Genomic DNA, 67,512 nt, shown 5'->3' with positions numbered 1-67,512 from the left:
CATCAGATGACCAAAGTATTGAAGCTTCAGCTTGAGGATCAGTCCTTCCAGTGAATATTCAGAGTTGATTTCCTTTAGGATTTACTGGTTTGATCTCCTTGCTGTGCAAGGGATTCTCAATAGTCTTCTCCAACACCACAGTTTGAGGTATCAATTCTTTAATGCTCAGTTTTCTTCATTATCCAACTCTCACATCTGTATGTGACCACTTGAAAAATCAGTTTTGACTGTATGAACCTATGTCAGCAAAGTGATGTCTCTGCTTTTTAATATGCTGTCTAGGTTTTCTTTTCTTCCAAGGAACAAATGTCTTTTAATTTCATGGCTGAAGTCATCATCTGCAGTGATTTTGGAGCCAGAGAAAATAAAATCTGCCACTGTTGCCATTTTTCTCCCATCTATTTGCCATGAAGTGATGCCATGATCTGAGTTTTTTGAACATTTGAGATTTAAGCCAGCTTTTTCCACTCTCCTCTTTTACCTTCATCAAGAGATTCTTTAGCTCCCCTTCACTTTCTGCCATTAGGGAAGTATCATCTGCATGTCTTTGAGATTATTGATATTTCTCCTGGCAATCTTGATCCTAGCTTGTGATTCATTCAGCTCAGCATTTTGCATGATGTACTCTGCATATACGTTAAATAAGCAGGGTGACAATATACAGCCTTGACATACTTCTTTCCCAATTTTGAATCAGTTCATTGTTCCATGCCCAGTTCTAACTGTTGCTTCTTGACCTGCATACAGGTTTCTCAGGAGTCAGGTAAGGTAGTCTGGTATCCCTGTCTCTTTGAGAATTTTCCACTGTTCATTGTGAGCCACACAGTCAAAGACTTTAGCATAGTCAGTGAAGCAGAAGTAGATGTTTTTTCTGGAATTCCCTTGCTTTTTCTATGATCCAATGGTTGTTGACAATTTGATCTTTGGTTACTCTGCTTTTTCTAAATCCAGCTTGTACATCTGGAAATTCTCAGTTTATGTACTGTTGAAGCCTAGCTTGAAAGATTTTCAGCATTACCTTGCTAGCATGTGATATGACCACAATTGTGTGGTAGTTCAGACATTCTTTGGCATTGCTGTTCTTTGGGACTGGAATGAAGCCTGACTATTTCCAGCCCTGTGGCCATTGATGAGTTTTCCAAATTTGCTGGCAAATTGAGTGCAGCACTTTCGCACCATCATCTTTTAGGATTTGAAATAGCCCAGCTAGAATTCTATCACCTCCAATAGCTTTGTTCATAGTAATGCTTCCTAAGGCCCACTTGGTTTGGACTCCAGGAAGTCTGGCTCTAGGTGAGGGACCACACAATCATGGCTATCTGAGTCATTAAGATCTTTTTTGTATAGTTCTTATGTATATTCTTGTCACCTCTTCTTAATCTCTTCTGCTTCTTTTAGGTCCTTGCCTCTTCTGTCCTTTATTGTGCCCATTTTGCATGAAATGTTCCCTTGGTATCTATAATTTTCTTAAAGAGATCTCTAGTCTTTCCCATTCTGTTGTTTTCCTCTGTTTCTTTGCATTGTTCACTTAAGAAGGCTTTGTTATCTCTCCTTATTAGTCTCTGGAACTCTGCATTCAGTTGGGTATATCTTTTCCTTTCTCCTTTGCCTTTCACTTCTTTTCTCAGCTGTTTGGGAAAGCCTCCTCAGACAACCACTTTGCCTTCTTGCATTTCTCTTTTCTTGGAGTTGGTTTTGGTCACTGCTTCCTGTACAATGTTACAAACCTCTGTCCACAGTTGTTCAAGCACTCTGTCTACCAGATCTAACCCCTAAATCTATTTGCCACTTCCACTGTATAATCATGAGGGATTTGATTTATGTCATATCTGGATGGCCTGGTGGTTTTCGTACTTTCTTCAGTTTAAGTCTGAATTTTGCAGTAAGGAACTGATGATCTGAGCCACAGTCAGCTCCTGGTCTTGTTTTTGCTGACTGTATAGAGCTTCTCCATCTTCAGCTGCAAAGAATTGAATCAACTTGATTTCGGTATTGACCATCTGATGATGTCCATGTGCAGAGTCGTCTCTTGTGTTGTTGGAAGAGGCTGTTTGGCACGACCAGTGCGTTCTCTTGGTTCATATAGCAGTCTCAGCATCACACCCACCTGGCATGATACAGCTCATGTCCCCTTTTCCATCACCTTTGTAGCTGTACCGCGTCTTCACTGTCAGAGCCTAGAGCCACTGTGTTCTCCTTCTACCCGTTTAGCTCTCATTTAGCTTCCTCTCCACAAGAAGTTACATATTTAATGCTCACCACCAGCACTCTGTCTATGTCTTTCCAGTCATCTTAATAATCTGAAATTTGTTTTCCAATAGATCCTCCAGAAAGGATTGATGAAAGCAATATTCCTGATTTCTGTGTATGTTGCTAAACATTTTCCTGTGGTCCTTATATTTAAAAGCAAATCTGAATAGATGAAAGTTCTTGATTCACACTCTTTGTTTATTTCCTTAAATATGTTACTCCATTTTGGAGCATAAACCTGGCTGCTAAAGTTGCATGAAAATCTACTTTTTGCTTTGTAATGCAGTTTGTCTTTTGGCTTCAATTCCCAACTGATCTCTTTCTTCTTTGACTAGAATGAGCCTTAATGTTGGGCATTCTAGGTTACCATTTTCAGGTACATTTGTATGCTTTCAATATGTAGCTTCAAATTTTTAAAAAATAGTGATTATTTCAGGAGAGTTTTCTTGAATTACAGAGTTTATCATTTGTTTTGTTTATTTAATTTCCTTCTTAATGGATTCATTTATACATTTGTTAGAAATTTTTCTTTTTTTTCAACATTGGTCCCTTTTTCTTTTTTCCTTTTTGTCTCTATTTTATTTTACTTCTCTCATTTTTATTTTCTATTCTCATAAGATATTTTCTCTTTTCATTTGCTCGTGTGTCCATTCTAGCTTAGTCATCAGTTCTGCAGTGATATTTCTCTTATTTTAGAAAGCAGTTGATCTGTGTCTGGGGAGAGATTCTGGGGGTGGGGTGTGGAGGGCCTGCAGGGGAGGCAGGCCAGCCACCTGGCGGCCCCTCAAAGTGGGGGGGCTCGTGGGGGCGGGGCCTGGGGAGGGGAGGAGAGTGAGGTCTGTGCCCTGCTGAGGCTGCTCGGCACGAGTGTGGGAGGAAGGGGACAAGACAGAGGGTCTGACGATGTCCTGTGGTGTGAGGCGTGCCTATCAGCCGAACAGGGATGCCCTTTCCTGAACTGGAAATACTGGTGAGGAGATGGAGGAAGCGGCGTGTTGTAGAATATCTGAGATGCATATGGAGCGCCAAGCGGGACTGTTAACCCGAAGTCAGCTGCTGGACTCTGGAGCCCGGGTGGGAGGTGACCGTGGCTCACGTGAGGGGGTGGGTGCCTCAGAACTGAGATCAGTAAGCAGGCAAATCCAGCATCAAAAGAAAGTAAGGAAGAGAGAAAGAAGGAGGACAGGAGGAAGCGAGGGAGAGAAGGAGGAAGAAAGGGAGAAAGAAAGAAAGAGGGGAGAGGAAAGAAGGAAAGCAGGCGCCATCAGTGAGCTTCCTGTGTGAACAAAACAGCACGAGGTTTCCCCCTGGAAGGCAAATGAAAATGGTGTTTTGCTTTATTCAGATAAGAGGTACTTGACCTGGGTGAGTGAGGATGGGCAGAGGAGGGCAGAGAGTTAGAACAATTAGGAAGACCGACTGTTAGAAACCAGCGACTGGATGGACTTTAAATGTGAGGAGGAGAGAAGCACACAGCGGAGGCCTCAGGTCTCGCACAGGCTGCTGAGGGGACGTCAGCTTCTTGGCCAGATATGATGCAGAAAGAACAAAAAGCTTCTCCTTCTCTGAAGCGGGGGTCGGGTGTCACTCCACATCCTGAGGGCTCCTGTGCGCCTGCTGATGCCGTCAGCGGGAACGGCGACACGAGCTCGTTGCACCGTGTGCCCACAGGGCTCTGTGACAGCTTTCCTACACGTGACCTGCATGCGACACAGTCAGAAAATTGTTCCCTAGTGGTCTCTCAGGGTGAGAGCAGAGACCCACTAAGAGCGGCTGGAGGGAAATTCCTGGTGTTGGATGTTCCCTCTCCACGATGATGTCACAGCTTCATTAAGCTGAACACTTAGTAGGTGTGAATTTTACTGTATGCTAATTATAACCTAACAAAATCACCATTATTCAACCAAAGGAAATCAGTTATTGGCTATAAATATGGACACATGAGGTGGCCCTGAGTTATGGCCACCTCAGCAAAGTCAGATGATTCACCTGTCAGCAGGTATCATGTGCACCAGATACAGTTTCCAGGTAATAACACAACATGCTCCAAAGATCTCCACCGCATCATCTAGTGATCTAGAGTGACGCTCTGATCCGTGAATAAAGGTCTGTTGCAGACATTCTGGGGAGGATGGGCCACCTCCTCTGCTGCGAACTGGACAAGAGGTGAGATGCTGCATGGAGACAGGACAGAGGCAGGGTGCAGGGGCGGGGCATCCTAGGAGCTGACCTGGGCATTCTGACCTGCTGGGGAGTTAGGGACTGCTCGGTGGGGAGGCCAGCCTGGAGGGTCAGCAAGGACGAGCAGATCAGGCAGCTTCAATAAGGGCAGGGACAGTAGGTCAGACACTAGGAGAGGCTCCTGAATCCAAGCTGGAGCCCAGGGCACTTCTCTGAGAGAGGAGCCCACACTGCCTCTGGAAAATGTGCAACTTGTTGACATGTTATTGTCCATTATGACAGGCTTAGTTACTACTCTTCCTTCCCAGAGACCCCCTGGTCACTTACTGATAATCAAGCTTCAGTGATGGGTTGAGGGGCTTCCCAGGTAGTGCTAGTGGTAAAGAAACCACCTGCCAGTGCAGGAGTCATAAGAGACTTGGGTTTGATCTCTGGGTCAGGAAGATCCCCTGGAGGAAAGCATGGAAACCCACTCTAGTATTCTTGCCTGGAGAATCTCATGGACAGAAGAGCCTGGTGGGCTACAGTTCATAAGGTCCCAAAGAGACGGACACGACTGAAGCAACTTAGCATGCGTGCATGCTTGATGGGTTGAGTCCACCTTACGGGCTTTACAGCATGGTGTGTAGCGTGAAGCTGAGGCCCGTGGAGCTCTCAGTAAACACTGGCGATGCTACCCAAGATGCTCGGGACACGGCTATCGCATGCAGCAGATTCACCCCCAGGTTCCGCAGGCTGGGAGCAGGGGCGTCGTGTGTCTACTGGGTATGAAGTTTATGCAGACCATTGTGGAGTTCGGGTATCTTCAAATCCAGGCTTCTCAGGTCAGTGAGAGATGTGCCACTCAGGCGAACTGTTCAGCTTCTCAGCTGAGAAGCAGAGCCCCCAGCTGCCTCCCCAGATCTGAGCTCTCTCCTGTGGGGCCCCCTCCTCTCTCTGCCGGCCTCCCTTGATGACAGAGACTCGAGGGACCATCCAGGGACAGCCCTGGCACCCACCTCTCATCCTGAGAGCCTCAATAACACTGATGGCATATTTTAAAAGAATAAACAGGTAAAGACACGATGGTCAAAAATTTAAAAAATAAAATGGACTTGGTCCAGTGGTTAAGACTTTGCGCTTCCAACTCAGGGAGCGTGGGTTAGATTCCTGATCGGGAAACTGAGATTCTACGTGCCATTCAGCATGGCCCAAAAACTTAAAAAATAAAATAAAAAATGAACCTTTAAAATAAAAAGACACAGTGGGTAGGAAATAAAATATTTAAGCTACCTTTTTAAATAGACAAGGAAGCAAATGAACTGCCCTATTTCAAAAAAAATATTTCTGGTCTCATTGTCCTTGAGACTAAATCTAAGTTTACAAATTCACTGCGTACTTTCTTCACTTTTCCTGTTTACACATTTCAGTGACTTTACTGTTAACTGTGAATCCACATTGTTTGGCCAAATCCACATTGTTTGGCCAAGGTCATTGTAGAAAGTAAATTTTAAGAAAGAGTTCACTTCCTACTTCCTGTATCAGAGAGCAGCAGACTTTACCTAGAAAGTGTTCACTCTCGTTTACACATTTAAGTGAAAATCGAGATCTTGGACAGCTCTTTATACCAAAACGGGAAATCCATTCAAATAAACACAGCTCTTAAAGTCAGGTATTCATTTTCAATCAACAGTGTACAATTTGGGGCTTTTTAGAGGGGCACCTTCGGCTGAAACAAAAAGAAATAGGAGAAATTCAAGTGAACAGGGTTGTTCATGGGGATTATTCAGTTGTAGTGTCAAAGAATGATAAAATCAGTCCTTCTTTAAAAAGAAGGACAAACTCAGAAAAATGTTTCACTAGTAAATGGCCTACATGTTGTTAATGAAGCCACATAACTGCATTTTTAGGCCACCTGGGCAGGTGAAGCCCGACCCTCTAGGCACTTCAGTCTCCAATTTGAGGTCTGCAGCCTGAAATGGGGCCCGGGGCTCGTTTGAGGTGCCGAGCAACGGGGCCCAGGCGCTTGTCACAGTCTGGATACAAATGGAGCCGCATGAGACCTTTATTAGACTAACAGATACTGTGTGTACACAGACATTAGCTAATCTATTGGACTTAGCCAGGCATTCTAAGAAACTGATTTACTGGGCAAATACAAAAATCATCCACATTTAACCTTTAAGCCTACAGAACCCAGGCATCTTATTTTTGTGTGGCTTGTTTTCTTTCTCCTTTAATTCTTCCCCATCCCCTCTCTTTTTTCAAATGAAGAGAAGATGGAGACTTTGAATGATGTGTAAGGAGAAATGATCTGAATTGTCTATTTATTAATTGCACAGCTTGCCAGGCAAGCCATCGGTGATGTCACTGACAGTTGATGCCACGTGGTGTCTCAGGATGAACACGGAGTGACTAGGACACGTTCACCGCTTCGAAGCTGTTAATAAAAATTATGAAATGACGTGAGGAGGCTGATGACATGGGAATGGAATAGGTTCCCCAGGAAGGTTGGCCTCACACCCTGGCTGCGGCCCTGGCTTCGACTGCGCTGCATGATGAGTTTTGTCACCACCCGCTCCCAGCATCTCTGAAGGGCAGATGACCCAAGCGAATGCAAATCGAATTAGGTTTCCTCTCAGAAACTTTAATACCATAAATGAGAAAGAGCATTCATCACAAATAACTAGGGATTGTATACCAAAGTGCTGGAAGAAAATCAATATACTTTCAGCTGCTCTCAGCCTATAAATGTAAATGAGAACAGATATAAAGCTGATATGCACTAAAGAAAGGTTATTGAGGGAGCGACACAGAACACGAAGAAATCAATTGAATAAACTTGAAAAATGATTCAGATAGAGTAGATATGAACATAGAAAATCAATCATATAATTTAAAGAATAAACAGCTTGAACCTCACAAATCTCCCGTATGGTTTTCGAGTGTAGGATTTTTAATTTAGCATTGATATAATGCCAGGCTATGAGAATCTGCAGATGGTCCAGGCTGGGGGGAAAATCAATTCATTCTTGTTCTACGGTCTTAAGGGGTATTTGATATTTACAGCAGGGCAGCATGAATCCTTGTATAAATTTACATTTTAAGAGATAAAGGGCCTCTGTATTTTGTCTTGTTATTGTTAATAGAAACTGTCTACTTTTATTCTGTCCACTTTCTGGGGAAACGGAGCTGTCTTTGTGTTGGTGTGTGTCACAGGTAATTCTCCAGGCTTTATTTTCTTGATACACAAAGTTTTGCTTTGTGCTTTTTTTTTTCTTCTCCCTGCAAGGCAATCGAGGTGGCATAATTGCATCAGTGCCACAGAAATATAGGCTGCAATTTGGGGGAAAAAAACAATTCCAGACAAGTTCATTTATACATTGCACGGAGGTTTCGAGGTTAAGAAAATGTGACAGGATACAAGTAAATGTCTATGTAAATCCGAGAGACTTTCATTGCTCTTATAATCAGTGATTTGCCTTTCTGCTTCCAACTCAGGGATTCGTCATTAGGAAAAGCTGAAAAATCAAATCCACCCTCAAGCCTGCAGACAGCGAGCCAGAGGTCTGCTCCCCAAACTTAGGATGCTCATAACTCTGACACAGGCGGACAAACGTCTTTGAGCATCCGCATCATCAGGGTGATTTGCAGCGTTTATCTGCCTAATGGAAATGGATATCACAGCATTAGCAGTGTCTCTCTCTCCCAGTCGGCTGCTCCTCATCAGTCACCATGTTCCAGGGAAGAGAGCCAGAGAGCTGGCCGCTCTTTGCTCCACTGGCACCGTGGAAAACCACCGAGTGGGCTGCGACCACTTCTCTAATTTCCAGAGAATCCCACCTAGTGAAAACACTCTGTTTGACTTTACTCTATGAAGGTAGACACATTGTAAGTTTTCTTTTCATGAATCGAGCAGCCTAGTTGCTATTACTGTTTGTGGTTTATTCACCCCAAAGGGAGCAGTTGGTCGGAGATGTGGGGAGGAACATAAAGCCTTTCTGGACAAGTTCTGTTTCTGATGCCTTTCCACCCTGCTCCTGGAGTTCTTAGTTCACAAGAGGTCCTGAGACAGACAAGGGACAAATAGCATGAAAGAAAAGAGAAAAGTGATGAACGCGTAAGTGAAGTGAAGGGAAAGTCGCCCAGTCGTGTCCGACTCTTTGTGACCCCAGGGACTATGCAATCCATCGAATTCTCCAGGCCAGAATACCGGAGTGGGTAGCCTTTCCCTTCTTCAGGGGATCTTCCAAACCTAGGGATCAAACCCAGAGCTCCCACAATGCAGGAGGATACTTGACCAGCTGAGCCACCAGGGAAGCCCTGAATGTAAAAGCAATGTATGGAATCTTCAGTAATGAGACAACGGCAAATGCTTCAAATGTACTGTATACATGCACTGCATACAATGGACAGGGATGCCTGGCGTGCTGCAGTCCATGGGGCTGCAAAGAGTCAGACATGAGGAGCTACTGAACAACAATAATAGCATGCACTGTGTGTCTCCCGATACACAGCAAACACGACAATGTCAAGTTAAGAAGTTTGTTTAGAGATGTGCATGCTTGCATAGTCGCTCAGTCATATCTGATTCTTTGTGACCCCATAGACTGTAGCATGCCAGGCTCCTCTATCCATGGAATTCTCTAGGCAAGAATACTGGAGCGGATTGCCATTTCCTTCTCCAGGGGATCTTCCTGAATCAGGGATCGAACCTGCATCTCCTGTGTCTCCTGATTTGGCAGGTAGATTCTTTACCACTGAGCTGTGGGGGAAGCCCAGTTTAGAGATGAGGATCTTTTTTTTATTGCGGGGGGGGCCATGATTTTTAAAACAATTGTATGAAGATTTCTGATTTCAGAAAGATGGAGCTGGACAGACTTCCCCCTCCTCGCACTGGTGCGGTGCAGGCAGTAAACACACAGAGAAGACTCTGAGAGGCGGGAGGAGGAGGTAGGCTGCCTGGCGTTGGGACCAGATGGCTCAGGGGTAAGTCCCCGAGTTCTCCAGCTCAGAGATCTCAGACTTAGAAATAAAGAGAACACAACCCCAAAATGCAACAAGTGAGACAGAGGACTAGCACCAAGAGCAGCCTGTTTTCTGGCCAAATGCCCAGGAAAGGGAGTGTCAGGCAGGATGGATGACCTGCAGATAGTGATCCCCTCCACCAGCCAAGCATCGCAGAAAAATCCTACACCCACACTGCCACCCTCCCTGCAATGGGCTCCCCTCCCCACCCCGGCTGGGGTCAGAGGCCCTGGAGAGGGTAGGGCTTCCCATCTCCCAGAGCGACCAGAGGCTAGGGGAGCAGGAGCTTACACTTGGCCCACCGTAATGAGGATTCGGGTGGGAGGAGACTCCCAAATAGAACGCTCCAATAAGACCCAGAACCTTGGAACGGAAGAACCAAAGGAATCTGTCAGCTAAAAACACAACATTCATTTCAAAAAAGTGGAGCAGCACAGTCAGGGAAGAGCAGAAGCAGTAGAAGAAAGGATGTGTGAACCAAGGAAGAGGAGGGGCCTCCGGGAAGGAGAGCAGAGAAAAGGCTCAAGAGAGACGGAGCCAAAGTCCAGGACTGCGGACCAGCAAGAGACCAGCACCCTCCAGTGCCCGAGGGGGGACAGATGGGGGCTGGCAAGCCCTCTGGGAGATGGAGCCTGGAAACCTCCCAGAGCCACAGACTCAGGAGGATGAGCGACCACAAAGCAGGAAAACCCCGAAGGATCTCAGGCTGAGACGCACCCCAACCAAACTCGTGGAAAGCGGGAACAGAGAGCCCTCCTCCTGGTCTGTGAGCCCCTGCCCCCGCAGCCTGGCCCACATGACAGAGAGGCATCCTCGAGGGGGTGAGGACCCTGGAAGATTCAGGAAGTCCAGGAATGTGAGGACCCACCCCAGTGCCTGGCCCCCTTTCAGCACTGAGGAGCGTTCCTTCTTCCTTAAAGCAGGGCTTGTTCGCGAGTCGGCCATGGGGACACGGTTTTTCCATGACACCCCTCAGAGGTGGGAGAAGCTTCGTGATCAGGCAACTGCAGCTCACCTTCACACCGAATCCACACTGCACATCCTTCCCGCAAATGAGTAGAACCTGAATCCTGAGGGACTCGTAATTCACCAAGGAAGTAAAACATTTACAAGACTTTTCAGGGATTAGACTATTATGTTAACAAGAAACCTGTGTTCAGAAGAGCAGTTTTCTTGCATAACGCAGCCCTGCTCATCCAGAGAAGTTAGCAAACCGTCAGCAGAGCAGATAAGACAGTGCTGGTGCTGTGGTCTCACTTGCGTTTGTGTGACACGGTCACTGAGCCCTCACTTCCTCTGTTCCACAGTGCATTTCAGGACTAGACTCTGCTTTTCAGGAGAAGTGTGCTCTGTTACCAAACTGGTGGTTTACACACTTGAAAAGCAAGTGAAGAAGCATCACCAGTTTGGAATGAGGAGGGGCTTGCCCTGCAATGCCGGGAGCACGGTTCAGCCCCGGGCATTCATGTCTGAACCTGGGACATCCAGAGGTCATCGCATCCCTCCTTGTGGGAGGCCCTTGGAGGAGGCCCGCTGGAGGAGGCCCCTACAGCACACGGCCCCTGTAGGCAGATCTGGGGGAAAGTGTCCACAGGATTCTCAGAACAAACACCAGGCACTTGGAGTCCTGCACTCCCAGTCCCAGCATTTTTCTCCGCCTGGCCACATTAGCGATGCTGTAACCTTTCCTGCCGCAGTGATGCGATGGGGGAACCCAACGTGAACTGTGCCCCTCAAAACATGCCACGGATGTCTGTAGTAAAACATTTAGAGTCAATTTAGATGATAGACAAGGCTTACGCAGGTGTGGGTTTACAATGCTTGTTGATATTTGAGGTGGGAGTAAAAGAAGGAATTAGTGAAGTTGTTTGTCTTGCCAGTTTTATCTCCTTAAAGAATTTTAGGATTCTGTATGACATTTCTGAAGAATAAAGCTGGTGGAGGGCAACAACGTGCTGGAAGGGTGGAGGCTGGAGGCAGGAAGGCCAGTGACGCTGTGTGGGAACTGGGGGCCAGGCAGGAGGAGCCTGGGGTCCCCCAACAATCGCTCTGCTCTGGGATTTGCTGGAAGCCACGGATGTGAACCATCCTTGGACGCCAGCAAGGTGCCAGGAAAATGCTCGGAGCTTTGCCTCAAGTGTTCCTGAAGTTCCCCCAAGGATCCTGCCCTAGAAAAACTGGTTTCTACAAGTTGTACTGACTGTAAGTTTCCTATTAAGGGTGATGAGACAGTTTGGAAGCCACTAGCTGACTTTTTTAAAGTCTGAGCAAAACCCTAGAAAAATAATAATACTATAGGCATACAAGAATGTATCTTTATCTGCATTTATTATGAAAGAACATAGCCTTTTAAATCAGATTTATTGAGATGTCATTGACTTATAAGAATTGTACATATTTGAGATGTACAAACTGATGTTTTGATGATGTTTTGGATACAGCATGTATGCATCATAAAATGATCTCTTTCTTCAAGCTAGTTAACATATCCGCACCTCATAGGGTGACTTTCTGTGTATATAGAAGAATATAGATTTCTGAAAAACAAAGAAGGAAAGTGGGTTGAGGGAACCCTGACGTGCCCTGTGCTCCCTAAAACATGCCACGGAAGTCTGCAATGAAATAGCGAGAGTCGAATTGTTAGACTTATTGCTCTTATCTAGGTCCTCTTTTTTTTTTTTTAATGTAGTCTGTTCTCTTTCTCTCTCACACACACACACACAAACACACCAGAAATAGGAGCCGTCTTGGGTGCACCCATTGGGCATATCTTTGCAAACTTAATCCTAATGATACTAATCTAGTTACCTGAGAGCAGGAAAAAGAATAAATGTTACAACAGATTAGAACTTCTCTTCTCTCGATATGTTAAACCGGGAACCAAATTAGTGAAAATCACTTGGAATAAAATCAGTTTCTCAAAAAGGCTATGCAAGTCTTTGTGAAAAAGTACTCCGAGATGTTATCTGGGATAAACCCAAGGTAGGGAACCTTGCAGGGTGTGGAAGAGGATGTATTTATTATAATCTCTTTTAACTAGAAAGACAGAAGGAGGTGAGGCACTTATTGTGCGCCCACTGAAAGCTAGGCATTGCGCCTTGTGTTCACAGGTGCAATCCTCTATTTTAAAACTACCTGTCAGCCTTCACGAACCCCTTTGAGGCAGATGCTATGATCCCTCTTTGAAAGTCAGGAAGAGACTCCCAAAAGAACGAGGACCCACGTGGGCAAGAGCGAGGAGCTGGAATCCGCATCACACGTGACTCTAAGTCCCGCGGTGAGAAATTCAGACAACAGTGAACATGCATTAAGGGTGAGCACAGATGTTAGTTCAGAGTGGGGACCCTTGGTGCAGACACAACTGGATTCAGATTCATTTACAAGCTCTAAGACATGGGATATTCACTTATTCTCTCAAATGCTCGTTTTCTCCATGTTCAAAATGAAACGGAGAGTTAGTGCAAGGATTAGTAAATATGCATGCAAAACAGTGCCTAACAGAGTAAGTGCCTTTATTAAGATAAATGTGTGAAGCTTATCATGACTTCACTGTCACCATCATTTTGAGGATTTTTTTCCTCCTACTATATAAACTGCATTTTACTGCACTGGCCTCTGAGATTTCTGATTTAAGCCTGATTCTACCGAAACGGTAATACAGAGGCTTTGCTGGGCCCAAGAATGTCATAAAAAGAAATTGTGTCTGTCCCTTATGGTTTTGTGACATGTCTGATAACTCAGACTTATTTCTATTCAAACCTATCTGAGTTGAATATTTCCATAGAGTTTATTTTAGCGTACCTGCCAGTAACTTCTGGTGCTGTTCTATCTAGTCAAAAAGGCAAAGAAAAAGTAAATCAAGGGACAAAACAACAAAATGTTTATGCCTCCATGGGTAAAAGTTCAATAGAAGTAGCCTAAACAAATAATTTTCTTTTTTTTTAATTGATAATCCTAAACTTGTGTTTTAAATAAGATCACTACAAAGTTATGTTAGTATCTATGTTCAATTTACCATGCATATTTCATTTCAAAGCAAAAACTAGATTTTGCCCACACTCTTGTACCCCTTGGTGGTTCAGACAGTAAAGAATTCACCTGCAATGCAGGAAACCTGGGTTCCATCTCTGGGTCAGAAAGAGCCCCTGGAGAATGGCATGGCAACCCACTCCAGTGTTCTTGCCTGGAGAATTCCATGGACCGAGGAGACTAGTGGGCTGGCAGAGGGTCGAACACAGCTGGGCACAGCACACAGCTACAGCTCTGTGATTCACATCAAATTGAATAGAAAGACTCTTGGAAAAGGAGCTTGAGATCTCAAGTTCCACTGTTCCCCCCAGGTCCTTCATCCTCATCAGTACTCAAGAAGGACCAGAGTGGGGAGATGGAGTGTGGTCCACAGAGCCCAGCACAGCTCCCAGCTCCCAGGAAGTCTCGGTGAGTCATCAGAATGAAGGCTGCGCCCTCAGTCAGAACCTGTCAGACCCATACAGTTTCCATTTCATTTAAAGTTGTGCCCCCGCCTCTGCTGGGTCCCAGGGTGGTGCCCCCTGCTCCCGCCTGCCACGGCATCTCCTCCTAGAACCAGCCTGATGGTCTCACATTCAAGGTGCACGGACCACCCCTCCAGACGTTCAGCAGCACCTCAACCATAACACAGGCTTCTAGGCACGATGCCCGCGTTACACGACATCCGTTCCCATGTGTGTTACGTGTGCTGACTCCTCCCGTGTGGGGAGGCAGGGAGTCTTAGTGATACTTGGACATCACTGCTGGAGCTGACTTTCAGTCACATCTCGGGGGCTCTGAGGGCTTGGGAGGGCAGAGGGCTGACGAGCAGGGAGGGCAGCAGAGGAAGGGAGCTGGTGATGGAGTGTCCATGGCCCCCGGGCTGAGCGGGAGCGCAGGTGACAGCCGTCGGGGCGAAGGTCCCCTGGGGCCCATCCGACTCTGGCTCAGGTGGAGCTGGCCCCACGTGTGCCGCCGGGGGTCCGGTCACAGCACATGCGACGGGGGAGGCTGCTCCTGGGGACTCTGCAGGCAGCTGCAGGGCTGAACCCGAAAGGAAGGAATAAACGTGTGTGCCTCTCAATAAAGTGAAAATGAAAGTCGCTCAGTCGTGTCCTACTCTTTGCGACCCCATGGACTATACAGTCCATGGCATTCTCCAGGCCAGAATACTGGAGTGCTTAGCCTTTTATTCTCCAGGGTATCTTCCCAACCAAGGGATCGAACCCAGGTAAACCAGATTGCAGGCAGATTCTTTACCAGATGAGCCACACGGGGAAGCCCAAGAATACTGAAGTGGGTAGCCTATCCCTTCTCCAGGGGATCTTTCTGACCCAGGAGTTGAACTGGGGTCTCCTGCATTTCAGGCGGATTCTTTACCAACTGAGCTATCAGGGAAGCCCGGGTCTCTCAATAAGGAGATAGATGAAACTCATGGGTAAGGCTCTTGCAAAATGTGACTTCTTTGCACAATGTATGTTTACACCTGTGCTATATTGGCACATGTTGCTGTCTAGAAGCCCTCTAGGCTCCACCACCCAACACAGTGAGGCTGTGCACGCAGGGCAGGTTCTCTGAAGCGGCACCAGCGGCGTCTCGTTTCCACCCCTCACTGCTTCCACCCATGGGCTTATCTTCTTACCTGTAAGCCAGGCCTCCATCACAGCGATCAGAAATAAATGTGAGCAGTTTCAGATTCTGGTTGAAATGGAGGCATTGGCCTGCGCCTCAAGCACTCACTTTTTCTAAAATTAATTAATTAATTTTAATTGGAGGCCGATTACTTTACAATATTGTGGTGGTTTTTGCCATACATTGACATGAATCAGCCATGGGTGTACGTGTGTGCCCCATCCTGAACCCCCCTCCCACCTCCCTCCCCACCCCATCACTCAGCGTTGTCCCAGAGCACCAGCTTTGAATGCCCTGTTTCATGCATCGAACTTCGGCTGGTCATCTATTTCACATGTGGTAATATACATGTTTCCATGCTGTTCTCTCGCTTTTAACAGGCATTCTGGGGCCCCCAGGGCCGTGCGCTGTGTCCGGCTGTGGGCGCAGCAGGTCTGCAGACAGTCTCCCACAGGTGCAGCCACGAGGCGGGCGAGGTGCTGATGGCAGAGGTCATGGGAGGGTCAAGAAAGGCCTCCCAGAGAGACACGCCAGGGTGAGTCTCAGATCACAGGAGAGTCGGGACAGAGGCCACAGAAGGTAATGGAAACACTGGTCCCCGTGGGGGGTGGGGAAAGCAGCAAGGAGACCGCGTGGCTGGTGCGTTTAGGGAGAGGCGGGGTGACCCTCGGTCAGAAGTGGGGAGGCAGGCGGTGCCCACAGGGTGCAGGGTTTATAAGCTGAGGAAGGACGGGGTTCTCCACCCTACGAGGTCAGTGGGGCCTGAATTGCATCCGCTCTTCAGAAAGCCCACAAGAACCTGGGAGCCTCACCCTTTTCACTCTCTGTGCCGTCTTTCATCTTTTAATGAGTACCGTTCTCTGGTGATTCTAACCGCCTGTGAAATATAAACTATATTTTACTAGGTGCCTAGGTATTTGTGAAGGTTTTGTGAGTAGTTTCTGTGTCATGAAACTCATCAGCTATTCTTTAATTTATGTCGTCCTTTGAAGAACTAACCAATAAAGTGGCTTAAGACCTTTGAGGAGGAAATATTAATATAATGCCATCTGATGTATTCAGCAGAGATGGTGCATCTCAGAACAGTACACTTTCTGTCTACTTGCTCTAGCAAGCAGCATTTAAAGTTGAGTGTTAATTGTTTGGCTTAAAAGTGTAATTTATTTTTCACTGCTGAATTAGCAATACTTAGGCATATTATGCATGCTTTAGTAAAGAGAGCAGATTAGCTAAGCTTTAGCACATGAGTCTGAGAGGTTTGTGTTTGAAATTGAATGTGAACGCAGAAGTGAGCCAACCTGTAACAAAGATGGGGCTTGTCATTACATAAATTAAGCATCTGTTTTGTGCTTTGCTGAAATTATTGAGTTTTATTCATAAAATATTTACACGCTGTATTTAATAGCTGTTATTGCTTGGTGACAACAGAATGAATTTTCTATCTCAGGAAGCAAATGTGTCCCCAACTTGCTCAATACAACCCTCAATGTCCATATGTTCAATTTATTTTTGAATGGTTCATGAACATGGAGATATTTTCTTTTTTTTTTTATGGTGGTGATTTAGGGATCAGTACGGCTGTAAATGGAAAGTTAGATGCATTTTTTAATATAATTATTAATTTTTAGTAGAAGAGTTAGAGCAAGTGTTAGAGGAAAGGTTGCTTGTGAAATCTGCAGTGTCTTTTCACAATTTTCAGGGATTCCGTGAACCTCCAGGAATTATATACTCTGTTGTACATTAAAAATGCTTAAGCACATTTGGAAAACCTTAGAGGGCTAAGTACTTAAGAATTTCTCCAAATTATTTGTTGTTTTATTTGCTTAGGTTTCCACGTAGGGAGAACAATACAGTAATGAACACTGACCATAACTAGTAGCTCACATTGGCCTCCACTGGGTGAACCCCACCTTCGTTTCCACCAGCGATTTCTCAGGGGCGGTGTGGGGGAGGGGAGAAGGGGCTGCCTCAACTCCTCAGAAACCGGAGAAAATCCTCACTGTAGAATATCCTATGCTTTTATTTATAGCTTTATTTCACTCTAGGAATGTTTATGTCAAAAAATATATAAACTTCAATAACACAACTGATAGTACATGTAAAAACTACTATAAATTCAGAAAGTGGAACATACTTCTTACTGAGTGATTACTAAAGGAGATGAAATGGCATTTGAATTATTATTTTTTTTTAGGGGCTGTCAAACTTTGAACACCTAGGATATTTAAAGCAGAAAGGCTGAAAATATTGCCAGTGATTCTGGAATCAGGCTCTGGAAGGCAAACATTTTAATTCTGATTCATACACAGATTGTGCAAACCTTTCTAAGTTACACAACCTTTCTAAACCTTGATTTAACCTTTCTAAATCTTGTTTAGAAAGTTACACAACCTTTCTAATTATTTGTCTGTACAATGGGAATCTTTATAATGATCTTAGCTGTCGTGGATAAAGGATAACTTGGACTTTAGTGTCTAATGAGAAATCTCAGGAATATTAGTAATTTGTAGTAAATGACAAAGCAATGGCAAACTTGATAAAATTCACACATACAAACACACTTACGGGCTTCCCTGGTGGCTCAGCGGTAAAGAATACACCCGCCAATGCAGAAGATGCAGGAGACACGGGCTTGATCTCTGGGTTGGGAAGATTCCCTGGAGAAGGAAATGGCAACCTACTCCAGTATTGCTGCCTGAGAAATCCCATGGAAGGAGGGGCCTGGTGGGCTATAGTCCTTGGGGTCTCAGAGTCAGACATAACTTAGCGATTAAAACACAGCAAACACTCACACACACGTAAACACCAAAGTCTGTCTAACTCCAATTTTTGTAGAAAGTATCTTCTGAAAAATATATAAAATCAATACCAAGCCACCCATGCCCTAAACACAACTTCTGTCACCTTCCTGTCCATCTAGTCATCTCTATGTCAGTGCAAACTTAGGCAAGAGTCGGAGACTAAACACAAGGGCTCAGAGTGGCCAAGGAGTCTTAGATCAAGAGAAGCATCAGAGGCTGGTGGGTGGGATGTGGACTAGCTTTGAGGGAAGAGACACTCGTTTCTTCTTCATAAAATAAATGGTAACTGCTCGCAATTCTCCAAATTCTAAAGATTGTTCAGGAGATAAGTGGGTTTTATCAGATTAACTCCTCTGCCAGCCACAATTATAAAATCTGGACAAATTATTTACAGAATCAACTATTTAAAGGCACTTAAGTGTTACCCAAAACAGCAGAAACTGAAGAGAACCATAGCACTGAAAGAAGAGAACGATAGAAGAGAGATCCATGTTTTTCTGTCTTCCCTGTAGGACAAACACCAGGTTTTCTAGTTCCTGGAGGATACAGTCCAAGCAAGAGACATCTGTACTTTAGAGCTAGGAGTTGGAAGTTACATTTGAGGGAATCCAGAGCTGCTGATCTGAACAGGAAGAATCCCAGGAAGGAGGAAGAAGCCAGCCCCTAACTCTGAGTGCAAACTTCCCTCAAGTCACTGCTCACTCCTGAACTGCACGGGCAAAGGATAAGGTCTTCATGGTTTTGTGTTAAAGTATCAGCCAGGAGGCTCAAAAGTCAGGGGAAATCTTTAGGAGCTGATTGTGAGGGGGAGCCAGAGCTTCAGCCCTGGCCAAATTTTAGGGATCTCCTAAATATTTCAGATTTTACATTAGATCCCAAAGAGAGTTAAGACCTATGAGTAAGATCATGCTCTGGGATTGAGATGCTAAGATGTTAAGACAAAGAGGTAAATCAAAATAGACCTACTGAAATAAACTGCAAAAACAACTCACTTGCAAGTGATAAGAGATCCACTGATAATTTAATTGCTTGCTAGAAAAATAACAATTTTTACAGAAAGATAACAGAATCTAGAGTCTTTACAAAGTATCATTTGCAATACCTAGTACACAATGAAAACAAACAAATTAATTAACTAAACAAATAAATCGAAACATGAAATTCATAGTGAAGGGAAAAGGCAGTCAATATTTACAGACCTACAAATCTCCCAGATTTTGGAATTGATGAATAACAACCCTAAAATACCTATGCTAGATTTATTAAGGAGACTATATAAAAAGTGAGTAAAAAGATAAAATAAGTGTAATAATGGAGAATTTAAGAAGAGATATGAGGGCTATAAAAATTATAAACTGGAAAACAGGAAATGCTATAACTAAAAAATATAGTGCCTGAAATACAAAATCCTTTAGGTGGATCAATAGAAGGTGAGACACAACTGCAGGATGAATCAGTGAACTTGAAGACAGATGAGTGGAAAGTATCCAACCCCATCACAGGGAGAAAAAAGACTGAAACAAAACAAATGATGACAATGATGACAAAACCCTAGGGCTTATTGACCTTGGGGGCGCCAGGATGGAGGAAACTCTTTCAAAGGCTGAAGAAAACACTGCCAACTTAGAATCTAATGTCTATCGAACATGTATTTCAAATATTCAGCAAAATTCAGACATTTTCATATATACAAACTTAAAGAATTTGTTGCCAGCTGTCCTGAAATGTAAGAAATGCTTCAGAAAATTCTTCCATCAGGAGCAAAACAATGTCACGTTAAAATAAGGAGCTACAGGAATGATTGTATATTAGAAACTGGATATTATAAACATATGTGTAAATATAAAGAAATATTTTCTTAAGTCTTTCTTTCCTTTTAAATGTCTTTTAAAAGTAAAGTGATTCCTTAAAGTAAATAATGGTAACCCACTCTGGTTTTCTTGCCTGGAGAACCCAATGGACAGAGGAGCCTGGTGAGCTACAGTCCATGGAGTTGCAAAGAGTCGGACGTGATTGAGCAACTAACACACAAAGCAGATAATAAAAACTAAAACAATATAGTTTGAAGCCTATAACAAATGTAAAGGTGAGGTGTATCACAATATTAGGTGTATCACAAAAGGTGGCCATGTTGTAAGATTCTTACATTAAATGTATGTTGGTTCATTTGGCAATGACCATGACAAGTGAGCTTCATCCCCAAAGCAAGCACTTAACAAAAGGACAAAAATAGCTAAAACAAAATTCAGTACTAAAAATTACTTGATTATCTGAAAAGAAGGCAGAAAAGGAACAAAGAATCAGGGAGCAAAAGAAAACAAATACTAAGTTGGTAAGCTTCAGCCCAATCCAATCAATTATCACACTAAATGTTCAAACTGGATACTAGAGTTAAAGGAAGTGGTTGTCAGAATAGGTAAGAAAGCAAGACCAAATTATGTGTAATTTGTAGGAGGCACACTTTAAGATGCAGAAATGCCAAGAGTAAAAATATGGAGAATTTTACTCTGTAAACACTTAGTATAGTGAAACTGGGATAGCTATACTAACATCCAGGTAAAAAGGGTGCCAACAAAATATATTTATTTTTAAAGAAAAAACCTGACTACATCAAGAAGATATAATAAGATAACATCAGTGCTTCAAACATTTGAAGCAAAATAGAATTAAATGGAGAAGTAGACAAATCCTCAATTACAGTTGAAGATTTTAATACCTCTTTCTTCATAATTAAAACAAGTAAACAGACAAAATCATTAAGGATATAGATGACATCAGTGTGAACAAACTTGACCTAATTGATGTAAATAGATTCCCACACAGCAATGGCAAGTATATATTTTCAAGTGAATAGAGCATTCACTGATATAGACCATATATGATGCCATAAAGTAGGTCTCAATAAATGTAAAGGGATTGAAAGCATAGAGTCTGACCTCAACAGAATTATAGTAGAAAACAAGAATGAAATATTTTTAAAATCACCAGCCATCTGAAAATTAAGCAAGAAACTTCTAAGAAATATAAAAATTCAACAAAATCTCAAGCAATTAGGACATATTTTGAGCTAAATAATAATGAAAAATAGTATATCCAAATTTGCAGTATCAATAGCAATTCTTAAAGGAAAGTTAATCTTTCCAAAGATTTCTATTATAAAGAATAGGTTTAAAATCTAAGATGTAACATCAGGAGTCATAACAGAAAGATAAATTAAACAACAGCTACAAAATGCTAAAGAAAGAATGTAATAGCAGAATATATAGAATATGCATGCTTAGTCGTTCAGTCATGTCCCACTCTGAGACCCCATGGACTGTAGCCTGCCAGGCTCCTCTATCCATGGGATTCTCCAGGCAAGAAGACTAGAGGGGATTGTCATGCCCTCCTCCAGGGGATCTTCCCAACCCAGGGATCGAACCCGGGTCTCCAGCATTGCAGGTGAATTCTTTACCAGCTGAGCCACCAGGGAATCTCGTACAGAATATAATGAAGTAGAAAATAAAAATGGAGAAAAATAAGAAAGGCAAAGGTTGTTTTTGAAAAAAATTAAAACTGATAAAACTTTAGCTAGACTAGTAAAGAAAAATGAGAGTACACATTTCTCAAACTGTGTTCAGCAAACCCTGGGTTTGCAAGAAGTTAACATATTTTTCCTAAATAAAATGACCATTTAACCCAGAAATGCTGTTTAAATAATTCATGGAGATTTCTGTACCCTAGGTCCTCAGAGCTTCTCTGGTTTTGAAAAAGGGCCTGTGTCTGGTCACCCCACAGACAGAAGATCCCTTTGATTTGAATGCAACAGGCATCCTCCTGTGGAAGAGCTTCTGATATTTATGGGACCAATCAAAGTTGGGGGAACAGGGTTGTGCTATTTCTCTGTGAGTTGGGTTAGCGGATGGGTTACGGTGTCCTTCACAGAGAAAAGGCAGCATCAGAGTGACTACTCTTTTTAAAACATTCTTATTGAAGTATAGTTGATTTACAACATGTGGCAATTCCAGGTGTATGATAAGACACTGAGTCTCTGTGCTGTGCAGTAGATCGCTTCTGCTTATTTTATATGTAGTAGTACGTATGTCTGTTAATCACAAACTTCCAGTTTATCCCCCCTCTTTCCCCTTTGGTAACCATAAGTTGGTTTTCTAAGCCTGCAAATCTATTTCTGTTTTGTAAATAAACTCATCTGTGTCCGTTTTTAGCTTCATCGCATACAAGTGATATCATATGATATTTGTCTTTGTCTGACTTGCTTCTCTTAGGCTGATCATCTTGTAGCTGCTCTTTCAAACAACTTACTCCAGTATTCCTGGTGTTGGACAGAAGATGCGGCTCCTGAGATGGGCCCGAGTGTTGAAGGTGGCTTTGCCCTCTATGAGCTCATGCCAGGGGAATCCTCTGAGGCTCCCACGGGGTCCAGGTGGCCCCTGGTGATGGTACCAACTGGAGATCCATGCATCTTCTGGAAATAGCTAAACTCAGCTACTTGGGCACCTGAGCCATCTCCAGTTTGTCTCTGCCTTTCTGGGGCGCCGAGTCAGCTCAGAGGTCCACAGCCACATTCGTGACCGCAAGAGCTGGGAGGACCTTGGACTGTTTTCCACCTTAAATGCGCAGCAGCTCCACAAAACAGCCCGGGTGCTACCTTCACATTTCTGCTCGTGCACACACTCACTCTGCTCCTGGAGGCACCCCCTTTATTGCTGCTTCCCGCACAGAACTGCGGGTTCATTTGCATTATCTTTTATTTAAGCTGTGCCTTATGACATAAGATCAGATCGAGCTTTTTCTCCCCTAGAACACCTCCTGTATTCTGCATTTGAGAATCTTCATTTTAAGACTTAATTCAGCAATTTTATTTGGAATTCATACACCCTTTGTTTCTCTACAGCTGTCTCCGTTCCCCCTGCTGGGGAGGAAACCTGGGCTTATTATTGCTGGGGAGGATGTTTCAGGCTCTCAGACACAGACACGCCGGTGTGCTTTTGTCAACAGAAGTGAAACTTTCCAGACGTCATACATATTTTTTATTAGTTTTCTTTCCCCATGTGTGATCTGCAAACTCCAAGCTAATAGTCACTGATTTTACTTCCTCATTTTAAATTATTCGTCATGCTGGGCAAGCAGGAAAGGAACTGCATTTAGGGCCATGTGAGAATTCCTCAGATTCTAGATTCTGAAAAATGACCATGCCACAGTAAGTCATTTCCACTAGAAAGAAATTGATGGAGTGAAGTGTTGGGAAGGAACTCCTGAAAAAGCACTGGATTGTTTCTGGGTAAAAAGAACTCTAGTCTCTAATTTTAAATTAAATTTTTGATGATTTTTATTGTTTTAATAGATTGAACATAAACTCTCAAATTAGTTTCCCTAAATCCTTAAGGTCTATTTCAATCACAGTTTATTTTTTAAAAAAAAAAAAGTAATACCCTGTATTTGAATTATCTTCTTGAAAGATGTATTACACCCTTAAGATTTAGGCAGCTGAACAAAGCTGTTATTGGGAGGGACATGTTATGAATAAGAGTTTAAAATAACTCTCAAAGTTCTACAACATTGTGTATCCAGGGGAACAGAACCACTTAAGATGGATGTTTTTATCCCTTGATTCACTCATTTATTCATCATTTTATTATTTCATTGAAAATAATGTATTTGAGTTCATGTTTTATTTTATTTTATTTTTTTTTCAATTTAAGAAATCCTATGTTCTTTTTAATTTACAGTATTTCATTAGAAAGCTCATATTTTCTTTTTATATTAACTCAAGTCAATTTGAGAACATTTCATTTTCTTTTTTTTTTTTTTTTTAATTTATTTATTTTAGTTGGGGGCTGAGTTCATGTTTTAAAACTTGCTATGGGCTTGGCGTAATGGGGAAAAAAGATGTGGAAACACTTCTCAGAATTCCAGGGTGATTGGGAAGGTTCTAGATGCCAAATGCTCGCTGACTTTTCTAATATGATAATGGTGGGCCTCTGAGGGGTGGTCTGCGAACATTCACCTTCCCCTCCTTGTCCTCCCTTTAAGCTGAGGATGCCACCCTACCTGCGGTGGCCTTGGTGGTCTGTCCACGTGGCCCCTCCACGTGACTACCCGATCACCGGGATGGGAGCCAGCAGGAAGCAGGGGCGCTGGGTGTGTGTCTGCTGTCTGAGGCTCTCACACTCGAGCCATCTGCCATGAGAAGGATGGTCCTGGGATCGACCGGGCCCAGGAAGAGAAATGCATCCCAGGGTCCAGACCCAGGAGCCAGGAGGCGGTGGGAGGCAGAGGGCGGGCGGCGCAGACACTGAGCAAGGAAGGGGGGTGGTCGTCTCCTGAGTCACGGGGTCACACACAACATGCTTGACATCGTTTCGTCCTCCTGAGTCACAGGGTCACACACAACACGCCTGACATCGCTCAGCCTGGGGTCACCGAGGCTGCTATCATCTGTGCTGGGAGATAAAAGGAGACACAAGAAATGATAACAATATAAGCAAATGTGACTTTGGGGCCAAAGGTGTCCCAGGCTCTGTTCTAAGCTGACCTAGAGCCTGCATCAGCCCTGGGACAGAAGTGCCACTTCCCGTCACTGAGGACGACGACAGGCGTCGTGGCAGCCCGTAGCCACACGGCCGGCGGGGCCGGAGCGGGACATCTGGAGCCCGAGCCGCACCTGTGCCACGGGCGAGCTCCAGGGTCCCCGCGCCTGCAGAGGGCCTGTCCCTATGCACAGGCGGGCTGTATCAGCGTGGCGGTGGAGCTATGTCACCTGCATGGACAGCATGGCCACTCTCAGTATCTCCGATGTGGCCGTGCCCATGTGCGCGTGAGCTTGTGTTTGCGTCAGTTTATCTCCCTAGAAAGAGACTGCCTTCCTCAGCTGGCATGAAAAGGAGCAGGTCATTTCTTGTTGCCAAGACATATCACTTTTTAAGCCATATTTGTCCCTCTTCTTCATCCAGCTGTGGTTATATTTCTCAGACATTGTTAACTGAATGCGTCTGTGGATGAGGATTGATCCCATTTGAAATGTTTTTATCTGCCTTTGATGTACTATTATTTATGTTGGTGACTGCTAGATAGTTATCTAAAGATGGTACAAATGCCCCTAAGTCCAGGCGCTATGTATCTTGCTGTGACATCTGTATCCAAATGTCCAAAATGCAAGGAGCAATTCCGACAAGTAGCTGCAAACGCGGACATCACCCCCTGTGCCTGAAGGGTACTTTTATTAGTGGGCTTTGGGATCTTCTGCCTAACTGCTCTCACACTGCCCTTCGCGGGCTCCTGTGGCCGCAGCCTGGGCAACACCGCCTGCCCCTTCCATTTTGCATCTGGTAACTTCCCTCTGCAATGCGGCCCCGGTTCTGTCTCTGAAACACAGCCGCACTATTTGTTATACTCGAGGATCAGTGTGAATTAAAACCATCCCTGGAAGGTTGTGCATCGAACCAGGAAGGAATGAATAACTTCCAGCAGACATCCCTATATTTTATGTCAAGGCTCTGTCATGTCATCTGGAGGAAAATCCATTTAAGGAACTGGCCCTCAGAGGCGGGCCGGGTGGCAGCGGCGTGGCGGGCTCCTGGGTGGGACCTGGTGTGACACCTGACTTGGCCGCGGTTGAGACACGCGGGGGAGCAAATGTCAGGGCCCCGTCAGGACGCCTCGCACCTCCCGTCCACCCCGGGATCTGGACAAAGGGCGGCTTTGGGCAGCATCAAGCGACAATTCCATTTGTCCCTGATAGAGTCGCTTCTGGCTTCTGAGCTCGGCCGTCGTCCACCCTCCCTGTAAAGTGTGTCCGACTTCTCCGAGTCCTGCAGGCCGTCCACATCGCACCCTCCCAGAAAGGGCCGCATGCCCACAGGCTCCGTGGGGCTTCTCTGAACCGGGGCCCAGCCCTCTTTCCATGCACTGCCATCACTTGCAAACTCCCCTTGTCCTTTTTAATTTTTAATTACCATTGTCTGTTCACCTTTGTTTTACCCGTGACATCTTCAATTTAAACAGTATCAGAGAGGTTGATGTGAACAGTTTTCTTTTCAGCTTAAGTGACTGCAGCTCGTTGAGTTGTTAATTATGCAGGGAGGTCTGCATGGCTGAGGCTGGTGATTTGAATATGCTCTGATGTCAGGTCTCCGTCTGGGCGGTGGGGCTTGTAAAAGGATTATGATGATGTATATATGGTTCATGGCTAAGTGGGCTAATGAAAGGACCTCATTTAATCAAACACAATTAATTAAATTAACTTATGATATTAACCCATCTTTCCGTGCATGTATAATTTATATTAATTGATTTGCTGCATTCGAATGGACCAATCAGGTGGGTGCCGACAGCCTAAGGAAGAAGGAGGTGTCATTAGCATTACTTTGATGCAAACCATAATTGATGGGTCAGTGTGTTCCGGGGATGTAGCAAAAGCTTTGCTAATTGTCATAAGAAGTTGAAATTGATTGTGTCTGCATTAGTACATAAATTTAAATTGATTAATGTTTTGTTCTAAAATTAATGTCCATTCTGGATGGGTGATACAATGCTTTATTTATTGGATTCATTAGTGCAGTCTCAGGAAAAAATAGTGTTGAAGTTAGTAGCTGAGTGGAGATCGTTAAGAATGAGCTCAGTGCAACCATCCTGGAGTCCACAGCATTCGCACCCTCGGCCTGCACTCGGCTGAGCACAAAGGCCTCTGCTGAGGCCATCCAGGGCTGTGGTTGGATTAAAGCTCTTTTACAGACAATTACGATGGAAAGCTCCCTAAACGTGCTGAACCATGTGGGGTTCTGGGAGGGAGGGAAACAGGGCCTTGTCAGAAACCTGACCCCTTCCCAGAGGAGGCTTGGATGTTAAACACCCTCACAATTTATACCAACTTCCCCTACAAAAAAGGGAAAACACTCTCAAACTTGCTTGAATTGCAATTTATACTTTACAGCCAATTGACAGAGATCATGAAATCTGAAATCACAGACACTTTATTAGAACATAGAATTTAAGCCTCTGCTGTGTTTTTCAAAGATGCTTTCCTGTGGTGACTTTTTATTCTGAAGATGCTCTTGTTAATGTGATTTGGAACCTATGTAGGTTTACGTTTTAAAAACCAGCTTTGAATTTGGTGGTCTTTCCTAAACTGGCCCCTGAGATTTTAAAGAATAGGTGATAAAACCATTTACATTGTTAACCTAACCTTGAATCTCAGTGATTACTAAAACCACAAATGCACTGAGAAGGGAGAGTCAGAGATCTACTGAAAAATTGGTTTAATTCATTTATAACTCCTTTTTTTCGTATCCAGGAAAGCTTAACATCTGCTTCTTATAAACTGATTTAAATAGAAAATGTGCAATGCATCCTTTTACCAAATGGTTCTCTTTTTATGGATGGAATAAAGCGGTTTGCCTCTTCTGCTTTTACTACAGTGCATTCGTGCTCTTAGAAATGGGACATCTCTGTTTTCACAAGGAAGCATTCTGAACTTCACACACCAGGGAGGAGATTAGAGCACTCTCTCTCCGCTGCCTGACTGAGGTTTCCAGAGTATTATTTACAGACAGCTTCTTGAGCCTAAAACACTTGAATTATATTCGAATATCACTCCATGTGGTGGCACTATGGAGTAACAAACAATAATTTGTTCTCAGAAAGTAACTTCTTCTTAACTTTCGTGATTGCCTTGATGGATGCTGAGGACTAGTTTTCCATTGTCAGATTTTAAGGACAGCAATTCAAAACTAAGTCATATTACTTCAATGCAGCAGTGATGGGTTCTATCATAGCTGCAATTGTATGCGCTGTGTGGGGAAATGAGGGCTCTTATTACTTGTTTAAATTATGTTTAGTGCTCCTGCTTTATATATCTGAGATTTATACACGCCTAGTATATGCTATACTCATAAAATATATCTGTATATGTGTCAGCTTATTAAATAGCCAGCAGAAAAAAAAAAACTAACATGAATTTGAATATTCCCACATTCTGATTTTGTCAAAGCAAAAATGAGAAGTAATTCATTGTGCATCCTATTGGAAATATAGCAAGTGAAATCCCTTCTATCTTCTTTAAAAAGTGGTTTCTTTGAGACACACATCATAGGAAAAGAGTTATCCTCCCCAATACTGGATGATATGTCAATGATGAATGGAACTGAATCCAGCTGAATTCCTGAAACCCGGTGAATGGAGGGCAGTGCAATGTCTACGGTCTAATATTTAGGAAAATAACCCCAGAGATGGCTGTGGCTTTACCAAGTGAATGTTTATAGGATGCTCACTTTAAATTTTTATCCATTTCTTTTTTAGAAATATTGTTGTGTTGTTGTTTATGATTTGCCTTTAAAACATATAAGGAGAAAAACTGACTACAGATGTATTCCTGCACATTGGAAATGGCAGAATTCCAGTGAATAGCTTGGGAAGCACAGTTTTAAATTTAAATATTTGCTACCATTTTCTAAGGTTGAGAAGGCAGCAAAGATAGTGATTTAAAATAATATTGTCTTAATTTAGCAGTTTTGTGAATGCGTCACAGATGTTCTAAGAGAAAATTAACATTGTTTTGTTGGAAAAAAAAACCTCTTAACACTATCCAGAACGTGGAGGCAGTTGGAATAATTATTTTGCTAATCAGGTAGTGGTTTATCCTGAGGCAGGGCAGGGCCCCTTCCATGGGCCGAGTTCAGGGAGCTGTGTGGCCGGGCTGGGGAAGCCCGGAGGAAAGAAGGAACAGAGGCTCCCAGACACAGCACACGCCCTTTGTTGGTGGGGAAGGAAATCCGGGGTTCTGGGTTCAGTGCTACGCTTCAGACAAAATGCACTGACTTCCAGCTGCAGGATTGGCCCCAGAACCAGCACTGGTTTTATTAGGAACTGTATTTCCGGGTAATAAGGATCAGTTTGTGTTCACATCCGATCACTTCATCTTCACGTTCCCAGCTGGCATTCTGTGGTCTGTCTCCATCCCCAGGTAGAACAATTCTGCCAGCAGTAGGTGTCACTGCAGGCAGTGAGAATTCTTTTGGAGAGTTGCTAAAGGAAGGGAATGATTCCCAAAGTCCAAAGGGAGGAATTATCCTAAAATCCGGGCAGAGGAGAGTGGAAATAGTTTTTAGTGTGTTATCTTGAATCCTGAGTTATTACAGTGTTATGATCAGGTTAAAATGAAACCACACTTGAAATTCTTTTGCCGTGGCCCAAAGCCTGATATGTACATACCCAGAGTCCTGTCTTAATTCTACAAAGTAGGCAGACCTCCCTCTCTCCATCTCTGGTAAGAACAGACAGTTTCCAATCTCAGTTATTCTTCTTTTCTGAAAGTGTCCAATCTAGGGTTCCAGGCGAGTGTACCACTAATCAAAATGCAGTCCGTTATCTCAATGATGCAAAGCTAATCCGGGCTTTGGGTTGGACATTTTCAATGCATGTCAAAGAGCACATCTCGGTTGTGACTTTATTAAACATCTACATAAAAACTTTTCAGAAAGAGATAGAAAATCTTTTTCAAGGGATGGATACGTCATTATTATGTGTTTATTTTTCAGGACACTGTGTGAATGTGGAAGCATCGTCCTAATACTACAGACATAAGGGATCAAAGGAATTAACAGTGTCAATTGTATCGTGAGCATTTGTGATTATGACTACACGAGCAAAGAGCACACTTTCATCTTTCCTGTTAGACTCCCAGGTATGGAGCACACTCAGACACGCTGACATAAGCGTTTAGATATTCTTCAGTGTTTTCCTGGTTTACATCTCTCGATGCACCGAGGAGGAAGTCTCGGCCCTCTGCCTCCACACAGCCCGGTTTTGCTCCTGCAGGACGTGTGGTTTGTATTCAGGAGGGTGCACTGTGAGGAATCAGGTCGAGCTCAGCCATGGCCTGTGTAAGCCCATCTGTGGATGTGGAACTGAATTTTGTCAGATGCTGATTGCCCTCGAATATATGTTTTAATTATTCAAAAATATTTTTAAGTGGATTTACTTTGTCCTCAGGCAAGTAACGCCTTGAAATGACACCTTTTCCCTCATAAATGAAAACTGAATTCTCTTGAATTTTCTAGGACATGAACACCAGATAGAGAAAGATCTGACCCCTGTCTGACCCTCAGAGTAGATTACCAACATGGGCTTAGGACAGTTCCCCTGGAAAGGGCAATGTTATGTCACAGAAGGCTGTCCTTGCTAAATTCCAATCCCATAGTGAACAGGGGTAAGTGTTCTCTCTACTCTAAAGAGTTCATACAACTCTAAAGTTGTTTTCACATCTTGTGTTTCCTGTCAACGTTTGTATTTACATCAGTAGTATACTGAAAAAGCACACACTTGTAAATCAATGACCAAGAAAAATTTATATAAATTTAAAAAATGTAAATAAACACATAAACATATGATGCCAGAGAAAAAGTAACCATTGTGCCTTTTCTATCTTTTATTTTTATACTAAATTAAATATTTGGCTGTTCTTCATACCTTCATTTTTAAAAATTTTTTTGAAGTATAGTTGATTTACAACATTGTGTTAGTTTCTGCTGTACAGCAGTGTGATTCAGTTATACATATATATACATTATTTTTCACATTTTTCAATTATCATTTATCACAGGATATTGAATATAGTTTCCTGTACCATATAATATCTCTACTTTCATTTTTAATTGAAATATTACTTTAAAAATAGGGTGCTACCACAGGTGAAGAATCTAAATTCCACGCTTAATTTAGGACCACCCGCAATATGACTCAGAATTTGAATTTTGTACACTGACACTGAATCTAAGCTCAATCCAAGGGATTTCTAAAGTGGCATATTTTTATGATCACTGAGACTGTTTGCCTGAATATGTGACATAGACAAGGCACCCTGTTGTAATCATTTTCTTATCAGCCTGCTTAGTGGGGAAGATCTTTATTTCTCAGCAACAAGGAATGATCCATGAGGATAGTTAAGCTGAGGGGGAGGGTTTTATTTCAATGTGTTGATAATAATGCTATGATTAATTAGTATTGCTCAAATGGAGAAGGGATTGTTTTAAACGGTCTTTCATGTTCTTTTCTCATTAGTATTAACCTTGTAATATTTATAATCCCAGAGTCTCAATATAATTTTAGGTAATTTTTTTCTTTCTAGAAATTGACTTCTTTCAGTCATTTGTCATAAAATAAGCTAATGAGTTATAAGAAACCAGATGGATTTTAAACGTAGACACATGGAGAGACAACAAGACAAAGATGCCCACGGGCCTCATAGTAGGTTACGGTCCAAGGGGCCACTCAAGCTTTCCCAGAGCCTCGTTATGGAGTTTGCTTCTCAGGGTGTGCACGAGAGACCAGGGTAAGAGCTTGTATTAACATGAAAAGAGAAGTCCTGTAAAAGCTCAAGAAATGGTATTTGGGTTTTTTTTAATGCTGATTCTAAGAAATTGATAAAGCTAGTAATGTTCTACTTTATTAAAAGCTCAAACTAAAAGCCAACTAGCAGGAAATCTTAAAAAGTCCCTAGGTTATTAATATCATTTCTTTCATGCTTCCTGCAAAAGACTAATTTGTTGTGGGGAGAGCTGACACTATAGTACATAGTTTGAAAAATTGCAACCAAGTGCTGCCATTTCTCTAAGTATGTTCTCTGATGTTGATGAATCATTTGGATTTTGTAACATTTACAAATAAGGGGACACACAAATTTCACAATGATGGTGGTACAGGACTTAGGCATTACTGTATTATATGTACACACACAGCCCCCAGGCATACTGACTTGGCACACGAGTGTTTAAACTGTGCTTCTGCTATGGAACTTGGGCATTTATGTCCAACACACAACCACTGTAACCATTGTGATATTAAGCACCATCCTCATCTCTGTCTGTGAAAGTCTCTCAGTCGTGTCCAACTGTTTTGACCCTATGGACTACACAGTCCATGGAATTCTCCAGGCCAGAATACTGAAGTGGGTAGCCTTTTCTTCTCCAGGGGATCTTCCCAGCCCAGGGATCGAACCCAAGTCACCCTCATCGCAGGCAGATTCTTTACCGTCTGAGCCACCAGGGAAGCCCAAGAATACCGGAGTGGATAGCCTATCCCTCCTCTAAGATCTTCCCAATCCAGGGATCGACCCCAGGTCTCCTGCATTTGCAGGTGGAGTCTTACCATCTGAGCCACCAGGGAAGCCCATCCTCACCTCTACCAAGATGTCATTTCACTCTGTCCTTGCTCTCGCGTCTCAACTTTATGAAAAGTCTGACTGCATTTGACTATAGTTATTTCCTTCAAAAACATTGTGCTAAATGTTACCATTTGTAGTGGTTAAAACTGTGTTTCTATGAATACTACACATAACCAGGTGTGTAAATGATAATTACAGAGTTCTTTTGTCACTCCGGACTTCCCTGGTGGCTCAGAGGTTAAAGTGTCTGCCTCCAATGCGGGAGACCTGGGTTCGATCCCTGGGTCGGGAAGATCCCCTGGAGAAGGAAATGGCAAACCACGCCAGTATTCTTGCCTGGAGAATCCCATGGACGGAGGAGCCTGGTAGGCTACAGTCCACGGGGTCGCAAAGAGTCGGACACGACTGAGCGACTTCCCTTTCCCTTTCCCTTTGTCACTCCAGGCCTGGGGGCAGAAACCAGGCCATTCTTGTGTATGTTTTTATGCAGACAAAGATACGAGTGATGTTTTATGTAACGTTGTCCGACTCTCTGTGACCCTATGGACTACAGCATGCCAGGCTTCCCTATTCTACACTATCTCCTAGAGTCTGCTCAGATGATTACAAAAATCATATATCTTTATTATCCTAATATAAAAATGTTAACATTAAAAAAACTCACAAATAAAAACATCAAATTAAAAAATTAGTTTTGAGAGTACATGTGTATTTATGAGCCTTTTGGGAAAAGTATGACATTGGAATTTTCCCTGTAACTCATCATTATTTAGAGACATGCAGGAAAAAAAATAAAATTTCTTTTCTTATTTAATCTACCAGCTCAACTTTCACTTTTATTTTTTCCAGGTGATAATTATAGCTTAAAAAATAGAATTTCTTAAACTAATACTTGGTCTGTGTACTACCCAGTAAGGTTTGTATTCATTTCCAAGTCTCATGGCTAGTGAGCAAAGAGAGAGATTAGTCCCAAGTGTAAAAATTGGTTTTCTGTATAAATTGGCCCCAAAGGGAAATTTTCCAGATCGGTTTCTTGTTACTTGATGTGAACCAGTCAAAATCATATTTGTCCCCGTGTCATGTTACTTTAGCGGGGTGAGTTAAGGGAACAGGTGCCCCTTTGTATTGATCAGTGATCAAGGCAAAGAGCTCTGATTAGAGGTTGAAGGGGACCAGGAAGGGTGAGAAATGGAGTGCTGGCTGGACAGGTTATTGATGACGGCAATAACCGCGCGCAGGGCTCCCGCACAGAGGCCGTGGACTCGGCCAGATGAGCGCATAAGGACAGATACATGGACCGACAACATGAAGAAGTATGGAGCGCAGCTCCTCACCTGGCAGAGTTATTAAAGTTCATTGAAGGAAGATGAACTGTTTCAATATGTTAAACACTCGAGGCTGTTAAGAGAGAGTTGCTGTCACCAGGAATGCCGTTGTTTGGGGAGCTTTTGTTGTCTTTTTTTCCCTCCTTTTGGAAATTTGAAAGTGTGTTCACTCCAGCGATACTCCCGTATCTTAGCTCTGCACAGGCTGTGGGAAAGCAGGGAAATGGGAAGCCTGTCTGCATGGACATGTTAGGCCTCCAGTTTCTGTAAGCTGCAGGGCAGCAGGGAGCTGACAGAGCATAAGAGGGGCCGGCTGGACATGCGTAAAATACTATCTGCTCGTCCCTCTGCTAGGGCGGCCTCCTCGCCGAGCTTGGTCCACACAAAGACCTCCACATCGTCAGAGTCAGGCACGAGGAGCTCGCCACGCTTCAGCCTGGAATCAAGGGTCAGAATTAACCAACACAGTGTGGGGGCAGAACGCACAAATTTAAATTGCCCTAATGCCATTAATTTGGGAGCCACAAAAGTTAAGAAAAATCAGTCAGTCAGTTCAGTCGCTTGGTCATGTTTGTCTCTTTGCGACCCATGGACTGCAACACACCAGGCCTCCTTGTCCATCACCAACTCCAGGAGCTAGCTCAAACTCATGTCCATCGGGTCGGTGATGCCATCCAACCATCTCATACTCTGTCATCCCCTTCTCCTCCTGCCCTCTATCTTTCCCAGCATCAGGGTTTTTTCCAATGAGTCAGTTCTTCGCATCAGGTACCCAAAGTACTGGAGTTTCAGCTTCAACATCAGTCCTCCCAATGAATATTCAGGACTGATTTCCTTTAGGATAGACTTGTCTGATCTCTTTGCAGTCCAAGGGACTCTTAAGAGTCTTCTCCAACACCACAGTTCAAAAGCATCAATTCTTTGGTCCTCAGCTTTCTTTATAGTCCAACTCTCACATCCATATGTGACTACTAGAAAAATCATAGCTTTGACTAGATGGACCTTGTCAGCCAAGTAATACATCTGCTTTTTAATATGCTGTCTAGGTTGGTCTTAGCTTTTCTTCCAAGGAGCAAGTGTCTTTTAATTTCATGGCTGCACTCACCATCTGCAGTGATTTTGGAGCCCAAGAAAATAAAGTCTGTTACTCTTTCCATAGTTTCCACATCTATTTGCCATGAAGTGATGTGACCAGATGTCATGATCTTAGTTTTTTGAATGTTGAATTTTAAGCCAACTTTTTCACTCTTCATTTTCACTTTCATCAAGAGGCTCTTTAGTTCTTCTTTTCTTTCTGCCATAAGGGTGGTGTCATCTGTGTATCTGATTTTATTGATATTTCTCCCAGCAATCTTGATTCCTGCCTGTGCTTCATCCAGCCCGGCATTTCATATGATATACTATGCATATAACTTAAATGAGCAATGTGACAATATACAGCCTTGGCGTACTCCTTTCCCAATTTGGAACCAGTCCATTGTTCCATGTCTGGTTCTAACTATTGCTTCTTGACCTGCATACAGATTTCTCAGGAAGCAGGTCAGGTGGTCTGGTATTCCCATCTCTTGAAGAATTTCCCACAGTTTGTTGTGATCCACACAGTCAAAGGCTTTGGCATGGTCGATAAAGCAGAAGTAGATGTTTTTCTGGAACTGTCTTGCTTTTTCAGTGATCCAGTGCATGTTGACAATTTGATCTCTGATTCCTCTGCTTTTTCTAAATCTACCTTGAACATCTGGAAGTCCACAGTTCATGTACTGTTGAAACCTGGCTTGGAGAATTTTGAGCATTACTTTACTAGCATGTGAGATGAGTGCAATTGTGTGGTAGTTTGAACATTCTTTGGTATTACCTTTCTTTGGGATTGGAATGAAAACTGACTTTTTCCAGTTCTGTGGCTACTGCTGAGCTTTCCAAATTTGATGGCATATTGAGTGCAACACTTTCACAGCATCATCTTTTAGGATTTGAAATAGCCCATCTGGAATTCCATCACCTCCACTAGCTTTGTTCATAGTGATGCTTCCTAAGGCCCACTTGACTTCACATTCCAGGATGTCTGGCTCTAGGTGAGTGGTCACACCATCGTGATTATCTGAGTCGTGAAGATCTTTTTTGTACAGGTCTTCTGTGTATTCTTGCCACCTCTTCTTAATATCTTCTGCTTCTGTTAGGTCTACACCATTTTTGTCCTTTATCGAGCCCATCTTTGCATGAAATGTTCCGCTGGTATCTCTAATTGAAGAGATCTCTAGTCTTTCCTATTCTATTGTTTTCCTCTATTTCTTTGTGTTGATCCCTGAGGGAGGCTTTTTTATCTCTCCTTGCTATTCTTTGGAACTCTCCTGTTGTTTGGAACTAAGGCCATTAATTTGGAACTCACAAAAGTTAAGAAAAATAACTCTACATTTTTTACATTTTATTTTTATTTTATATTGGCATACAGTTGATTAACAACGTTGTGTTAGCTTCAGGTGTATAGCAAAGTTGTACATATACATATATCTCATATCGGTTATTACAGAATATCGAATACAGTTCCTTTTGCTGTACAGTAGGTCCTTCTCGATTATCTGTTTTATATATAGTAGTTTACATATATATGTTAATCCCAAATTCCTAATTTACCCACTCACCCTGCCACTGACATTTCCCTTTGGTCACCATAAGTTTGTTTGCTGTGTCTGTGAGTCTGTTTCTGTTTTGTAAACAAGTTCATTTGTATATTTTTTTTCCCTAAGATTCCACAGTTAAGTGATATCGCTTAAGTGATAGCATATGATATATGTCTTTCTCTGTCTCACTTCACTGAGTGTGATAATCTCTGTCCATCCATGTTGCTGCGAATGGCATTATTTCATTCTTTTTTATGGCTGAGTAATAACTCCACTTTTTTTTTCGAGTACAGAGAGCTCTAAATTAAGACACAGGAAACTCTCAATATCAATTTTGCTTCAGGGTTAAGCTTTCTTTGTCTGCTGAAAGGTCACAGCAGGATTCAATGTTTTTAATCCTTCTACAGTATAATGATATTTTAGGAGATGTTTGCAAACGTGTAACCAGCTCACCTACTCAGAACAGCATTTGTTTTTAGCATCTGAATCAACCGTACTAGCTGTCTGTTGGTGATATTAGCATTGGAGGAGAGTTGGACCCTAGGGTCGGGGAGAAGGGTGGGTCAGGGGGAGGGGGACAGTGGCAGTCAGTGTGCATAATTGCCCTTTGTAATTGCAAGTACCAATCGGGCATTTCAAGGAGTTCTGTTCCAGCCCCGGTTTAGTTCCCATCCTGTAGAAAGTGACTCAGCAAACCTGCTCGCCCTGTGAGCTCGGCCAGAGGAGGAGAGCTGGCTCGCGGCTGGCTGGTTTCCATTCATTCAAATCTGTGCTGTCTCCAGAGCTGCGTGTCCTGTGTTCTAGCACAAAATCTGACATTTCATATGATTTTTCTTCTTCCAAATTGGCTGGCAGATTCATTCCACAGGCTCTTCTTGAATGCGTACACATGAAGTCACGGGTTGTGTGTCTACCAGGCCATGCGCTATGCGTCTATGCAGTTGTGTGTTGTGTATCTACGAAGTCATGTGTTGTGTGTCTATAAAATTGTGATGTGTATTATGAAGTGGTGTGTTGTATGTCTATGAGGGTGTGTGTTGTCTGTGAAGTTGCATGTTTTGTGTCTCTGAAATTGTGTCTATGAAGTTATGTGTTGTGTGTCTATGAGATTATGTGTTGTGTGTCTATAAAATTGTGCTGTGTTTTACGAAGTTGTGTGTCTGTGAAGTTGTGTGATATGTGTCTATGAAGTTGTGTGTTGTGTATCTATGAGGCTATGTGTTGTGTGACTATGAAGTGCGTGTTTTGTATCTTTGCTACACTTGCTACACAAGAATGTGTTTTGCTCAAGTTGGACAAAGCAGTATTCTAATTTGCAATAGTACTTGACATTTTTTCCTCCTTTTTCTTAAAAAAAAAGTATCTAAATTTTTTTTTAAAAATGACTTGAAACTTGTGAGAGGTTTTGCAGGACATTGATTCCCAGTGTAGACTCCCAATTTCTTTGATCGGCTCCCCGTCTCTAAGGTAGAACTGGTCTGTGGAGTCTATTGCACACTGGCCCCAAACTCATATAAATAACCTAATTTAACGCCATTTTCTGTCCTAGAAAAATAAAGCATGTCCCTGCTCAGTGAACCGGAGAGCAGCAGCTCTATTTAAACGTGTTTATCGCCAGCATTACTTAACCGCTGCGTAGACCAGGCCTACAGAGGGGCTCGGAATCATCTAATTACGGCTCGGCCGGGAAGCCCAGGTGGGGAGTGGCTGCCACCAGCCGCAGTAATTATCAAGTGGTTGGAGACCAGCTCCCCGACCCGGTGCCACGTGGGCTCTCGACTGGGGGTCCCTGCAAAATTGATTCCTTCAGGGAACAGGGTGCTCAGATGCCACAATCCTTTGAATGTCTTCCTTATGAAAAGCGAGCCAGTGATAAAGCTGGAGAGATTTTGTTCTATGGAAGTATCGCTTGTATGACATGAGGTGAGTGGAGGCACTTGGGAAATTCAGGTTCCTTCAGTTGTCTTGTATATGCTAACCCACCTCCTCCTTGAGATGAGGACCCTGAGTGCACATGCGGTCACCCTCCTGCTCACGGTCATGCCTGCTGCATAACTGACGCTCAATAACTGGGCCCGGGATGCTGAGCTTGCACGTCAGACTCGGCCTCTGCGAGGAGACTCCCCAGCCCAGCCTCCATCTCTCAGAGCACTCAGCACTGCTGGCATCTTCTGTCGCGACCCTTGGTGGCCGGTGTACAGTCTGTCTCTGCACCAGAGAGCAAGCCCCGCATCGGAAAGGACTGTGTCAGGTTGTTCCCCAGTTGGGAAGGCAGCATCTCTAAGACTGTCTGACACACAGCAGGGGCTCAATAAACCTTAGTTGGATAAAGGAATGAGTCATCTAACTTGTGAGATACACCTGTGGAGTAGGCAGTATTATCCCCACTTTATAGATGAGAACAGTGAGGCTCAAAGACATAAATGTGCTCCAGGTCACACTCCTTCTCTCTTATCTTCTGTTTTAAAGATTAACATTGTCAGTTCTCCACGCCCTAAAATGGTCACATTCATCTGAGGTGTTTTACTTTGACCATGTCATTCCTTGTTAATTCGTTGTTTGTCCTGTAAATATTGTAATCATATGACTTAACCACATGTTCAAGGTTAAATGATTTTATGAAATGTGAAATTAAAGCCTTGGATGTTCCCATAGATTAAAGACCCTGTTTAACAGATGTAAAGAAATAGAGCTATGAGATTCCCTTTCTCTTCTGGTGCTTTTCTCATGGGTTGTCATCACCGGGGCCTGGAATGAGTATTTTTATATGGCTGAATTGAATCCTAACTCTACAAGATCATAATCTCACAAATTTAAGATAGATTTACAAGACTTTCACCATCATACAATTCCTTTTTCTCCCACTAAAGTTTGACTACTATGATCATCTTAGGGAAGAAAGGAAGAGAGGCTGTATCTCCAAAGTAACTTTTTAATATCATCATCTTTTAGCTTTAAAACAACAAAAGCACCCTGACACAGCTCCACTTCGTCTGGTGTATTTACTGCCCATCTCAGTTCACCCATGGAGAAGGAGATGGCATCTCACTCCAGTACTCTTACCTGGAAAATCCCATGGACAGAGGAGCCTGGTAGTCCAGCGTCCGTGGGGTCACAAAGAATTGGACACGACTGAGCGACTTCACTTTCACTTTCACTTCACACATGTGCCGCACACAGGCAAGTATGTGCACACACACACAATTTTTTTCTTTTGGCCGTGCAGCTTGTGGGATCTTAGTTCCTCCAACAGGCATTGAAACCAGGCCTTCGGCACTGAAAGCATTATGTTCTAGCCACTGGGCCACCAGGGATCCCCATAATTTGTTCCTATTTGTGCCTTTTCTCCTAAACATTTTAACCTAACTATGTATTATTTTTCTTAAGAATCTTACAAATTTTAAGGTTGAATAGCTTAATAATTGTTTTTACCAAAGCCGTTAACCTATTCTCACATTCTTCCCATGAATGTTCCTTGCTCTTCTTTGAGTGATAATACACAATTCTCACTATTAAATATTTTACTATGATCGTCTATAGGAAGAAGTGGCTTTTGGAAGCAAGTTTTCAAACCACAGAGGATTGGAAGTGCCCGCGAGGGTGGGCAGTGGCCCCGCAGACGGATGTGGCCTCAGCCAGGGGCAGGTGACCTGTGAGTTGTGCCCACTGCCACCTCTCAGGATGGCTTTCCTGGTTGAGAACCAACCCGTGAGCTAGAATTCTGTTCCCTGGAGACAGTAACGCTGAAGAAGCACGTTCTCTTTCAGCTCTAAGGAAATGTGTTCACTTCAGCAGCTTGTGGTGAGTGCAGCTCTTTATATTTTCACCTCACCTTACACATGACACTGTCTCTCATTTCGTAGTTCTGACACCTCCACTAATGCTACACGGGATCATACAACCCCTCGATTAAATAGAGAAACATCTGTTTCACATGCTGTTTGTTTTCCTGTGCTTCTGGTGACCTACTTCCCACATTCCAAGGATGGAAGTGATTCTTTAAAGGAGAGGAAGGTGAGAGGGCAAAGAGACTCAAAGGGAAAAGCAGAAAAACACAGAAATAAAACCCTGATGCTTCCACGGGTGGGAATGGACCACTGTCACGAGAGACCTGCCATGTGTGTACTCAGTGTCCCCGCCTGCCCACTGCGTGGAGGACCCTTCTCCACCTTGCTCTGGAATCTGCTGGCCTTGTGGCCATTGGCAGTCCTGTCCCAGAGTCAAGCAATCTGAGAGAGGGCGCTGGATCAACCCACAGATGGAGATGGTCTCATCCATAAACCCTAAAGCAGAACACTTTTATTAATTTTGATTAATAATGTAGGGGCTTCCCAGGTGGTGCAGTGGTAAAGAATCCACCTGCCAATGCAGGAGATGCAAAAGATGTAGGTTTGATCCCTGGGTTGGGAAGATCCTCTGAAGAAGGAAATGGCAGCCCACTCCAGCATTTTTGCCTGGAAAATTCCATGGACAGAGGAGCCTGTCAGGCTACAGTCCTTGGGGTTGCAGAGAGTCGGACACAACTGAGCAACTGAAAAACAAGGAAATCCATTTCAACGTGCCTTTTAGGGATTTTGAAATTTACCAAGAAGTAGGGAATAGTTATGTTCCCAGTGCCCTGGACGTGGATGACACACATCTTGACATTGATTCTGTGAAGTGCTTGGTGCCCAGCGAGAGTCGGAAGAGAGATAGGACTCCATCTCAGCCCTAGGCCGTCGCAGTCAGATGCAGCTCCAACAACCAGTGGTTATGATTTTGGTCCTCTTTCCTCTTCTCTTCTTTTCCTGGGATAAAACATGGAATTCCCGAGATCAGTGACCCTGAACTTTAAGGCTAGTGTTTCCAGATAATGACTAAAATTAAGCACTATGCTTTGTCTGAAACATTAAAAAAAAAAAAAAAAAGACAACACTGTCACAACCAACCTGCCCCTGGCCCCACTGCACACCCAGCGCCTTCCTCTAAAAAGACACTTTGCTTTGTGTTATGCCCCTGGGTGAGGAGGTACGGTGCTGTACCCAGGGGGTGTATTTTCGGGAGTCCCAACATTCTAATCCCCAAAGTGAGGGCAGATCAAGATGGGGAACACATGCACCCCCGTGGCTGATTCATGTCAATGTATGGCAAAAACCACTACAATATTGTAAAGTAATTAGCCTCCAATTAAAAAAAAAAAAAAGTGAGGGCAGAACTGCCAACCCCATACCTCAAAGAGTTAGGGCCCTGGGCCTCCCAAAGTGATGTGTCCACAGAAAGAACTTCCCACTTCCTTGATCCAACTGAAGCAAGATCTCTGGCTCCTTCTCTCTTTCTATTTATGACAGGCTTCCCTGGTGGCTCAGCTGGTAAAGAAACCACCTGCAATGCGGGAAACCTGGGTTTGATCCCTGGGTTGGGAAGATCCCCTGGAGAAGGGAAAGGCTACCCACTCCAGTATTCTGGCCTGGAGAATCCCATGGACTGCATAGTCCATGGGGTTGCATAGAGTCGGACATGACTGAGCGCCTTTCACTTCACTTCATTTATGACATTGAGTCATTCATTTGTTCATTCATTCCTCCCTCATTCATTCAATAAACTCCTGCTTCTACCCAGGCCACACCCTGCGTTGAAAGAGGCCAAGCCCTAGCCCTCCAGAAGTTTCTGTCCCCTGAGTTCAGGGGAGCTGCTTCTTCTTTAACAAAGAAGCTCTGATAAACTAATTCCTGATGAGGTGTTAATTACTGATAAGCACTTAATGTGTGAGGCTTCTTAGGATTTTTGCATTTTAACAGGAGCCATTTCTTAACTGAAAGAAATGAATTTCTAACGGTGGTAGCTCCAGGGTGCTAAAAATAAAATTTCAGGGGGAATGAGGGTGCTTCTAGCTGATCCAAAAGGCATTTCTAGTGCTTTCTCTGCCCACATTTAAGACTGGATTTTTAAAACAGAGAAACTTCTTTGTACAGATACTGTTCATTCTTTTGCTCTCATAAATTGAACCCAGGTTTTAAGCTACAAAGATGTGTGGTCACAGTCTTAGGTGAGGTTGTGGCCAGACATGGTTATAATCAATGAACTGTGATGTGTTTTCATAGACATAACAATCTGCGTACGTACAGCGTACAAGAAGGATACAAAAAGAAGAGAATAAAACAGAGGCTGCATCTCGGAGAAGAAAGGGCGGCGGCAATGGGGGCCAGGTGTGCTGAGACCCAGGGCTCCCCTGTGGTCAGGCTGCATGGCTGTGGCTGAGGCAGGGTTTGCAGGAGAGGGTGGGGTGGGGACGGGCCTGTGCTTTACCTGTGTTGCTTCTGCTCAGTCACTGAGTCGTGTCTGACTCTGCAACCCCATGGGCTGCAGCATGCCAGGCTCCCCTGCCCTCCACTACCTCCCAGAGTTTGCTCATATTCATGTCCACTGAGTTGCTGATGTTATCTAACCAACTCATCTCCTTGTGCCCATTTTAAAGATCAGGAAAGTTACATGGGTCAGTCGTGGAAGGGCACATGGGCCCCGGTGAGCCTTGGGAACTGCAGGCAGAATGTCTCCAACAAGAGCCTGGGCCTCGCAGCCCCCAGGCCCCTCTGCTGTCATCCTGGGCCACTCCTGGCCTAGGCCCCCGAGGTGGGCCAGGCTTTTCCCATCACCCGCTCCCGGTTGAGGACGGCGTCCCACCTGCCTGCAAAAGAAGCGGCCCCAGGGGAGCGTCCCACCATGGCAGCTGGGGTCCCGTGTGGGATTCAGACTTGGACGGACAGGGTGAAGTGTCTGTTTTGGTGGGACTCGAGCACAGAACTGTGGAGGATGCAGAGAAGAGAGGTGGGGAGAGCTGCAGGGGCTGTGACAAAATGACAAAAGAGACAAGATGGGACACAGTCCACACGTGGGCTCAGCCGCGTTCGTCTCTTCCTTAGAACTTCAGCGTGGTCCAAGTCCGGTGCCCGTCGGAGTCCTGCCCCAAGGTGGGGAGACCACGTATCTATCAGGACCCTTGGATGGCTGGTCCATATGCATTTATTTATAACATCCAGTAATAATGTCAGTCGTCTATTTATACATATCCTGTATCTCAGATTATTTAGATCTTATTTAGCGCCTGATTTATCTTATTTAGGTCCTGGATCCAAGGTTATTTCAGAGGAGAGTTGGGTATCGCTCCAAAGCTTCCTGATTGTCACGGCTCTGCACGAGTACAGGGATGTCTGGGTGATCTTAAGTTCCTTCTTAGAGGTGGCTTCCACAGGTGCACGGAGGGAACTCAAGCAGGAGTGGGCTCAGTTGTGAATCTCCTTTATTACCCAAGTCACACCACTTCTCATTATAAGGTAAGGAAGACTGGGTGACCTAAATTAGAACAAAATCAACAGCAAATTAGCTGAGTTCAAAGAGAAAGTGTGGCCTGATGGGCCGTTCGTTGCAGAGTTGAAATCACCTGCGTTTCGGGGCCTGCTGAGCCACCCGCGGGTCTGGGGGCCCCGGGGCATGCTGAGCCACCCAGGGGTCTGGGGGCCAGGGGGGATGCTGAGCCACCCGCGGGTCTGCGGGCCTGGGGCTCCCGCAAGCCTCCTCCCGCTGATTCCCAGTAAGGATGGCTCCAGAGAGCAGTGTGCTCCTTCTGCTTGTCATGTGGAGAACACGCCCCTTGGTCCATGATTCTGGGGCTCTGTTACCCTACTTCTATCCAGTCAGCATTCTGATGCTCTCCAAACAGAGACTTCAAAGGCCAGTGAGGAAGTGGACGAGAGCAGAGAATTTGCAGGTCTCCTCATCCATTTTTTATCAAATCAAATCACGCTTGCTCAAGTCAGCAAGTGCGTGCCTTTTGAAGAAGCAGCATCTTCAACATTTTTGTTTTACTTTTTTTGTAGCCAGTTGATCATGAGGATTTCTTGGTGATGAAACTTGTACCTGTTGATTTCTCTGTGGAGGACCTTCTCTGCTATTGTTGATGCACACGCGTGTGTGTTACACGTGTGTGTGTTACACGTGTGTGTGCCCAGGGATGTGTGTGCGTGTGCCCAGGGATGTGCATGCATGTGCCCAGGGATGTGTGTGTGCCCAGGGATGCGCGTGTGTGTGCCCAGGGATGTGTGTGTGTTTACACATGTGTGTGCCCAGGGATGCATGTGTGTGTTTACACATGTGTGTGCCCAGGGATGTGTGTGTTTACACATGTGTGTGCCCAGGAATGTATGTGCATGTGCCCAGGGATGTGTGTGCCCAGGGATGCATGTGTGTGTTTACACATGTGTGTGCCCAGGGATGCATGTGTGTGTTTACACATGTGTGTGCCCAGGGATGTGTGTGTGTTTACACATGTGTGTGCCCAGGGATGTGTGTGCATGTGCCCAGGGGTGTGTGTGTGTGTTTACACATGTGTGTGCCCAGGAATGCATGTGTGTGTTTACACATGTGTGTGCCCAGGGATCCATGTGTGTGTTTACACATGTGTGTGCCCAGGAATGCATGTGTGTGTTTACACATGTGTGTGCCCAGGGATCCATGTGTGTGTTTACACATGGGTGTGCCCAGGGGTGTGTGTTTACACATGTGTGTGCTCAGGGATGTGTGTGTGTGTTTACACATGTGTGTGCTCATGGATGTGTGTTTACACATGTGTGTGCCCAGGGATGTGTGTGTGTTTATACATGTGTGTGCCCAGGGATGTGTGTGTGTGTGCCCAGGGATGTGTGTGTGTGTGCCCAGTGTGTGTGTGTCTGTGTGTGAAGGAGGCGCAGAGAACCGTGCACCCTGTGGGCTGGTTTAGTCTCTGTCAGTGTTCGCCCCACCCCAGCGCAGCCGTGGTCCCCGGATGCACAGGACAGGTCGGGCCCGCTGTGCCGTGCTCCTAGAGTAGCCGCACCTTATGGCCAACACCCAATCCAGAGAAGGCTCTGATTTCCATTCGTGACCTGAGGATGTCAGCACCCACTGGGATGTGATTGTGAGACTTACAAAGGGAGGTCGAAGGGTATGGATGTCCATTTATAAGATGGGTCGGTCCGGGGATGTGATGTCTGGTGTGGTGACACGGTCATCCGTGCCCTGCGGCATATATGAAATTTGCTGAGAAAGTGGGGTCTTCCCTGGTGGCTCAGCAGTAAAGAACCTGCCTGTAATACAGAAGAATCAGGTTGGATCCCTGGATTAGGAAGATCCCCTGGAGGAAGGTACAGCTACCCACTCCCGTATTCTAGCCTAGGGAATCCCACAGACTGAGGAACCCAGCGGGCTATAGTCCCTGGGGTCACAGAATCAGGCACGACTGAGAGACCAAACCACCACCACCAAGAAAATAGATCATAGGAGTTTTTATCACAAAATTTGTATTTTGTGATATTTGTTTGTATCAAAAATTTGTAACAATATGCGGTGATGGATGTTAACTAAAACATACCATGGAGATTGTTTCGCATCAGATCCTGATGTTCTGCATTTTAAATGTACTCAGAGTCACACGGCAGCCATATGCTCAGTGTCACATGGCATTCATGTGTCTGGTGTCACATGGCATTCATGTGTCTGGTGTCACATGACATTCATGTGTCTGGTGTCACATGACATTCCTATGTTCAGTGTCACGTGGCAGGCATATGTTCAGTGTCACGTGGCTGTCATATCTCAATAAAGCTGGGAAAAGTTTAAAAGACTAAAGGAGGCGGAGGTTGGAAACAGCCCAGAGATGGCGATCAGTAGCCTTTGGCTCCAGTCTCACCCCGCTGGGACGGTTTCCACGTGCAACAGCAGGATGGACTGTGACACGGCACTGCCGGTCCGTCCCCGGAGGGTGTGCGTCTGCCAGGTAACAGGGGGGACCAGGCCGGGAGATGGCTTGGGTTACCGAGGTCTGCCAGCCTCCCAGCTGAGCTCTGCAGGAGCCCCCATGGAGAGCTGGGAGCAGTCTCGCTTTGAGAAGTCCCAGATCACTGACAGTCCAGTGACTTCCCCAAAGGTCTGTGCACGCGCAGTGGAGGCCCGACCACCTCCTGATGAAAGAAGCTGCGACTCCTCCATCCAGGGCTCAGGCTTCCAAGCCCGGCTTTCACCAGCCCCCACCCTCTGCCTGGAGGACTTGGCCGGCGTGGACCCTGTGCTGATTACCCTGCTGTCAAGCTCAGCAAGCCTGGCGTCCCCAGATCGTGACCACTGCACTATCATGAGTGGTTGCAAGAGGCAATCTTAGAGCAGAGTAGAGGGAGTTGGGGGACAGTGGGGAGACCTGAGGCACCCCGTGACTTCATTCTGGAGAAGGGCATGCAAAGAATTAAGAATAAGGATACAGTTGATGAAAATAACTCCGGTCCTCGAGGGAAGGCTGGAGGGGCGCGGAGGTGGGGTCCCTGCCCTGGCTGTGCGAAGGCTCACCCTCCGCATCCCCGTCCTCCCACCCTGGGCACCAAGCGCGCATCCAGCCAGCAGGTGGCTGTGCTCCTCCGTCCCTAAGATGGTTCCGGGGCCCGCATCCAGCCCGGCCAGTGCTCTTGCCCACTGGTGGGCCGCCCCACCGCGGGGCCGTGCTGCGCGTCTTCCGCACCAACGCTGTGCTCTTTAGCGGAGCTGGACCCAGTGAGGCAGAGACCTGCCGGAGACCCCACCCACCTTGATCGGATTCTCACCTGACACGGGCCTCGCCCGTGACACAGGCAGGGACCCAGCATGGCCACGGCCCCTCATTTGCCCTCCTGTGCCCCCTCACCACTCTCTCAAGTCAGGTCCAGATGATCCATGCCAGCTTCACGGGGCACAGCCTGGCCCATCCGGGGACCTTCTCCACAGCTGCATTTATACCCAACTGACCGCACGTCTCAGGCTGCCTTGTCTGTCAGAACATGCGGTCCTGCCCTTTGTGTGGGCTCAGATGGAGCCTGGAGCCCCAGAGGCCTCGAGCATGGAGAACGTGGACAACCTTTTCACACAAAAACTCTGTGCAACTGTACAAGAAAACCCAGTGAACCAATTGGATGAACATTCAGATTACAGGGGAATTGTGTATCTGGCTAGAAACCATCGTGAGTCGTGGTACAGGACATTAACCAAGAAACTTCATTTCCAAGTGACAATGTGGACACAGCATGAGGCATTGCCTGCCACTCTCCTCAGAAGCCATCTGTGGTTTTGTAACCTGTGTAAACTTGACCTCTGCTCCGCTTATATGCAAACTAAGGCCACACCAATGGTGTAGTATTTCTGCTCCTATAGGCAATGCCTTGTGCAGTGTTACATTTCATCTAGGAAACTAAAGATGGCTTTTACATAGTCCTCATTCAGGAGTGAGGTTTGGCAAGCAGATAGGATTGTGGCCTGCTATCACAGAACAAGAAGTGCACTTAGACCAATCAATAAGGAACATGGAAGTTATGATCGTCCTAGATTAGGGCCCAGCACAGCCCAAAGTCTGGGAGACGGTGGGCTTTCCCCTCAGTCACATCTGGCTTTACCCCAGCCTTGTCCGTTTTAGCATCTTGTGCAGCATCCAGCATAAAGGAACGTGCTGAAACCAGGTGTGTATACTCACGTTTCTCAAACCTCTGGAGCTGGGGTATCTTTCATTGAGTCCCTTGCATCTAGACCATCTGTTTCGATTGTCCTGAGATAATGTGACCTCCAGACGGAAATAACTGTGTGTTCACCACAACCAGCAGACTTTCTGTCCAGATGCAACGCAGGAAGTTCTTTCTGGCCGCCTATCTGCTTATCTCTGTGAACATGAAGCAGTGTGGTGTCTGTTTCCTCAGCAAATCCTGGCAGTGCCTTAGATGCTCAGATGTATACTACTGATATACACTTAAAACAGAAGTCCATATTCATTCTATCAATACTGATCATTTTGTTAACCATGAGAGTAAAAAGAAAGAATAGTAAAAGATAACAAGAGAATGCAGAAGATACTTAAAATCTGGCATTAGGTCTACACATTCTTATTTCCTTCCCAATGTTTTACATTAAAATTTTTACAATATAGTGATTATTCTTTCCAAATATCTGCCTCCAGTCTCTAGAGATTGTATTTCCTTTCGATTTTCAATGATCAAATGATTTGTTTAGCTTAAACTAACTCTCTAAAGGGCTTCCCCATTGACACAGCTATAAAGAAACTGCCTGAAATGAAGGAGATTCTGGTTTGATTCCTGGGTCAGGAAGATCCCCAGAGAAGGGATAGGCTACCCACCCCAGTATTCATGGGCTTCCTTAGCATCTGAGACTGTAAAGAATCCGCCTGCAAAGTGGGAGACCTGGGTCCGATTCCTTGGTTGGGAAGATCCTCTGGAGGAGAAAATGGTAACCCACTCCAGAGTTCTTGCCTGGAGAATCCCATGGACAGAGGAGTCTGGCTGGCAAAGTATCTAATCAAATGCAAAAATGATAACCTTGAGTTTGTTCCTGGGGACCAGATGGTGCTGACCGGTGGGGTCCCATGACTGTGGACGAGGGCAGGAAGGTGGATCAGCTGCCTTATTTTTCTGAATTTCTTTTTGTTTCGTCATCAGAAAATCTGAGTGGGTTCATCCGAATGCACACATTCATGCGTCCACCCAGCTGAGTTCTCTGACCCCTCCACGCCCTCTCTCCCCAAGTTCAAGAAGATGATGCTGATGCTGATGCCGTGGAGACAGATGGTCATCCCCAGCCTTCAGACCAGTTCCAGAGGCCAGACCTGATCCCACCGTTCTGTCCTTCAGAGCACTTAGTGATATTTTAGGTCGCTGTCCACAGTGGTACCCAAGTCCCTGGGACTGGAAGTAAGTGCAGGTAATAGACTGAGACAAGCCACTTGTCATGTGGTATTTGTTATGTTGTTTATTCCTATTTCCACACCCAGCTGGGGGGCCCCCCCACGCAAGGACTAACTGGGTGCACAGGACGTCAGGAAACATTGTACAAACTGAATTCCAAGTCCTGTGTGAATGATGTTTCCAGCTTGCAGCTCAGTGTACTTGTCTTTGGGGTTTCCCAGGTGGCTCGGTGGGTAAAGAATCTGCCTGCAATGCTGGAGACATAGAAGGTGCAGGTTTGATTCCTGGGTCAGGAAGATCCCCTGGAGGAGGGCATGGCAGCCCACTCCAGTATTCTTGCCTGGAGAAGCCCATGGACAGAGGAGCCTGGTGGGTTACAGTCCACGGGGTCACCAAGAGTCAGACACGACTGAAGCGATGGGGCATGTACACACGTACTTGCCTTTGTCCTCCAGTCATCTCTGGTAAAATGCCCAGAAAGTGTGAAAGTGTTAGCTGCTCAATCACGTCCGACTCTTTGTGACACCATGGGCTGTAGCCTGCCAGGCTCCTCTGTCCATGGAACTGTCCAGGCAAAAATACTGGTGTGCCCTACACTTAAATCAATGGGTCTATTTGTTTCTTTTTTGTTTGTTTGCAAATAAAGTTATATAGTTTTTAATACTTTTTATTGGAGTATAGCCAATTAACTAACAATGTTGTGATACTTTTAGGTGAACAGCAAAGGGACTCAGCCATACATATATTTATTTGTTAATCTGGACAAAAACACATCATTTGCCCTGCATTTCTAGATTCTGGATTCTCTGGCATATTTATCATAACTTTTTCAGATTGATGATCAGACCCCTTACTTTTTTAAGGAACTTAACCTTACAAAGTGTCTGGAAGTTGACTGACCATATTGAACACAATATGTAAAAGTATAACTAAAACAGTGTGCAGACTCAAGCATCTCGTGTGTTTCCCACTGTCCCCGTGCGTCCTGACTCTGCTCCCAGCCTCGCTCCCCCGGTGAAGGCCTTTGTGCTGTCTGCACCCCCCACCCCCCCCCCACCCCCGTGAAGGCCTTTGTGCTGTCTCCCTGAGGCCACGCCATCTCTCACTTTCCACATCCTTGGGAAATACTGTGCGTGGGGGGAATGTTGGATTTAGGAACCTAAGGTGGTGGTGTGAACACTCAGGCGGGGTTCTTCTCTGGGGTAGAGACTCACCCAGTTCACTCTCTCTTCCTCTGAAATGGCCAGAAAACTATTTTCACGTCGTAACGAAGAACGTTCACTGTAGGTTGTTTTGTGAGGTTGACAGATACTATTACTCAGCTTTCATCCTCATCTTAACGAGGAGGAATCCCACTAAAGCGAGCCTGATCAAGCTCGTATGCTGTTTCTAATTAGAATTTAAGTTGCTTTTAATGTCAGTTCCCAAGAATCCACGGTGGAGAATTAGTTGCTACCTGTAGAAATAGAATGTCAGGAGTCTGAACCAAGAGAGGTTTTGCCTTAATTTCCAGGGAGTGTTAGCCCCGTGGAAGTTGGGGCCAGAGTAGGGGGAGCTATAGAAGACCCACAGATGAGGTAGGGGAGCGTCATTGAATAACCTGGTTAAAAATTAAACTAACCAATGTTTCCTGGAGAGAAGAATGTGTTTGCCTACCCCTGATGGCTGCAGTTTTCGCTGGCATCTGCCTTATCTGATGTTTTTCTCTTGCTTACCATCCGCATGCTAATCTGCAAAGCTCACGCCCTCTTCTCTTTTCTCCCAGCGAAAAAATTCCTCGCTTAGAAAACAGATGACTTCATTCAGGCTGCCCTGTAGTAGTAACCTCAGTTAGATATATTTGAGGGGAGTATATTAGGTATAATACAGGAGATCTTCTCTCTTCAGGGAGCATCACATCACTATGCATTGATATTTTTTCCTGACAAAGAGGTCAATATAAATTGAAATATTTGCCCCCTCCTAAAAAAGAGTGGAGGTGAAACTAGGAATTGCCCAAATCCAGAGCCTGAAACTTGCTGTCTACAACGTGGTTGATGAGAAGAGCATAAAACTCTGAAATTAGTTTATTAAAATATTAATCTCCTGGAGCATGGAATCATTTGGAGAATTATGCAAATGTTGTGTTGGTAGATAGTACAGTCAGGCAAAGGTGATGTTAACTGAAGTAAAGGTTGATTTGTTTTGTAGAATCTCTGTGAAAGGCAGCGGTTACAGTGAGAAAAGCAGAGTTTTAAACATGACACGTTAGAATCCTGGCTCTCTGTCACTGTCACCTTGGGCAAAGGATCAAACCTTTGTTAGCTCCAACATGTGCATATCAAACTGGCATTAAAAAGCAGACTTTTGTGAGGATTAGAGATAATTATACTACTTGCCTAGCAAAATTTTTGGCAGTCGATGGTTATTAATAATTATTTTGCAAGCAATGTATTAACATACACCGAGGTCCTGGCATTTTCCACTATAGTTGTAATTTTTTTTAAAGTCATAGCACTAGTTAAAGCATGAAAATTAAAATATGTTTTACAAATGCATCGAATTGTTAGCTATTGCAAAAATTTAGGTGTAAATAACCCAAGTTAAAATCTGCCCCCTCGACAAAACAATGCAGTAACCGGGGAAAACATCAGGAGTACTAGCTGGGCTCTGAAGAAGTTGAGACATCAAAGACCCGGTTTACTGAGGCAAGTTCTAAGCTGAGAGTTCAGAGGTCCGGGGTCCACCCGCACCGTGGTTTTGCTGACGCAGAGCCTGTTCGGGTGCAGCATCCTCTTGCGGGCATCAGTGTCCCCACCCAGGGGAGGCGACTGGACCACCGGGAAACCAGGGGTGAAGGCCTCCGATGAGAGGGGCGGCAGGAGGACAGAGCAGGTGACGGCAGAGACGCATGGAGGGGAAGGCCGGTGTGAGAGGGCAGCAGGCCGTTGCCCTGCTGACTGGGAGGGACCCGGCTGGATGGAAGGTGTGTGAGCGCCACCAGTCACTCGTGGCAAGAGGGTCCCCAGAGAGTGGAGACTGAGGGAAAGAGATGCAGGCCAGGAAGGCCGCCTCAGGAGCACGATGTGAGGCCAGGGTGGCCCAGGGAGGAGCGGCAGGACGGGAAAGGTGGCCGCGAGGAAGGGCGGCTCCCAGGACGGGGTGTTCTGTAACGTCAGACACCTTAGAGTGAAAGCAAGGACCTGCTGCCCAGCACAGGGGGTGCAGCTCAGCACTCTGTAATCACCGATGTGTGAAAAGCACTTTAGAAACAACAGATACAGGTGTACGTGTAACTGAATTCCTTTGCTGTGCACTTGAAACTAACACAAGACTCTTAATCAACTAGACTGCGATATAAAGTAAAAATTTTAAATATTAATAAAACCACTGTACACATCAAAATAATACCAGAGCAAAGACAGCGTCTCGTTTTGGCCCTTAGGGAGCCTTTGCTGACCTAGGGAGCATGTTCCCAAGGGTGTCCCGACACGGGCACTGCAGAGGGTGAGGAAACAGAAGGGTAACAGACGCCTTGGGGACTGGGCAGGTGTCCCAGGATGTGACGGCGATGCAGCTGCACATTCTCCTCGTTCTCATCTCATGCCCAATACTATTTCTGATTTACTAATATTCTCATTTTCAGTTTGGGAGATGCAGAAAATAATACCTTTGGAGAAGGTGCCCTTGCACTTTTTTTGTGTTATGCAGAGTTCTAAGACCTCCATGGGTTAAATTTAAATGATACTTTAAAATACAACCAGGAACTCCCCTGGTGGTCCTGTGGTTAAGACTCCTTGTTTCCAAAGCAGGGGGCACTGGTTCAATCCTGATCAGGGAACTAGATGCCACATGCTTCACTGTGCAGCCAAATAATATAGAAACATATGTCATCTTGCTAAAAGGAAAAAAAATATGATGTAAAATAATTAAAAGGCATATAACTAGACCATAATCTCACTAACTCAAATTGAAATAAAGCCCTGCCATTTTCCAAAACATCACCTCATTTCATTGTGAATTAATTTTCTTAAAGATGTCAAGTTAATTGAATGAGAGAAATATCACCAAAAAGAGAGAGGCCTTCCTCACATTTGGTCCTTTATTTTCCAAATATAAAATTCATATATTTTTCTCAACAATTCATTAGCTGGGGACCCCCTCCAGGGATGGGAAGTCTAACAAGGAAATTAAACCCTAAATGAGAAGTTGCTGCTGAAATCTCTCCCGCATGACACACAACGTCAGTATAGACAGACTCCCTCAAGTATACGAGAAAACTCAAGGAATTCACTAGAAGTGTGAATATTCATAAGACAACTCTCAAGAAAAGCAGCCAATCATCATTAGATCCATGGTATTCATTATAATAAAATTAATCTTGATTAATTCATTCATTATTAATCTTGCATTCGAATGCAATTCCATAGAATTTGCATTGTGATTTAGCAATTAATTTACATGCCAAGATTGAGCCGTGTTTCCTTGGGCCTTCAAGGCGCAGCTCCCCATTGTGTCAGAGGCAACGGCAAGCCCAGAAGATCTGTTTGTCTAAACATATTCAAAGGAATATCCAAGAAGTTATAAATGCTAAAGCAGGAGAGATTTCTTGCCTCACATTCTATACTCTTAAAAAAAAAGAAAAAACAGCAACAGAAATTGTGCAACCTCTTGAGGGGAGAAAAAGCAGGCACATATTTTAAATGTTCAAATGAAGTTTAGGACTTGAAAGTGGCTTCCTTGAATTTTGAAAGTCATTCAGATCTATTCGTCATTTACATGAGCTTTTAAAGAAATGTGGATTAACTGAGTGGTAGACCCACCACATCAAGGAGGAAACTGTCAAATGCGTAACGTGTTTGGTGAAGACACGGGTGGGAAGCCGTGGGCTGACCTCAGAAGTGGAGTTTTATCATCAGACAAGGTTACATAAAACCCTCTTAGTGTTGTGTTTAGTCCTCAGTTGTGTCAAACTCTTTGCAATTCCATAGACTATAGTCCGCCAGGCTCCTCTGTCCACAGAATCCTCTGGGCAAGAATACTGGAGTGGATTGCCATTCCCTTCTCCAGGGGATCTTCCCGACGCAGGGATTGAACCCACATCTCCCATGTCTCCTGCAATGCAGGAGCCATCCCTGTTAATCTTTATTCAGTGAAGCTTTCGTTGTTCAGTGTTCCCAGGCCCTCCATTTGTGTATCTTGTGGAATTCAGAATTAACACGGTGTTGAAGAGAATGTGATGGGCGGACTGACAGTCAGGTAGGAGCTTTGGTCTGCGGCCTGTCTGTACATCCACAGAAACCCTAAGGCTTGTAGTCCTCAGCGCCCTGTCCCTAGGAACCAGACAGGCATCAGAACTCTGCGGCTCTTCCTTTACTCTGTCCGAGACCTGCTGTATAGACCCAGAAAGATGCTGGCATCCACACTGGGCTCATTCTGCCCAAAAGAAGGAAAAAAATCAAACCGAGTTCTCAAGCAATACTTGGAAGCATTCCACACTGAGGATGTTTACGCAGGCTTCTTGATTGCATAGGAAACAAATGTTCGCATTTGATCTGATCAGCTCGGCCGGGTGTATCTGAGGCCTCGTGAAAGAAATGAGAACTTTCACCGACCCGTGAAAGGCATAAACTAGAATTTCTAACTCAGATGGAAAATCAGCTAAAGCTTCAGTCCGCAGGTTTAGGTATCTGCTAAAGCGCTGCATCAAGTGTGTGGACTGGGTCACAGGACCGAGTGTCGGTCGCCGGGGGAGGGTTGGTCCACCGAGACAGCCCATGTGGGTTGGACGGTGCCGCCCAGCAAGAAGGCGGCTTCCAATCAGCCCTCTTGCAGGCAGCTAGAAGGGTAAAGACCTGAGGGAGCTACTGCTCCTAGCCCCTGCAGGAAGGGCAAGGAGGGTGCGTCTCTGCAAAGAGGTTGGAAGGCACACGTTGTCCTGACAGCTCCAGTTCACAACCACCATCCCTGCGGAGCGGGCGAGACCGCCGGCCTGGGGCATCCCGGGGACTCTTTCTGCTGAAGGCTGCAAGCAGGTGCACTCTGTAAAGAGCACAGGATCTCTAATCGCAACAGTGCGCGTGTGTGTGCGCGCGTGGGCGCGTGTGCGTGCGTGCATGTACATGTGTGCGCGTGTGCGTGTGCATGCGTTTGCATGCATTGCACATGTGCATGTGTGTACATGTGTGTGTGCGTGTACGTGCGTGTGCGTGTGGGGGGCGTGTGTGCACGTGTGTGCGCACGTTTGTGTACGTGTGCATGTGTGTGCATGTATGCGTGTGTGTGCGTGTGTGTTAGTCACTCAGTCGTGTCCGACTCTTGGCGACCCTATATACTGTGGCCCGCCGGGCTCCTCTGTCCACGGGATTCTCCAGGCAAGAATACTGGACTGGCTTGCCTTTTCCTTCTCCAGGGGATCTTCCTGACCCAGGGATTGAACGTCTCCTCTCCTTCATTGGCAGCGGATTCTTCAATGCTGAACCCCCCAGGAAGTCCATCATTGCTACAGCATCTCTCCTCAAACCACACTTACTGTCCTCAAGGCTGGAGGGACACCCTCCTGTCCTGTTATCAATGATTCCATGTTTATAAAACGTGGTACGTGGTTTGCCTGTGTTTTCCTCTTTTCCTATAAATGCTTTCTAGATCTTCTCTTTTCGAACGTTCTTGGAACCAAGTTTGGCCCTTTGCTGTGATCTTTTACAGTGGGACATCCATCAGTCTGCCACAATGATGCATGAAGAAAGCTATTAGCTCATGTGTGTAGCACCCACATACACATGCCTGTATACACACGTATACATGAGGGATAAATAGAGGACGTGTGCCTGTAATGCTACTGCCTTTATTGTCAAGTACAACCTTGTAAATCAACTGTACTTCCATATAAAATAAAAATTAGGTTAAAAAAAGGACTACCCATCTGAAGGTCCTGTCCCCTCACTCTCAGGAGCACATGGGGCATTTGCACGATGCTGGAGGTGAGGACCCTACGAGCAGGCCAGGACCTCCTCTGGAGTGCGTGGATGGTCTTTGCTCCTGGGGCCAACATCAGCCTTCTCCTCTCTGACTGAAAGGCAGCACAGTTTTGATGCTGATATTTGATGGGAGAGCAATGGAGAACCAAAGTCCCTACAGACCAATGACCACATGAGAAGTGCAGGCTGGACACACGGACACGTCTTCACACCCAGGACAGTGTCCAGACCCTGCGGACGCGTGGAGTGCGGTTCAGCCCTGGGCCCATCCAGGGAGTGCCTGCCGTTTAGGGGAATTTGACCCCTGCCCAGTGCACCGGGTTCAGACATGACCCCCAGCACGGGGCACTCACGTGTACACCCATCAACCCCACAGGCCCATCGGAGACAGCAGAAACCCACGTGCAGATGGACTGCAGGAGGATACAGTGTCCTGTCGTGGACATGGTGCTGGTCTGGGCTCCAACCTCTCCTTGAGCAGCTCAGCCTCGCCCAGGGCTCAGCGACCTTCCCTGGAGATGCCGGGCTGAAGGGGCCCCTGGCCCCTGTGAGGAGGGAAGAGCCCCGAGAGGGGGTAGTTCAGCCGGATCGGAGACTGAGTGTTGCTGTGAGGTCTGCAGGGGACAGTGTCCGGTGGCCTGACCACTGCCCCCCAGAGGGGACGTGGTGCCCCAGGGGACATGACTCGGGCACCTGACCACCCACCCCCGAGGGGACGTGGTGTCCCATGAAACAACGAGTGGCATCTGCTCTTCCAGTCCACATCGCCCAGCCCCAGCAGTGTGGAAGCAAACCCAGACTGAAGTCTGGTCCTGCCTTCTTTTGGGCAGAAGGAGGCTCTGGGGTGCAGCCTGAAGGAAGCCTGTCTGCGGTCGTGGGCACAGGTGACTGCGTGGATGGACGGGGAGCCCGGCCCGTCAGCTTTAGCCTTGGCCACGCTCTGTGCCTAAGTGATCACGGCCTCCAGATCCAAGTGGAAAGATCAGGACTTCTTGGCTGTGAAGGTGTGGACGCCAGGGCAGGAGGGCCGGCTGGGTGCCTGCTGCCCACAGCAGCTGACTGCTCCGTGGTTGGAGTTCCTACAGGGCCTCAGGTCTCACCCTGCAGGGTCAGCACGCAGCTCTGTGCAGGGAGCCAGCACGAGACTGCGCTATACACTGTGCGTCAAAGAGTACAAGCCGCCTGGAGTCTCCCCACCGAGCACGTCAAAGAGAAAACAGGCTTATTTGAGGGAAGAATCATGTATTCATTACCGAACACAGGTAACAGGAGCTTAGGATTCCTTCTCTTATTGGTGCAAAAAAGTCAGATAAAAGACATAATGGGTTAGATATTACATAAAGCTTTTTGTTTTTCTGGTGTAACAACAAACTAACTAATTTAAACTTAAATTAAAAAAAAAAAAAAACTTGTTACTGCAAGCACAGAGACCAATTTCAACGACATACACAGAAGAGGAACTGAAATAGTTTTAAGAGGGATATTTTCAAATCTAAGCTGGTAAGTTCAGTGTCTAGTGAGGCAAGAGGATTAATTGCTACCATGTGACCCTTTTAAGGGCTTCCCCAGTGGCTCAGTAGATAAACAATCTGTCTGCAATCAGGAGACACAGGAGATGTGGGTTCAATCCCTGGGTTGGGAGGATCTCCTGGAAGGGGGCATGGCAACCCACTCCAGTGTTCTTGCCTGGAGAATCCCATGGACAGAGGAGACTGGTGGGCTACGGTCCATGGGGTCACAAAGAATATGACACGACGGAGCACGCACGTACAGAAGCTACAACAAGGGGGGTTCTCTTTGGATTTTGAAAACAATAGAATACAAGTCGTCCAATATTTAAACAGGAAAATCTATTCTTTAATTCATATTTTTCTTCTCAAAATAACCATTTTCCCCAAAAGAAACAGACACTCCTGTTGAGGGTAGAGGGAAGCAAACACAAGGAAAAAAGGCAGAGAGTGAGGAAGCTCTATCGACTTTAAATAACAGCAAAATCTTTCTCAAGGGCACCTGCCGTCGCACGTCCAGGCTCTGGGGAAGCCAGGCTATTGACACTCCAGACGACAGAGGATCCATAGGAAAAAACTACTCCAATTATTGGCTGCTTTTGTAATTAGAAGCAGAAAGTATCCAGCCATTTGCTCCAATTGACAGATAGGGAATGTGTAATGCAAAGAGATATACAGTTTCTGTCATATCCTCAGAGCTAAATAAAACAGACCCGCCTTCCAGGAGGAATTGGGTTACAGGCCCGCAATGGTGCAGTGTGTCAGAACCTTGGTTTTCCTTTTTTATTATGAGAATCAATAGACTCACTCCCAGACTGTTGCCGCATGATATTGGATCTATTTAATTGATGGGCACCTATAATGTAAGGAGACTGTGCCGGGTAGTTATACAGACACACTCAGTGAAGTCATTTAAATGACAATTCTTATTTTTATATTGTTTCAGGGACTGCCATAAGAGAGACACTGTCATTTTCCATCATAAGAGATATGATAAAGGCAAATACAAAGCATGATGCATTTAGGCTGTGTCAGATGCAATCTGATTTATGTAACATTATACCTTTCACCAAGTCCCCTTGCCGAAGGAAAGGATACTTTTTCGTAAAAGACAATCATTTAGATCTTGGATTATTCCTAAGCTTTTTAAATCAAGGGTGCCATGAGAGGAAATAGAGAGCTCTGTGTATTCATAGCTTTGAAAAAATGAAACAAAGCTTCTCTGGTGGTCTGGTTGGGCAAAGAACCCGCCGCTTTGGATATGATATGGAGAAATTTGTATTTAGTTGAGCAACATTTTTTCAGCAGTTTGTTTCCAAATAGGAAACCTGGAAGGTGGGGTGTGACCGGTGGTGTGAGGAGGTGGCCACGTGGGTGCCAGCCCAGCAGGTACAAGGGCAAGGCTGCCAGGTGTCACGACGAGGCTGAGACTCTGGGGCCATGGGGTCGGGAGGAAGGTGCTGGGCCTCAGGGCAGGCACACCTGGGCTACCTTTTCCTGAAATGAATGGAAGCATGAGAAGCTCAGTCACCAGGCATCACCGAGAGCAGACGCGGCCTTGTGAGCTGTCGGGGGCAGTCAGGCCTGCTGTTCTAGCGTCTGAGTCCCACACGGTCGGGCTCTGCAGCTGAAGGCAGGGGCCCAGGCACTCGCGGGGGCGCTACCTCCCGTCTGTTGATCCGGAGCATCACCTGGGGGATCCATCCTGGCGCTCTTCCTCCTCACGACAGTGCCCAGAGCTGCCTACAATCCCGTGTCTTACACCCATTCTGCCCTCTCAGACTGAGCTCTGTCCTTTTTGCTGAGAGCAGTTCTGGTCTCCAAACATTCGCCACCTGTGCCCTTAGCCCTGGAGCCCTCGCACCCAGCCCCTCCAGACCACCCAGAGGTCTTGTGGAGACGGAGCGGAGAAGGCCCTGTGGACTCTTACGTGGCTGCGAGCTCCATGGGCAGGGACGTTTGCCCTGGTCTCCATCACAGACCCAGGGCCATGAAGAGAACGCAGAGCAAGAACTCAATGAATATATCTGGGCGACGAGGTCAGTTTCTCAGACCCAGGGGATGGGCAGAAGAGGAGGCGTCCAGGGGCCCCGGTGCTGTCTCCTGACCTCTTCATCCTTCGAGCAGACTCTGCACTCTCGCCCAGCACGCCAGCCATCTCTGGCCTCGGGCCTCCGCTACATGTCAGGACCGGGGTCTGCTCCCCCTGCAGCCAGGTGGGACCACGAGGTGAAACAGGCCAGAGTCTGGGGACACGGGGGGCGGGTTTCCGGGGGGCTGTCACCTGGCCTCACCAGTTCCTCCTGGCCCCTCGTTACCTGCCTTCCTGCGCCATCTATACTCCAACCAGAGCAGGAGGAGGTTCGTCCTTACTCAAAAAGACGGGCCAGGACACAAGGGAACTGGAGCAGCCCACAGGGGCTTCCATCTGACGCCCCCTCACGAGAACCCCTGCCTCCTTCCCTGACTCTGCCTGCCCTAACTGTACCCTCTCCTACCGGCACACTTCTGCTGCACCTGGAAGGCTGGGCATGCCATCCTTGCTGGGAGTGGTCCTCAGGAACAGGATGAGAACTTGGAAGTGGCCCGCAGACAGTGGTGCAAAGTGAGACGCCAGGAAAGAGACACAGACACGCTCACACGACTGCCAGACTCTGCTTCGTTGCCCTTGACTTCACCAACCCATCTGAGCACCTAAGTCAGATTTCTAACAAAGCTTGGGAAGGAGGGGGCTTTTGCGGGAAAGAGTGTGTTTCGGGGAAGCAGAATTCCACCTGGGAGACAGGCTCCACCCCCAGAGAGTGGGGGTGCCTCAAAGCACAGCCCACCAGCAGCAGCAGCCTTCTGGCCACCCAGGCTCCTCCGCCCACAGCCCAGGGGTCAGTAGTGGACACTGCACGTGGACCTTGAAATGAGGAAGACCAGCCCCGTCCCCAGCCTGAGGACAGGTGCCTGCTGCAGCCAGCATGCATGCCCTGGACAGGGGGAGGTTGACTAGTATGGGGGATAATTTGAACTCTTGGGTTGGGAAGATGCTTGCCATGTATATATACTGCAGAAGAGTGTGTGTGTGCGTGCCTGTGAGCTAAGTTGCTTCAGTCGTGTCTGACTCTTTGTGACCCTATGGGCCAAAGCCCGCCAGCCTCTTCTGTTCATGGGATTCTCCAGGCAAGAATCCTGGAGTGAAGTGCCATGCCCTCCTCTGGGGGATCTTCCCAACCCAGGGACTGAACCGTGTCTCCTAAGTCTCCTGTATTGGCAGGATGGATCTTTTCCACTACTGCCACCTGGAAAGCCCATAGAGCAGTGTATTCCCCCCTAAATTAACCAAGAATCTGTGGGATTCTTTCCTCCTAGTAGCCGGGAGAAATGTCCCCACTCCGCACAGTTTGAAAGCACAGTGTGAGGTTAAACTGAGCTGAGTTCCACTGCTGGGTTCCTGGTCATCTTAACAGAAAGGTTCTACAAGCGCTCCACATGGACTGAACCTAAATGAATCTGTGTCCTCTCTGTCAGCACCTAGAATGTTCTAAGTCCTCAACAAAGGCCTGCTGATTTCACATTTTCAAATGAAAGCTATTCCCACTACTCCCCTAGGCAGTATTTGCAGACCTGGGCATTTTTTAAGTGAGTGGAGAAAACCTCTAGCTCAGGGAAGGCAGAGTTATGGGTTGTAACTCTGTATTATTTTTGAAGTATCTGAATTCATAGCTCAGTGTAGAGAAAGAGTAAGAGGCTGCTATCCTGTCATAAAACGGCTGCATGGAATCATAAACCAGTTCTGACAGCAGCAGCGCCTGTGACACGCGGTCAAGGAGAGGGGGCAGCCCTGAGATGCTCCGTCAGAATTGTTCCTTATTTTTCCACAGAGAGAGGGTGAACCTCCAGGTTTCCCACAGAGGGCCTTGAACTCGTGGTGCCCATCAGGCTGGTGGGAGGGCCACAGCTGGTTCAAGGATTCACACATATGTGCAAGCACACAGAATACACACACACAGATATGTACACACATACAGACATGCATACATTCATCTATGTGTGTATATGTAAGTGGCGTGTCTATGAAAAAGTGAAAGTGTTTGTCACTCAATCGTGTCCAACTCTTTCCGACCCCATGGATGGCTCCTCTGTCCATGGAATTTCCTGCCAGTCTCCTCTGTCCATGGAATTTCCCAGCCAAGAATACAGGAGTGGGTTGCCATTCCCTTCTCCAGGGGATCTTCCCGACTCAGGGATTGAACCTGGGTCTCCCACATCGCAGGCAGATTCTCTACTATCTGTGGCACCAGAAAATTATATTTATACCCAAATACATAGAATATGTATGCACACATATGTGTCTACACACCCAGATTGCAAACGTGTATACACATAGAGTATATGTAATGTATACACACATAGTGTATATGTATATATATGAACACATAGTATAAATACACGCATACACATGTATACACACATATATACATATAATATATGCATATACACACAAATAGTGTATATAATAAGTGTGTATACACACACACACACACACACACCATGGTTTCCCTGGAGACAAAGTTCTCCAGTGGGAACTTGAATCCAGCAAAATCACTATCAGTTACATTTCTGTCACCAGAAGCCAAGCCCTACATCGCTTTTTTTCTCCAATTTGTTCAGGAACCTGGATCAGGAACACAGATTAAATTGCTGCTTTGAGACGACAATGTTGTCTGGTAAGTAGTGTGCTCAAGAACGTAGGAAACAGCAGTGCAAGCTCCCCCAGGCCCCGCCACCCACATGGAAGCCTTGAAGGCACCAGTGTAGTCCGGACGGCGTGACAGAAGTACACTGCCACTCTTGTTAATGGATTTATCAAATACCTTATTTCATGCTTTCTGCTTTTGATTTATGAATTTTGATCCTGGAGACAAGGGCCCTGTGAGTATTGATTGTGGGAAATGTCAGACTAACAGAAGTTAATTTCACTTGTGCATGTGAGGGGCTCCGGTCTTCTGACAGCCCTGTCTGCGGAGGATCAGCTGTCAGGCGCCCAGTGACACAGTGCTGTCACCTCCTGCTGTCAACAGGGCCGCCATCCCGCCCAGCAGACCTGGGCCGCCCCATCCTAAGGGCTGAAGCGGCGCTTGAATATGTATCTGGGAGCAGGGCGTGCACACAGGGAACCTCAGGTTATGGGCGAAGACGAAATTCGACGGCCGCGGCTCGCCAGGAGGGGGAGGGACCCGAGCCAGCGGTGGGCAGGGTGCCCTGCCCTTTGGGGCGTCACACTTCTGATTGCAATATGCCTGACAGGATAATGGAATGTCATTCTGCCAACTCCCAAGCTGGTTAGGGACAGTTTATTTATTGATTGACTTTCTCTGTAAATTATCAATCTTTTTTATACTCCAGTCAACAAGGCATTCGTTATGCAGTAATATCCTAATGTGCAGCCATGTAGCAGGCGTGTCTTCAATCCAGGGCTCACATCCCGAAGGTTTGCAGAGCTGGGAATGAAACCGTTGTTTAAGCCATAGACTTACGTCCCTTCCGCAGGTTAAGTTACAAGTCAGGGACATCTTGGGACATGTTGAAGAGCGCTGTATGGTTAAATTAGCACATACGCATCGGTGCAAATGACTCTGTGTAGCAGAAGGAGCAGAGACACCTTCTTTTGTAAAAATTTTATTGAAGTGTGGTCGATTTATTTATACTGTGACGTTAACTTCTGCAGTACAGCAAAGTGAATCAGTTATATATATATGTCTATTTGTTTTCATATTGCTTTCCTTTACGGTTTATTGCAGGATATTGAATATAGTTCCCTGTTTATCCTTCCTGTATGTAATAGTTTGCACCTGCTAATCCCAAACTCCCAATCCTGCCCTCCCCTACCCCTTCCCCTTTGGCAACCACAAGTCTGTTCTCTACTCATGGACACAATTTTAAAAGAAAACACACACACACACACACAACACACAAGGAAATCAAGGTAAAAGTATGTGTAACAAACCAGGAGGATTGTTTTCTATTGCAGCGATAGTGAAGGTAATGAAATCTTAATTGCACCCTAACCTTTTAGTCAATAGCTTTTTATTCTTGGGAAAAAGTACCTAAATTAAAAAGACAAATATTAGAGAGTTTGGTTGAAATATTCAAAGATACCAGCTCACTATTTAGGAAGTTTTCTGAAGATATTGACTTTTAAAAATACAACGTGTATTTTAGAGCAGTTTTAGGTTCACGGAAAAACTAAGAGGAAAGTACAGAAATTTCCCTTATAACCCCAGCCCCTACATGTATGAAGACCCCCACTCTCAACAACCCCACCAGATGGTGCATTTGCTATAATCCATGAACCTACATGGCCCTTCAATACCACCCAAATCTACAGTTACTTTAGGGTTCACTCTTGGTATTGTACATTTTATGGGATCTGGACATATATTAATATAATTATAACTATAATTAGTGTAATGACATGTACCCACTGTGATAGTATCATAGAAAATAGCCTATTCACTGCTCCCCTTCTCTAAACTCTGGAAACTAATGATCATTTTACTGGTTCCATGATGTTGCCTTTTCGAGTGCCCTATAGTGGGAATCATACACGATGTAGCCTTTTCAGATTGGCTTCTTTCATTTAGTAATACACATTGGAGTTTCCTCCATATCTTTTCATGGCTTGACGGCTCATTTATTGTTTAGTGCCTAATACCATTCCACTGTCTGGACACATCACAGATTGTTTCTCTGTTAACCTTCTGGAGGTCATCTTGGTTCTTCCAAAGTGCTGGCAATTATGAATGAAGCTGCTATAAACATCCACTTGCAAGTTTTTTCACGGCCATAAATTTTCAGGTTGCTTAGATAGATACCAAATCTGGTATCATGGGGTGAGAAAATGTCTGATTTTATAAGAAACTACCAAACTCTCTTTCAAAGCGGCGGCGTCATTTTGCACCCCCGCCAGCTGTGATGAGAGTTCCTGTTGCTCCACACCCTCCCCAGCACCTGCCGCTATCTCTGGATTTTGCACACAGAAGCTTCTGCAGATTCAAATACAGATGCTGTGCTTCCTCTTTTCCAATCTGGATGCCTATCATTTCTTTTCCTTGGATTAACACACTGGCCAGAATCCCCTGTACAAAGTTGAACACGAATTCTGGGAGAGGACATTCTTGTTTTATTCCTGATCTTAATGGAACGGCATTGACTCTCACTATTAGGTGTGATGTTAGCTGAAATTATTTTATTAATGTCCTTTATCAAGTTACCACCAGGGAAGTCCTCCTCTACTTCCTTAGTGTGGAAGCTGAGGCCATTGAGTTGAGCCTGTTCTTTCTTTCCAATATATACATTCAGTGCTGCTCATTTCACCTTAAATAATCCTTTAGCAGGAATTGGCTTTTTGTACCATCTAGCATTTCTGCTCTTTCACTTCTTTGACATATGGGCATTTTAGAAATGTATTGTTTCACTTTCAGATAGTTAGGAATTATCTGTATTTCTTTGTTACTAAATTCTAATTTTATCCTGTTGTTGTCAGAGAACTAACCTATATAAATTAAATCCTTTTAAATATCTTCAGGTCTTCTTTGTGACCTAGTGTAGAGTCTATCATGGTCAATTATCTGTGTGCACTTGAAAAGAATGTGCACTCTGCTCTTATTGGGTAGAATGTTCTGTTAATATCAATGAGGTCAGTTGGTCAATAGTGCTGGTCAATTCTTCTATATCTTACTGATTTTCTGTCTAATTCTTCCAGAAACTACCTAGGTGGGGTAAGGAAATCTCTGACATTTAATTGTCAACATGTCTATTTTCCCTTGAAGTACTATGAGATTTTGATTCATGTATTTTGAAACTACAAAATACATGAGTACAAAATACATTTATACATTAGGTTTATAAATGTTTAGAACTGTTATGTCCTCCTATTCAACTGAGTGTTTATCACTGTAAAATGAACTTGTTTATCTGGTAAAATTCTTTTGTCTGACATCTACTTGTATATCTGTATACTGACACCAACTTTCTTCTAATTAATGTTAACATGGTATATAACTTTCTGACATTGTATTTTCAATCTATTTTTGTCTTTAAAATGTATGTGTAGGGGGAAGAGGGAGAGAAAGAGGCTATCTTTTATCCAATCTGAAAACCTCAGTCGTTTCATTTGTTATTTAGACCAATCTCATTTCATAATTATTGATCTTGTTAGAGTTTTATTTGACATTTGTTCATCACGTGCCTCAATTTTTCCTTGTCCTCCTGTTTTCTTTTGTATTAAATTAATATATTTTATGATTTTGTTTTACTTTTCTTGACCTACTAGCTAAACTCTTTGTTCTACTGTGCATTAATGACAGTTCCAGGCTTTACAGTTCCTGTGTGAGTAGAGTAATGGCCTCCTGAAGATGTTCAGGTTATAACCCCCAAGTCCTGTGGGTATACCATAAGTGGAATTAAAGCTGCAGAGGGAATAAACTGTTAGTCACAATGGTCACATCTCTTTTCACAGATTTCAAAGATTTAAATGTGGATTTGTGACTCTATTTGGTTTAATAAGTCATTAGGGTAATTTTGTTGGGAGTGCTCTGAGAAGCATTTTATATTTTGACAAAAAAAGGCCAAGAGAAGACATGATTTCTTTTTTTTCTCTGCCTGATTTGGTGAAGAGGTGATGCCTGAGGATCCTGAGGTCTCTTGACCATGAGGAGGCCAGGGCCTGCCCAAGGAACTAAGGATCAGTAAGCTGGGAGGTGGAGACATTTGGGTGTCATGGAATGTTTTTAACTCAGTAACTAAACCAACACTAGCATCACCCTCCCCAGACATCTCGCCACAAAGATCATAAGTTATTTGCTATCTGCCAGGTGCTATCTGCTGTGTGTGTGTGTGTGTGTGTGTGTGTGTGTGTGTGTGTGTGTGTGTGTGTGTAATGCCAGTTAAGATGCTCCATGCCGACTTAATGAGCAATGAATGAAGAATCGAGTATGTGTATGATTCTCCTCTGTGTCTTAAGACCAATGTTTTACATACTGTGGTGGAGACTGGAGTGGAATGAGCTTGTATTGCTTATTGGTGAGTCAGTGGCTGTGGATGTCAGGGGCTCACTCAAAGGCAGCAGGCCTCAGTTTCCTCACGTTGACTTATTACCCAGGGGCTCTACAATTAAGCACTCAAAGTCATAAACCACTCACAAAACGTGAAGTGCACATAAATTCTAAATAACAACATGATCAATCCCACCCTGTCTAAAGCCATTAGAAGTATTCTCAAATGTAAGAAGGCATAAGACTTGATTTGTTTTTGGCTGTTCATCAATTTTCAAAGTCCTTTTTGGGTGGGTGTCATTAAATTTTATAAATGTGACTATCAGTTTGCAATTTACTAGCTACCTTCTTTTAGAAGTGAGTGGTGAAGGTAAGGAAGATGCAGGAAATTCTAGCAGTTCTGAAACAGATCTAGCTAAAGATACCAAATCATTATAACTGATGTATACTAGTAAGGCATCCTCATTTAATGTACCAAGTGCTAATATTTGCTGTGTATCTGCATCACCAATAAAGTACCTTAAAGGATTCTGAGTAAAAACATATATTAAGCATTAATATAAGAGGGATATTTTCTGGTCAGGGAACAAAATTAGGCAATTCAAAAAGTCTTGTTTGGTTACACCTTAGAGTATCAGTATAGTTCTCTATGCTATACAATAGGTCCTTATTGCTTATCTATTTTATATATGAAAGTGTTAGCCACTCAGTCATGTCTGACTCTTTGCAACCCTGTGGACTGTAGTCCACCAGGGTCCTCTCTCCATGGAATTTTCCAGGCAAGAATACTGGAGTAGGTTGCCATTTCCTTCTCCAGGGGGTATTGTCAACTCAGGGATCAAACCTGGGTCTCCTTAGTACTGTGTATACGTTTATCCCAAACTCTTGACTTAGGAAGCAGACTTTTGTTATCAAAAACAAGCGTGATTTCCACAGAAGTTTCTCAGTGCTGAGAGAAATCTCTCTAGTCCAACAGCTGGCCAACAGCTTATGGGCACAGTCCGGCCCTTCACCTGCTTTGCTAATGAAGTTTTATCGATACGCAACCTCAGGCACTACTGTGCATACCGCATGGGCTGCTCTGAAGCAGAATGACAGCGACTGCTTGGTCCCCGAAACCTGCATACTGTCCATTGATTCTTCGCAGAAGTTTGCCGACCCCAACTCCACACAGTAAAGCTCAAAGGTGGGATTTCTTCTCTCACAAGCCAGGAAAGGGCAGAGACAAGAAATCCAGCAGCAACATCCTGTTGGGCAAGAGAGAGGAGACCCTGATAAGAGATTGCTTGGAAAACAGTGACTGCCTCT

The 67,512-nt window shown here is 45.1% G+C and overlaps 1 long non-coding RNA gene across 3 annotated transcripts; it reads left to right on the top strand.

The window, feature by feature from the left end:
* Positions 1 to 13,610: 13,610 nt before the first annotated feature.
* On the top strand, positions 13,611 to 49,647 carry LOC145534309 (uncharacterized). 3 transcript variants are annotated; one of them, XR_014074452.1, is made up of 10 exons: positions 13,611 to 13,875; positions 15,459 to 15,657; positions 29,414 to 29,559; positions 31,003 to 31,206; positions 38,930 to 39,157; positions 39,518 to 39,629; positions 39,745 to 39,778; positions 43,077 to 43,287; positions 48,538 to 48,971; positions 49,243 to 49,647. It is a non-coding gene; the product is annotated as an uncharacterized LOC145534309 (long non-coding RNA). The 3 variants fall into 3 exon arrangements; XR_014074451.1 differs by lacking the exons at positions 48,538 to 48,971; positions 49,243 to 49,647 and having other exon boundaries at positions 43,077 to 46,755; XR_014074450.1 differs by lacking the exons at positions 48,538 to 48,971; positions 49,243 to 49,647 and having other exon boundaries at positions 38,930 to 39,161; positions 43,077 to 46,755.
* Positions 49,648 to 67,512: the final 17,865 nt, after the last annotated feature.

Source organism: Giraffa tippelskirchi, chromosome 14, assembly GCF_054371585.1.
Source record: "Giraffa tippelskirchi isolate mGirTip1 chromosome 14, T2T-mGirTip1v1.2.pri, whole genome shotgun sequence".
NCBI classification, from domain to species: Eukaryota; Metazoa; Chordata; class Mammalia; order Artiodactyla; family Giraffidae; genus Giraffa; species Giraffa tippelskirchi.
This window is presented reverse-complemented; position numbering and strand designations above follow the sequence as displayed.